The sequence below is a fragment of the Heloderma suspectum genome, chromosome 10 (assembly GCF_057233095.1).
Source record: "Heloderma suspectum isolate Gila_16-S chromosome 10, 16-S_ref, whole genome shotgun sequence".
Lineage (NCBI taxonomy): Eukaryota > Metazoa > Chordata > Lepidosauria > Squamata > Helodermatidae > Heloderma > Heloderma suspectum.
The window spans coordinates 5,626,041-5,690,112 of NC_139467.1; the positions used below are offsets into that span (position 1 = coordinate 5,626,041).

General features: G+C 51.3%; 2 protein-coding genes across 3 annotated transcripts; both read right to left on the reverse strand.

Moving 5' to 3' along the window:
• Positions 1–1,490: 1,490 nt before the first annotated feature.
• On the reverse strand, positions 1,491–13,133 carry CALM3 (calmodulin 3). Of its 2 annotated transcripts, XM_084814781.1 has the most exons (7): positions 13,011–13,133; positions 10,089–10,200; positions 6,509–6,539; positions 5,425–5,568; positions 4,283–4,389; positions 3,937–4,072; positions 1,491–2,928 (listed from the first exon to the last, which is right to left on the reverse strand). In XM_084814781.1, the coding sequence occupies exons 2-7, from the start codon at positions 10,098–10,100 to the stop codon at positions 2,900–2,902; spliced, it is 459 nt and encodes a 152-aa protein (XP_084670907.1). In that variant the 5' UTR covers positions 10,101–10,200; positions 13,011–13,133; the 3' UTR covers positions 1,491–2,899. The 2 variants fall into 2 exon arrangements, with proteins under 2 accessions (XP_084670907.1, XP_084670906.1); XM_084814780.1 differs by lacking the exon at positions 10,089–10,200.
• An 11,776-nt stretch (positions 13,134–24,909) lies between these two features.
• LOC146337526 (uncharacterized) lies at positions 24,910–58,795 on the reverse strand. The gene is made up of 15 exons (XM_084814782.1): positions 58,345–58,795; positions 53,972–54,274; positions 42,973–43,036; positions 41,308–41,562; positions 40,066–40,126; positions 37,014–37,144; positions 36,089–36,208; positions 33,950–34,084; positions 32,261–32,374; positions 31,714–31,827; positions 31,524–31,570; positions 30,864–31,040; positions 30,011–30,152; positions 26,091–27,724; positions 24,910–26,007 (listed from the first exon to the last, which is right to left on the reverse strand). Exons 1-14 carry the CDS (start codon positions 58,402–58,404, stop codon positions 27,369–27,371), a joined length of 2,079 nt encoding a protein of 692 aa, XP_084670908.1. The 5' UTR covers positions 58,405–58,795; the 3' UTR covers positions 24,910–26,007; positions 26,091–27,368.
• Between the last annotated feature and the right edge of the window lie 5,277 nt (positions 58,796–64,072).

A 64,072-nucleotide genomic window follows, 5' to 3' on the forward strand; every position in this document is an offset into this window, starting at 1 on the left:
TTTTTTTGGCTAAAGAGCAGGATAAAAATGCTTTAAATAAACACACACCTGGGATTTCAGCACACTAGTGGCATTTTTGTGACCTATGGTTGGGGTCTTTGGAGAAAAAAGACTTGACTGGGGACCCACCAAGCTTGAAAATGAGGCTCTACCTGGCTTGGTGGATTACAAACCCCTAAGACAAAGGTAGCATCTTCCTGTTGAAACCCCCACTGCTGCCCTCAGCAGGAAAAGGGTGTGTCTTGTCACTGGCCAGTGGTTAAACAGGGAACCAATCCCAAGTGGCCACAGCCAATGCCCCCTCCCAGTGGGACAATGAAGGCACTGAGAACAGGCACTTCCTCAGGTCAGGTGGTCAAGCGAGACCAGCACTTCCTCTCCTTGGGAGTCTCCCGGAGAGGAAACCTGCCCTTCACCTACTCTAGGTCATTCTCCCTGCCGGCTCCAAGCATGGGAGCACTGTTGCCTTTGAATGACCACTTGCAGCCCCATGCAAAGCAAGCCACCTGCCCTGCCATAAGCAGCCCCACCCACAGCCACCTCCTCCCCAGGCCAACCACTTGTGTTACTCACAGGTTCAGCTCAGCCTCCGCTTCTCAGCAGATAAGGGTACAGACGCAAGGTGGCCTCCCTCTCCCTGCACTCCATCCCTCAAAAGACTATGCTGCCTCTATCAATATTGGGACAAATTAGCTCTTCCCAGCTGGTCCTAGCCAAGCACTGGCCATTTCACCATCACCACTGGGGCAGGGGATCATGGATTCTTGGGGAAGATCACAAGATGTCAAGCATAGATTGGGGTGAGCAGCAAAGAGAGCACCATTTTCTAAGATCAAGTATCTGTGCTCGGCGAAGCGGCTGGGCACCTCTTTTGGTCTGGGACACATGAACAAAAGGGAGTGCTATCTCACTCTAATGGATGTTCATTGCATTTTGCTTGCCTTCTGCCAAGGGCAGGGATGCAGACTCCTGAAGAAGGCCATCCACAGCAGAGGAAGACAGAAAAGAGGCCCCTTGCCAGACCAGCAAGCAGCCGCACTGCTCAATGAGATTCCATTTGTGTTTTGAATGGAACTGCTCCATTTGCAGTGTCTGAACACGGCTATCTCCCTTGTTTACCCCACTCAGGACCAGGGCTGAACTGCAGAGAGGCACAAAAAATAGATGTTTCTGCTAATGGTGATGCTTCTGCTCATGGTGACAGAGTCAAAGAATCCATTCCAGCATGAGCAGTCACACACTTCGACAAAAGGGAGCCCATGGAGGTGACCCAGTGATTGCAACTGGTAACAGCAAGGTAGAGAGAACCTTCAGAGGAAACCCGTTGCCAATTTAATTTGTTTTCAAAAAACAATTCACAGAGGGATATTTGCAGTGTCCCCAGGGGGAGAACATACTCCCATCTAAGCTTTTTGAGCAGCTGTGAAACAAACAAGTAAATTAGGAAGCCCACTTAAAGAGGCAGGGAACATCAAAGCAACAACAGCCACTTCAGGTAGTCACTGCATTTTATTGGAAAACATTGATATAATTTTATTTTCACAGCTTGAACTGAACACAACACCACCTGCTTTCAAAGACCTTCTTATTCCAACCTTCCCCACGCCCCCTCCCCAAGCTCTCAGGTGAGATCCCTCCACCGCCGCTCACACGGAGGTGCAGAAGACAGGAAATAAGAGGGGGCGTGGTCAAATCCGCCACGGACTACACAAAGCACTCTTCTTTCACCCGGTTTCAGGGAAATTCTGCTGTTTGTTTCGATTTCCCGTCCAAAACTTTTTTATTGATTAAAAAATAAAAGTGAAAAAGAGAAGCAAGTTTGCAGCTCATGCTGTTTGCCGCAAGGAAAGGAGGGGTGAAGTAAGGAAGCAACATTAAAGGGCACAGACATCGAAGCCAAAGTGCGGCACAAGCGTTAAATCGAGAGCCACTACAAAAAAAAGCATTGCACACGGAACAGGGGGACAGGGAGAAAAGGGCATTCTGGCGCAGTTGGCATTCACTCAGCAGTGGCTTCACTGTTTTATTGCGGTTCCGTTCCAACGCCTCCCCCCTATGTCCCCCCTCAAGCTGCTAATCAAAAGCATCCGCCATTGCCACGCACAGGGCACACCCCAAAGGGGCTGGTAGCATCAGATATTTACATAGCAGCTCTGATGTCCGGACACAATGCTTAGGAAACTGTAAGGACATTTACAATTTATACAGGGTTAAGAACAGAGACAGAAGTTGAAATTGTGGGTGGTTGAGTTTTTTGTTTGTAAAAGAGCCAATCGATCGGTGTCGGACACTCCCCCTCCCCTCGATCAGCCTCTTCCCCAGATCACGCTGATGGAGCTCTCTGGAACCCACTTTAGCCACATACACCCAGGCGGCGGGACAGCTCCCCCTCCCACCCTCCAAAGAAAACTAAGAAAAAAAACCATTTCTTCCTTGTACCCCTGGTGTTCCTTGGGGCAAGACCTTCGGTGGCGACCGCCATGTCAACGCGCACGACCACAGTGCCAGACACATGCAACACGATTAAGAAGGTTTTGCGCTCTCTCCACCCCATCATGTGGATTCTTGAAAGAAAGAGAAAGAATCTGCGCCCTGGGAGATGGGCCAGCCCTGACGTCAGAACAGAAGACCCGATGGAAACAAAGACACCCACAAGGCGGGGGCTCTCGGGGATTTTAAGGGATGCACCAGGGAGGAAGGAAAGGGGAAAAGAGCAAGAAGAGGAGGGAGAGATGAGTGCAATCATGCAGCTTGGGAAGGATTTTTAAAAAATTGCTTGGTCAGATTTATTCCACAGCCGATTGTTTGCTTAGAGAACCAGGTTACTTAAGTAGAGAGAGTGTGTTGGAGAAAAGTATCGAAGGAAAATGGGCATTGCCAGCCACCCACTCTGCAGGCTTCACTTTGCGGTCATCATCTGCACAAACTCTGCAAGAGACAGAGGCCAAGGAAGGACTGTGAATACAAGGGATCCAATCAAGCTCTCACCTTTTCATACCAGTCACCTAACCTAGCATCCCGAACCAGGAATTCAGCCAGGTGATGGTCACACAAAGGGCCAGTTCACACAATCAAACAACAAACTGTGGCTTATTTAAGCTACGGCGGGTTATGACACATGCGGGCAGCCATTTTGAATATTCAAGTCACAGCTTGCCAGGGACCGTGGGCTATGTAAGGGTTAAATAATCCTCGCATAACCCACAGTCCCTGGGTTCAGACAACACAAGCCATGGCTTGAATATTCAGGATGGTGCCACAACGAGCCGCAGCAATGTTGCAAACCCGGTCAAAATCACTTCATTTTAACATGTTTAAACTCTGAGACTTCTGATAGCTTTAGGATCAAAGAGTAATGTCAAAGCAATCACAGTAGTGTCTATTCCACCCCTTCTCAGGTATGCCTCTATCCAGTGAGAACAAACAGAGGAATTCTGGAGTACTTCTTCCTCATGTTTTCACTGAACATGACACTCATATGCATTACGAAAGATGCTAAATGTTAAAAGCCACTCAATGTCTTTCCAGCACTCGGGGGGGGGGGGGGGGGCTTGGATCTACGGATCAAACCTATCCAAGGCCTACAGTAATACTAAACATCATAGCCTTTAAATAAGTTATGCATATGCCTCATGCACTGACTCCTGAGGGTATAAATTTCTAGGTTATTTCCACATAGCTCAAAGCTAAAATTTGGTGGATGTGCAGTCCCTCAAAATGGGGAGACTCAAATGTACATCTGAAAGTGGTTGAGGGACTTCCACACCATTCAGAAAGCTGAAGTTTAGTGCATACATTGTCCTAGTAAAACAGCAGAGTGGTCCATGTAGTACTTTATAGAGCCCTCTGTCTAAGCAGAACCTCCAGACTTGAAACAACTGATGGTTGCACAAAGCTGGCAATGGGCAAGGTTCTCGAGAGCCCACCCTTACTCACCTTCATAGTTGACCTGCCCGTCCCCATCGATATCTGCCTCCCTTATCATTTCGTCCACTTCCTCATCAGTGAGCTTCTCCCCTAGGTTTGTCATCACATGGCGCAACTCGGCTGCACTAATGTAGCCATTCCCATCCTGGAAACAAAGGAACTCACTCAGTGGGAGGGACAGTCAGCGCCTTCAGCTTTTCTCTTGGCGGAACATGTTCCCCTCTGCGCTCTGCATGCTCCAGGTTTAGGAGATATAGTAATTCCCTTCCCACTGGTGTTAAAAATATGGGATGCGTTTCAGTACTGCCACCTCTCCCCAGTCAAGGTGGCTGGTAGTCCTTCTCCGCTGTCTCACCTTATCAAACACCCTGAAAGCCTCCCGGATCTCCTCCTCGCTGTCTGTGTCCTTCATCTTCCTCGCCATCATGGTCAAGAACTCTGGGAAGTCAATAGTGCCATTTCCTGGAAACAGTAATTGACGCTGATGAGTCAAAGTAATTGACAGAAGGCTGCATATTGGTACATCCAGCATGGCAATCTAGAATAGCCACCCTTGGGGCAAAGCAGGCTTGAAGACTGAAGCCCTGTTTGAAGGGAATTCAGCCCTCAATGGCTTATGAAACCAGCAAGACTGCATTATTTTAACAGGAAGCAACCTATTTCCACTGAAGCAGATGCATGAGGTTGGATTCATTATACCAAAGAGCCAGTTTCTAGTTCCCTGATTCCAGAAGGGAACAGTCAGACACTGAGGCTAGTGTCTCCTAAAAGGGCCACCTGAAAAGCAATTACCAAGAGTACTTCAATTTGTATTTTATTTTTATTAAGCATCTTGGACAGCCCAGTTTACAGGTGGTACATACATTTTAAGAAGGTCCCTTTCTCCCCCTGCCCCCATGGATGGCATATTTAAGACAACCCCTCCTCACCCCAATATATTGCTACTTTCAGGTTTGTGAACATGCTGCCTTGGTTGAATCAAGTCTTGAATAGTAAGAAAGCCAGCAGACATATTGAACTCCTAGTGTCCACACCTCTGGCATTCCTCAAAGAACCCAGATGGCCGTTTTCTACAGGAAGAGCCTTCTTGGACCCTCACAGGCCCCCAGTTACACCCTCCTCCATGCCAAACCTGTGAGCCCCAGTCTCCACTATGAACTGCATTCATTGGCTATTATTACTAGTATTGGCCACCCCGTAGCTAGTCTGGCTACATAAAAAAAAGATAGTATTCCTCCTCATTTCTGCCTCTTAATTTACCTATCAGGACTGGGGAACTGACAGCCACCAGGAGCAAGGGAGTCACAGAAGCTGGGTGAGCTAGTAACAAACTGTCCTCTCACCTGCTAGAACAGCGCTTGCTCCCCAATCTAAACAAAGTCAAACCTAGCTGAATTCTTCTTGCAGCAAGCATTTGTGGAATCCAGGCATTTTAGATTGTTTGTTCTGCCTATGGAAGCTTGGCATCCACGGTGCAGCCGTTGCGTGGCCACTTACCATCCGCATCCACCTCGTTGATCATGTCTTGCAGTTCTGCCTCGGTGGGGTTCTGCCCTAGAGACCTCATGACAGTGCCAAGCTCCTTGGTGGTGATGGTGCCATCCCCATCCTTGTCAAAGAGGGAAAAGGCCTCCTTGAATTCTGGGGAAAAGCAGGCTCATTAAAAGCTATACAGAGATCACATACATACCATCAGCAGTTGTCTCAGAACACTCTGTGACAGATGCCTAGCCAGTCCCGTTCCAAATATTTAGGAGAGGGGGAAAGTAGGCCAAGTCGTGTGAGGTCTTGAAATCCCAAGTGCCTCAAACGTTGATGCTCACACTCACGTCTGTTCACACTTTTCCAGCCCAGAGGTTTCACCTGGGGGTGTTTTTTTTTGCCTGCCTTGTGCCCACATCACTAGCAGCTGGGGAAATGACAGGTCTTACAAAAACTGTATAGAGCAGGGTGACTGGACTTTGAGCTAGAACCCTAGGTCCACTAATCAGACCCAGCTGCAAAATGCAGGGGGGCAGGGAGGGAGAGAAGTGGTGAATTACCTACTGTACCCCATGAGCCATGCACTTTATATTCAAACACAAACCTACATCTGAGTCGCTATAAATCAGGGATTCTAACACAAAACTCCCAAACTGGCCAGTAGCAAAAGGACACAGTCAAAGGCAACCAAATAATACTCATATTTTATAGGTGAGGAAAGCCATGGCAGAGGATTTTTTAAATATTCAATTTTAGTTGCTATTGTTAAGCTACTGGGAATCAGAAACCTATGACAATCACCAAGATCCTGACCCATCTTCTGCCCATCCCTAGTATACAGTACATGAAGGCCTGACAGAAAAATAGTACGTCCTTATTTTCTAAAGAGAACTCAATAGTTGCCCCCATTGTGTGAGTTCTTAATAAGTTTGAGCAGTACTTAGTCCATCTCAAGTGCCAAGAGCAACTTCCAGTAGAAGAGGGGATGCTACTGTTTGTTCCCCCTCAGGAACATGCAAATCAATCCAGCATAACCCCCCGTGGGGGGGAGGGGGTGCTAGCCAACAATATTTATTGCCAATGCAAGATGAGGACTCACCTGCAATCTGCTCTTCAGTAAGCTGGTCAGCCTGGAAGCAGAGAAAGACATTCAGTGCCAAGTCACTGTCATGCTCTGCATCAAACCTCCAAACCTCTCAGCATCTTTGACCAGCCGCCCAGTCCAGAGGCCATGTCATTTTGCATATCACCATAGCTAGGCCCACCAGATGTTTCAAGAAGCCACCCATTACTGCGGCTGGTAGCCTGGGACTGTAGAAACAACTGTCAGGCTGCCCTACATGACTGCATTTGGCCTGAAGGGTCACAGGCTGTGCAGCCCCCACCACCACCGTTGCACCTTAAGATGTACTACCTCACAAGGTCCACATTGCTACTGATCTGAAAATGGATTAGCATCTCAAGCCACAGGAGCTGGAATAGGTGCCCATACCAGGCCGGGGCCACATCTTACCCTTCCTTCAATGTTTCCTCCCTGCTGTTGCATGTACTGCCTTCCACCACTCTGACTCCCAGCAAGATGTCTTAGAACTCCAAACTATGCATGTTCTCCATCAAAAATAAGCTGGAGCAGAACTGCAGCTGAACTGTATCACTTGCATCATTTGGGCAAGTCACCTAGAGACCCCTGAATGTTTCAGAGGGTGCCGCTCAATTCCTTAACTCCACCAGGTAAGTCCTTCAATTGCACCTCTTCATATCCAATCTATGCCTACTTTGTTAAAAGCTGGCCCATCCCATTCATCCTCTCTTTCAAGGACCCTAGTGAACAGCAATTTCCCTTTTTTCCAGCCTTCAGATACTATCAGGGAGGAACATCAAAACCAGAAGAGTAAGTAGGGAAGATTTTTAACGAGGCTAGTCCTCATCAGGAAACTTTCTACCTTCACAAACAGCCACCGAGGCCAAGGCCCTGTTCTGAGGGCAGTGGCAGCACGCCCACCTGCATCCTCTTATAAGTCAGGGTAAGCCACCCAGGCCACAGTGTGCCATCAGCCAAGAGAAGAGGCACTGCAAGAGGCTCTTACAGAAACTGAGAGTACCAGCAGATTCATGCAGGAGGGACCAAAAAAAGCTATGGGGTCGCTAGCCAGTTTGACAACAAAATTTGTGAAATTCACTGCCACAAGGTGTGGTGATGGCCACTGAATGGCATCTAAAGTAGTGGCAGTAAACACATCTGTGGCAGTGAATTCTATACATTCTGCTGAGTAAACAAACCCATGAAGGGGGACTATCCATCCATGGCTACTGGTCATGATGGCTATATATTACCTCCAGGTTCAGAGACGAGATGCTACTGCATACCAGTTGCTACGTGGCAGCAGGAGAGCCCTAGTTGCGAGCTTTACTGAAGCAGCCAGTAAGCCACTGTGGGAAACAGCACGCTGGGCAAGATGGACCTCTATCTGATCCAGCAGGACCAAGGGGAAATTCCTTTCCAATCAGACCCAGGGCATATGCAAAATCCACCCACTGGGTTAAAATGACAAGAATCCAAAAGCCTGTATCTTATTTTAGCAGTTACTGAACGATTCCTCTGGGAAAGGAAAATCCAAGCTCAAACCCCCTCCACAGGCCACAACAGGGACTTCTGAGTCTTCCTCAGACATGTTTTTAAACAGAGTGACCCAAACTGAAAGTAGATCCCCAAGTTATACTCTTGGGTTTCCTACACTGTAGGCTTTTGGAATTGAACTCCAAAACTGGCAGGTCTCTTTAACAGCATCATATTGCCGATTCATTTCAATTGCAACTGCAGCTCCTCCTATTTTGTCAGTGGAAGCTGAACCCAACAACTATTCTTTACGCCCCAAACAAGGCAAGTTCATAAAGGCATAGTTCTGACTGCAAAGTTTTCTGGTTAGAACGTTGTATTTTACTGCAGAAATGTTAAGGCCTCTGGGATGAGAGCCTGTGTAATATAGTCACTGGTTCAAGGGTTAGACTTGGAACAGGGAGACATGGGTTCAAATTCTAGCTCAGCCATGAAATATACTGGGTGACCTCAGGCAAGTCACTAATTCTGAGCCTAGCCTACCTCAGAGCCTTGTTATGAGGCTAAAAGGAGATAAAAGGACATCAAGAACACCACCCTGAGATCCTGGGAAGGGGCGTGGGGTGAAAATGAAATATCCTGGCCTAAGGTGCTTATCAACAGCATCAAGGAGCTCAGAAGAGAGAAGCACATCCCTGGCCTTGCATCAGCACATCAGGGGACCTCTGGGCATCCTGTCTGAATGACACATCCTGGACAGCAGCATCTCTGCCACGCTCCCCTGGTCTAGCCTTGCTAAAGTCGGCTGCGCCATTCCATCATGCTACTGCAACGGCCAAGAAGCAGCCGCAGTTCACACCCACCACAGTGCACTTGTTAAGAGTTCTCACGTTCTACTTCAGTGCTTTTGGAAATAAGAGCTGCCGCACAAGGATCACTTGGATTCCAGCCTCTACTGCAGTCCCAGCCGCTCCAACACTGCAGCACAGCAACAGCCAGAACAGAAGCCACAAGGCAAACCTGATACTGTTGGAGGTCCGCTCTTTCCAAATTGCAGAAAGCACCAAGGACTGCCAAGGGTGCAACATCCAGAATGGTGCAGCCTGGGGAGGGAGGAGGAATCCCCAGATAAAAGCTCAGATGCAGCCATATCAACTCCTCCCTGCCTCTACGTTGTGGAAAAATCCATTCTGGCTTAAGAGGTCTTTCTGCAGACAAACTACCACTATACAGGGGTAAGACTAGAGGTGCTCAGCTAAACAGACTGCAGTGGACTCAGCAGCCCCCTGCTGTCAGCAGAGGAAACAACGATGATAAAGCAATTCCAATCTAGCAACAGAGGGTGAGACTGAGGGGAAGGTTTTATTACAGTGCGCCACAAAGGGCCACAGTGATACAGGAAGGAGAGCCAGCAGGCCACAATGGTGCCTCTCACCAAACTCGTCCAATCCTTCCTTTGAGCTAAGTCATGGAGCTGTCAGGGGCAACAGGACAAGGGCCAGAACAACCACCTGACTTTGACTGTGGCCAAAGCTATCTTCAGAGCTCTTCCAGCCACCCCTGACTGATCTTGTCACATCTCGTAAGCTAGGCAAAGTCTGCTGGATGAGAGACGAAAACAGCAAAGACAGTTTCTCTTGAGATTCAGTCTTCAGAAGGGACTTGGCACTTATAATCATCCCCCTTCCCACCAAATAAGGCACAAGGCCCAGGCCCACGTTAAGATCAAGAAGCAGCAGGAAGTATTCCCTTAATCATGTTGCTCCCCTTTCAGCATTGCTTAACATGCCCTATTTCATGGATTTATTACAGTGATTGCCGGAGAGATGGAACCCTTCAGGACAGCCTTTGTAGATGGCTTGAGGGAAATATGCTCTCAAAAGTAGGTTAGCATGACAAGAGCAGCCAGCAAGAAAGTATTAATCTAATGGATTATCTACCAAAAGCTGTCAGAGCAAAATACAGACCAAAACAGGCAGACATTCTTCTCTTTTGCAATGAGCTGAGGGAGGCTCCAGCAGTGCACTGAAGGAATTACTGCATCATCCACATGCCGGAAGCTGCAGTGGTGAGAGGAAGAGAAGCTGGAAGGAGCCACGGCTTCTTAATACGAGACAAGTACCTTTAATGGCATTCTTCTCCCATTCTGAACTCTCTTCCTGTACCAGCCTTCCTCAGAAGTGTTGGACTACAACTCCCATCATTCCTGGCTAGTCCTACACAGCCCAGTAACCCTGCAAGGCAGACACACCAAACCTAGTACTGAAAGCAAGATTACATGTGTCACCAACCTGGGATAAAATGGTAGCACCCAGCTCTGCTACGATGTTCAGTAGAGGAAGATAAGAAGTCTAATATACCAGGTCTTCCATCTACACTGCCCTAACCAAATTCTTCACCAGAAGTCAACCCCACACCACACACTTCCTGGCTGCTCCCAAGAATTCTGACACCCAGCCCAACCACCTGTGAGATCACAAGGACCACCTCATCACATCTCACAGCACAACAAAGTCATCTTCATATTGACATCTTTTGCTGAATTGCTTGCTCTGCTGCAATTACCTCGTAAAATCCCACTGTATTAACTTGTATATTTCATTTCAAGTGTTCACTGCTGAATGGCTTCCGACAACCACCATTACAATCCCCTCCCCACCCAGTCAGTATGGGCAGTATAAGAGGTGATACACTGAACTAGATGACCTGCATTGTACTGATTATTCCCATGTTTCTGTTGACGTCATATCCTACAGACTCTTAATTTCCTTGTCCAGGCAAATCAAGGTGGCTTCTGTGGCCCAGTGAATGGTTTTAGAATACCAGATGCTGCGGTACTGCTAAAGCTAAGCAGGTATGACACTGATCAATAATCTGGAGAGACCATCAGGACCCCTATGTAAGAGCAGGACATACATGTAATAAAGACATTATTAAAATGGCTTCCTAATTCTAGGCCAGTCTCCCCCAGTCTGGTGCTCGCCAGATGTTTTTGACCACAACTCCCATCAGCCCCATCCAGCATGACCAATTGTCAGGGATTCTGGGATGTGTAGTCTAAAACACCTAGTAGGCACCAGGTTGGGGAAAGGCTACTCTGAACTCACTAAATAACTTGCCAAGACCCACACCCATATGCCCTGGTATCCCGAAGACAAGTCTGTCACATCTAAATACACATGATTTACCAAACCCAACTCCTCCTAACCGCTAGAGTGTAAAACTCAGTTCCAACTAGCAATGGAGCCACACCACTTTCAGCCCCTACACTATATTTTGCCTCTGGGGGAGAAGAGACAATTCGTAAATCCATCTACCCCCACGCACCATCCTATCACGAAGTCATGACCCCAAGCCCTCTCACTGTGCCCTGCGACATACACACTTTTCCATTAGGCCTTGCAGTCCTCAAAATACCCACAAGGTCTTTCAGGATCCTGTTAGCTTGCCTCTTCCAATACTAAACCCTTAACTCATCTTATACAGATACCCTTTACTGTAGTCACCCTCTCCAAAGGCCCACTGTCTTGTCATCTTGTGAACAACAAGCCACAGGGGATCTCTCACACATCCACCTCAACACCAGTCACACTCAAACCACCACCTTAAAGTATTCAAGTCCCCCTTTCATAAAATGTGACCCTTCCTTTGACAGTTAATACCACTTTGATAACCACAATGTAGGACAAAATCCCCCGCCCCAAGAATCTCCTACAGACAGGCTCCATCCCAAAGGCCTCCTGATAATCAGCCCACATATACTTTGCTTCCACCCTCCTCCAGCCCACCACCCGGTGCGCCTTCCACATGACACCCAGTCAGTTGGGCCTTCTGTCCACAGTGCCACCCCCTCCTCTACTCCACAACTTCGGCACTCGCCACCCCCTCAACACCCTCCACCCTATCAGAAAAGTGCTCCCAAGCCACATCCACCCCTTGGCAGCTCTACATGCCAAGCCCTGCAGCTCTGCCCCAGTCGCTTTAACCCCTTCACCTGCTTCCTGACCCCAGTGGTCATACCGCCAATAATTCTCACACCACCAGCATCTAGCCCCCTCCCTCACCATTTTCCTTAGAATTACTAAGGAATTATTAAGTGAACACTTTCAGCCCCCTTTCCTCACCAACCAGCTACCTGTAGCCCCACTCTCTTGGCCCAGGGCGCCCCCCCACTCACCTCTCCTGCTCCCCAGAGCCTCCAACCCCTCATATGACATTTATACTCTTAACACCCTACCCGCAAAGATATTTTGTAATTTTATCTGTTATTCACACCCCTTCCTTCTGATAAAGGAGAGCTCAGGAGAAAAAAAATGGAATCAAAAGCACTCCCCTCCTTGCCTTGCACTGCCCCCAAACACGTATTGTTCCCCTTCACTCCGTGGGTGGCTTCCTAGACTATGAAGCACCTTCCCCCATACCCCCTGACAATCACCCTTCGAACTCCGCCCCTACAGTCAAGTTGGTACCTGGCCCCCACTGGCTCAAACCGCACCCCCCCAGAAGTCTTCTCAACCCCCCGTTTACCCCACAACAGGCACTCTCCTAACTCTCCCCCCGCCACACTTAGCCCACAACACTTCCAATTCGCACCCACACCGACACACGGCCCCCCACCACGCATATACCTGCAATTCACTCCCCAACCCCAAATTTCATTTATCCCAAATATTCCCCCAGACCCCCATCTGCCTTCTTCGGCTCTGCGATTCCCCCCCTCCCGCAACGTGTCACTTGCTCCCTTCCTTTCCTGCCCCCCTCCCTTCCAGCTTCCTACCCCAACCGCCCACCCCCAGGCTGGCCTGGCTAAGCACCAAGGGAGGGGCCCTTCATCCCCCACCCGAGCAGCCTCCTCTGCCCCCTTCCTCGACCCACGGCCTGCCTGGCCTGACCCCGCAGGGGCGACTCTTCGCTCCTCCCCCTCCCCACAGCTTCCCCACTCCATCCGCACAGCCTCCCCTGACACGCCGCCCTCACAACCCGCGCCAGGCCCCCCGGTTTCCCCTTCGCTCAGGCCCGCTGCCCCCCGGTCGAGCCCCCTCACCATGGATGGGCCGGGCCGGGCCGGGCGGGAGCGGCGGGAGCGTCGAGAGGCTTCGAGGAGCAGCGACAGCGTCGGGAGGGGAGGTGGGAGCAGCACTGGCCGGAACCCGCTGCGGGCCGCCTCGCATACACACACCGCGCGCGCGGGATCCCTCCGCCAACTGCCGCCTGTGGCCTCGCCCCGATTTGGCCTCTCACGGAGCTCGGCGAAGGGGAGCCCCGCCCCCTTTTCGCCCGCGCCGAAGCAGCGCTCGGCCGGCGCCCGGGCTCCGCCCACCTTCCCCCGCCTTCTCTCGGGGACTACTTTTTTCTCGCCTCGCGCTTCTTCCCCCGCTTTTCGCCCCTCCTTTGAACCGCCTTTCAGCGGAAGGACACAGTATTGTGACGACACATTTGTGCCGCGCGTTTCCATTGGCTCAAGCGGGAGGCGCAGGATGAGACTCCTGCGGGCATTGGTCGCCTCTCACCTGCAATGCGTCAAAATTGGGGCGGGCCATGTCGAGGAGGGAAAAAAGGGGAGCGAGGGAAGAACCACATCGGGAGGAGTAGGTGGAGCAGGAGCGTAGCCGGGGAAGCAGTGGGCTTGTGGGTTGGTGGGTTTCACGAAGGAGGGGAACCCTCCACTTTCTCTTAAATGGTGCAATCCAACTTCCCCCCCCTCCCAACACAAATAGATCAATCTGGAAATGGGGGAGGAGTTACAATGACCACCAGGCGGGCGAGAGCCCCGCCTCTTTCATACAGCCACGCGGTCATCACGGAGAGCCACACCCCTATCTTTGGCCACGCCCTGTCAGTTCTGGCCACGCCCTCCACAGTATTTCTCCCAAGTCTACCTGCAGTTGTTTTTTCCAGCTGATAGATTTCCTTTTGCCACATGGAAGGGATTAATTGTTCACTGCTGCAGCTTTCCTCTGCAAAGGGATGCAGTGTTGGTTGGGAGCTTTGCCAGTTGAACGGCTGCCTGTCATGCAGATGTTATTGCAAGCTGCCTTATACTCTCTCAGTATTGTCTAGGAGCAGGCAACCTGCTGTCCACCAGATGTCTTTCACTACAACTCTCATAAACCCCAGCCAGCAAGGCCAATGATCAGTGATCATGAGAACTGTAGTCCAAATCATCTCGAAAGCTGGGCTACGCTGACTGGTGGCGATTTCAGGCAGGGGACTTTCCCAGGCCTACCTGAAGATGCAGGGGGCTGAACCTGGGACTTCCTACATGAAAACAGGTGCTGCGCTGCTAAGCTACAGCCCCTGTCCAAATTAAAACTGTGGCTCGTGGGGGAGGGGGATAGAGGAGCGGCATCTGTTTTCAAGCTGAAATTACATTTTGCCACTCTGGAGCCCACCAGCCCATTTCTAAGCCTTCTACCGTCCGCACTGTTATTGTATCTTCAACATGCTTCTGATTTATCATCAGTGTTAAAGGGCGCAATCAGGATGGACCCATTACGACCCAGTGACAACCCATCTTACAACCCAGTGACAATTTGAGACACTCCACACTGCCTTGTGCAGAGCAGCCTTCTCCAACCTGGTGCCCTCTAGACATGTTGGACTACAACTCCCACCATCCCCCAGACAGCTATGCTGGCTGGGGGATGCTGGGAGTTGCAGTCCAACAATCTGAAGGGCACCAGCTTGGAGATGGCAGTTATAAGGAATGCTGGAGTACAAATCACTTGCAATCAAAGAAGTGTACCTCAGCGTCAATGCCCTATTTTCCTAGTAATCAGGGTGTCATGGACTACGTGTGCATCACATTTCAGCTTTCAGTGCCCTGTGGAACTACCTAAACAATGCTGAGAATTCCCGTGAGTGCAGCAGACTCAAGCATACTTTACCTATCCTGAAGGTTTGGGGATGGGGCGGGTTGAAGTTCCAAATAACTAAATACATGCATAGCTGCAGGATATTGAGAACTCCTACCTGTCGTTTTGGAAGGATTAGAATGCATACAGAATTTATGCCCTTCCCCCCACCCCTCAAAAGAGGCCAGGCCACCATTCAGCATACTTGGAATATCATAGAATCATAGAGTAGTACGGTTGGAAGGTGCCTACAAGACCATCGAGTCCAACCCCCTGCTCAATGCAGGAATCCAAGTCAGAGCATCCCCAACAGGTGGCTGTCCAGCCTCGTCTTGAATGCCTCCAGTGTGGGAGAGCCCACCACTTCCCTAGGGAATTGGTCCCATTGTCGTATTGCTCTAACAGACAGGAGGTTTTCCTGATGTTCAGCTGGAATCTGGCTTCCTGTCACTTGAGCCCATGATTCCGTGTCCTGCACTCTGGGATTACTGAGAAGAGATCCTGGCCTTCCTCTCTGTGACAGCCTTTCAAGTCCTTGAAGAGCACCATCATATCTCCCCTCAGTCTTCTATTCTCGAGGCTAAACACGCCCTGTTCTTTCAGTCTCTCTTCACAGGGCTTTGTTTCCAGTCCCCTGATCATCTTTGTTGCCCTCCTCTGAACCCTCTCCAGCTTGTCTGCGTCCTTCTTAAAGTGCAGTGCCCAGAACTGGACACAGTACTCCAGATGAGGCCTAACCAGTGCTGAGTAGAGGGGAAATAGTTGTTGTTGTTGTTCAGTCATGTCCGACTCTTCATGACCCCATGGACCATAGCACGCCAGGCCTTCCTGTCCTGCGCTCTCTCCTGGAGCGTGCTCAAGTCCATATTCATTGCATCCGTGATGCTATCTAGCCATCTCATCCTCTGCCATCCCCTTCTCCTTTTGCCTTCAGTCTTTCCCAGCATCAGGGTCTTTTCCAGGGAGTTTTCTCTTCGCATTAGAGAAGTGGCCAAAATATTTGAGCTTCAGCTTCAGTATCTGTCCTTCCAATGAGCACTCAGGGTTGATTTCCTTTAGGATTGACTGATTTGACCTCCTTGCAGTCCAGGGGACTCGTAAGAGTCTTCTCCAGCACCACAGTTCGAAAGCATCGATTCTTCAGCACTCAGCCTTCCTTATAGTCCAGCTCTCACAACCATATGTTGCTACTGGGAAAACCATAGCTTTGATTATACGAACCTTTGTCGGCAACTAGTGCTTCCCGTGATTTGGAAGCTATGCTTCTATTAATGCAGTCCAAAAGAGCATTTGCCTTTTTTGCAGCCACATCACATGGTTGGCTCATATTCAGCTTGTGATCTACAACAGTTCCAAGATCCTTCTCACTTGTAGTGTTGTTGAGCCAAGTATCCCCCATCTTGTAACTGTTCATTTGGTTTCTTTTTCCTTGGTGCCGAACTTGGCATTTATCCCTATTAAATGTCATTCTGTCGTTTTCTGTCCAGCGCTCCAGTCTATCAAGATTCCTTTGAATTTTGTTTCTGTCTTCCAAAGTATTAGCTATCCCACCCAATTTGGTGTCATCTGCAAATTTGATCAGCATTCCGTGCACCTCCTCCTCCAAGTCATTAATAAAAATGTTGAAGAGCACTGGGCCCAGGACTGAGCCCTGCAGTACCCCGCTCGTTACCTCTCCCCAGTTTGAGAAGATCCCACTGAGCAGCACTCTGTGAGTCCAGTTCTGTAGCCAACTGTGGATCCACCGGATCGTTGTTTCATCTAGCCCACTTTGAGCTAGTTTGCTCATCAGGATATCATGGAGCACTTTGTCGAAAGCTTTGCTGACGTCGAGGTATATGATGTCCACAGCACTCCCATAGTCCACAAGGGAGGTGACTTGATCAAAAAATGAGATCAGATTCGTCTGGCAGGATTTGTTCTTGACAAATCCATGTTGGCTTTGAGTAATCACTGCCTTGTTTTCAAGGTGTTTACAGATGGATTGCTTTATCATCCGCGCCAGAATTTTCCCAGGGATTGATGTCAGACTGACTGGTCTGTAGTTCCCAGGTTTCTGCTTTTTACCCTTTTTGAAGACAGGGACAACATGAGCCCTCCTCCAGTCATCTGGCAGTTCCCCCGTCCTCCATGATTTCTCAAAGAGAATAGACAGTGGTTCTGAGAGTTCTTCTGCCAGTTCCTTTATTACTCTAGGATGCAGTTCATCTGGCCCTGGAGATTTGAACTTATTCAAAGTAAGTAGGTGTTCCTTGACCATATGCCTGTCGATCTCAAGCTGCAATCCTGCCCCTTCAGCCTGTACTTCGTCTTTGCCAGGGCGGTCATAGGCTGACCATACGTACCGTTTTAAACGGGACAGTACCGTTTTTTTTCATATTTCCCGACCGTCCCATCGTTTTAATATAAATGTCAATTTTGTCCCGTTTTTAATTTTTTGTAAAAAACTGAACGCGTTTATCATAAGGCTCTATGCTAATCAATGCGTGCAGTAAAACTACTAGTGTGACAAAAGAGGAAGTTCCATTTACTTTATCCAGTCAGGGCCAGGCTTCTTGAGCTAGCGACGATCAGATGCCGCCCCTTTACCTGTCTGCAGTGGTGGGGAATTCGAGAGGCGTCGCTAAGCCCCATTCAGCATGTGGGAGCCAGGAAGGTGAGTCTTACTGTTATTTCTACCATCATTCCGCCCATAGAGATTCTTTCTGCCCTACATTCAATTTGATTCGGACTTTTCAGACTCATATTTCGGTTCAACAAGCTGTTAGCTATTTTTTTTATTACAGCAGAACTCTCTGATGGGACATTAGCATATACCAGCTTGTGATAGCATTCGGGGTGTTCATTCCTTTTTTTTTTCTTTTTGGTATATGTTTATGATTTTTTGCAGTCTGGCCACTGCAGTCCTGCATTAGAGTGTTCAGTGTGGTATGCCATACAGATTTGTTTACTGCTCATGTGATATTTTATAAGTATTTTATATATGTATATTTATGAGTGTTTTTTTATGTATATGCAATAAATTAGTGTTATTCATTTGTGCCCCTTTCCATGTTCTTTTGCAGTGAGTTTAGGTTGTTTCTCATGAATACGGAATATTACATAACCCCGTCCTGTTTTTGTCATCCCAATATCCCGTTTTTGTCTCAAGGAAATATGATCAGCCTATAGACCCTCTTTTGGGAGAAGACTGAGCCAAAGTAGGAATTGAGCACTTCTGCCTTTTCTTTGTCATCTGTTATCATTTTGCCATCGTTATTTAATAGCTGAACCACCATTTATTTCCTCTGTCTTTTACTATGCACGTCCTGTAGCTGAAGAAAGCCTTTCTGTTGCTTTTAGCATCCCTCGCTAACCTCAGCTCGTTCTCAGCTTTAGCCTTCCTGACGCCATCCCTGCAATTCTGTGCTACTCTTCCTTTGTTGCTTGGCCTTCTCTCCACTTCCTGTATGTGTCCTTTTTTGTTTTCAGGTCATCTCTAAGCTTTTTGTGAAGCCACATTGGCTTCTTCTGTTGATTTCCACCTTTTCTTCTTGTTGGAATTGTTTGTAATTGTGCCTTGAAAATTTCCCTTTTTAAAAACTCCCACCCATCTTGGACTCCTTTTCTCGTTAGAGTCGCTTGCCATGGGACCTTACTGATCATTGTTCTGAGTTTATTAAAATCAGCTTTCCTAAAATCCAGGGTACGCATTTGGCTACACTTGGCTTTTGCTTTCTTTAGAGCCAAGAACTCAAGTATAACATGGTCGCTTTCCCCCAGAGTTCCTATAACTGCTACTTTACCCACTAAGTCATCTCTGTTGGTTAGGATCAAGTCAAGGATAGCCGATCCTCTAGTTCCTTCCTCTATTTTCTGTAGGAGGAAGTTATCCACCACACAAGTCAGGAATTTCCTGGAGAGGCCATGTTTTGCAGAATTTGTCTCCCAACAAATATTGGGGAAATTGAAGTCCCCCGTTACTACTACATCATGCTTCTTTGAAACATTGGCCAGCATATGTGGTCAGCAAATGCTCACAAGGAATTAGGGGGCAAATACAGCCGAAACGAACTCTGGAATATCTCCTCAAGAAATCACTGAACAAAAAAAAAGAATTACATGATTAATGTTTTTTTTAAGTGGATTTGTGCTTGAAGGGAGGAGAAACATTGACTGTGTGCTCTTATACTTACAAGATACGAAAGCAATACAGACATCAAATGCTTACTGCTGAACAAGGCCATTCATAAAGCATCTAACCTTGTTCACCTTTTTTTCCCAGTCTCTGAAGACAGTGTTAAGAGTTCCAGAGCAGAAATTTGCCAACAACGGTTTTTCACTGTTCATAGAGAGTGCCTTTGAGGATGTACAGAGGGCCCTTCACATGTCACTAAGGCTTTGCCCCTGTGGTAAAAGTCCAAACTGGACTTGGAGGTCCGTGCCCAGCTGCCCTCCAATTAAGCTCTGGACATGCGGGTAAGCCTTTGTTGTACACAAATACACTCGAGTTGAATCTTACCCATGTGTCCAGAGCTTAATTGGAGGGCAGCTGGGCACGGACCTCCAAGTCCAGTTTGGACTTTTACCACACCCCTAGGTGGTGTTTAGCCTCCCAGTCAGCAAATTGTGAACAATTTGCCAGACACTTTGCAGATAAAATCGCTCACATTCACTCTGACTTGGATGACATTGTTTTGACAGAGTCTGATATAGACGGGGCTGGTGCACCCCTAGTCATGTTATGGATACCTTTCAGCTTGTGCAACCTGGGGATGTGGACAAACTGCTTGGAGGACTACTACTTGCCCTTTAGATGCTTGCCCATCCTGGCTTGTGAAATCTGCCAGAGCTGGGCTGGATATCTGGACCTAGGAGGTGGTAAATGCCTCCTTGAGGGACGGCAAGGTCCCCACGGCTTTGAAAGAAGCTGTGGTGAAGCCCTTGCTGAAGAAACCAAAGGTAGATCTCATGGTTCTAGATAATTACCGCCCTGTGTCAAATTTGCCGTTTTGAGGCAAGGTGCTAGGGCGTGTGGTGGCCTCACAACTCCAAGCCGCTTTGGATGAAACTGATTATTTCGATCAATTCCAATCAGGTTTCAGGCCTGGTTATGGGATGGAAACAATCTTGGTCACCTTGGTTGATGACTTACACTGGGGAACGGATGGGGGGAGTGCTACCCTGTTGGTTCTTCTGGACCTCTCAGCAGCTTTCGATACCATCGACCATGGTATCCTTCTGGATTGTTTATCTGGATTGGGTTTGGGAGGCACAGTTTTAAAGTGGTTCTGATCCTTTCTGGAGGAGCAGTCTCAGAAGGTGGTGCTGGGGGACTTTGGTTCTACCCCGTGGCCATTAGCCTGTGGGGTGCTGCAAGGCTCTATCTTGTCCCCCATGCTTTTTAACATCTACATGAAACCGCTGGGGGAAGTCATCAGGAGGTTTGGGCTGAAATATCATCAGTATGTGGATGTTACTCAACTCTACCTGTCGTTTCGATCTGCACATCCCAGGGAGGCTGTGGAACTCTTGAACCAGTGTCTGGCGGCTGTTTTGGGATGGATGAGGGTGAACAAGCTGAAACTTAATCCAGACAAGACGGAGGTACTGTGGGCTGGGAAACCAACTACTTTGGATGGAGGTTTACAACTGGTCTTAGATGGGGTTGCACTCCCCCTGAAAGACCAAGTGCGCGGTCTGGGGGTCCTCCTGGACTCTGAGCTAACTGGGGAAACCCAGGTGGCAGCAGTGTCCAGGAGTGCTTTTTACCAGCTTAGGCTGGAACGCCAACTGCAGCCCTACCTGGAGAGGACAAACCTTGCCTCATTAATCCATGCAGTAGTCATGTCCAGGCTGGACTACTGTAATGCGCTATACGTGGGGCTGCGTTTGAAGACAGTTCAGAAACTCCAGCTTGTGTAGAATGCAGCCGCCCGAGTCTTGGTGGAGGTGAGGCAATTCGATCATATAATGCCTACACTGCGCGAGCCCAGTTCAAAGTGCTGGTTTTGACCTTTAAAGCCTTAAACGGTTTGGGACCAAGTTACTTGAAGACCGCCTTCACCCACATCAGCCTGCCTGCACTTTGAGATGAGAAAGAGAGGCCCTTCTCATTTGCTCACCCGTGAGAGCAATCAGGTGGGTAAACACATGTGAGAAAGCCTTCTCTGCAGTGGCCCCACAGCTTTAGAACAAGCTGCCATTGGGGGTCCACCATGCTCCACCATTGCAGACTTTTAAGAAGGCCTTGAAAACATATTATTTTACCTTGGCCTTCAACTGATATGACTGCTACTGTTGCTGCTGTTAACATCATTGTTGGTTTTATTGTCGGTTTTATTGTCGGTTTTATTGTCGGTTTTAATTGTTGGTTTTAATTGTTGGTTTTGTTGTTTTAATTGTTTTTATGTTTTTATCACTTTTAATATTTTAACTGTTTCATGTATTTTATTGTTGTAAGCCGCCTTGGGAGGGCCTCTGCCCTGAAAGGCAGCCAAGAAATATTTTTAATAATAAAAATAATAGTTGGTTTCAGGGAATGAGACTTTTGGAAGCTATTTGATAGCCTGTTGTGGTTGCCTTAGTAACAGGTCACCTTTATCCCTGTTTTACAGACAGAACATATGAGATGGGTTTTCCACACATTAAACCCATGGTAGAGGCGGGACATTATTTATTATTTTAGTATTAATCATTATTATTACTATTCCCCACTTGTCAGACAAAAACGACTCCCAAAGCAGCTTGCAAATCAATTAAAAAAATACAAGACCGTCCCTGTCCTCAGGCATACGATCTAAAAGGTATGACATAAAAGGAAAAGGGACTGGTAGGGAGGAGGAAAAAAAGCAAACTTAGGCAGCAGTTCTTACTTAGAAAGTTCCTACAAGTGTTCTTCTGAACTGGGAGGAGGGAAGCAAGCTCCCTTACAGCTGTTCCTTCTTGGCCAGTGGATGGGGCCAGGTTAGTCTCCCTCCTCCTCGCCATTATGTTCTTCTGGGGAGTAGGGGGAGCAGCCTCCTGTGGCCCCCTGGTCCCATAGCTGGCAGAGACCAGGGGGCACGGCTCTGCATGCCCAGGGCAACTGCCAGGAACCCAGGAAACAAGCCAAACTCTCCAGATATTAATCAGAGGATTTTTAACTCCGGTTCAGATGGGAGTTTGCAGAGGGACGTGTCCTGGTCCGTCTCTCCTCTCATTCCCCCCAAGACCAAATGGAATGCTTATCCAGCCACTTGTCTTCCTGGTGCCTCCTTTCCCCATCACTTCTCGACACACACGCCGTTGCCCCCCCATGCACACCTGGCCTGGCGCCTGTCCGTCCCCTGATCCCACAGCTCGGAGATTATGAACGCTAATGGCTCTAGGCCACGGGTCTTGTAACGGAGACCTCTGCTCCTGCTGACTTGTCTGCCTTTCATGGACTGTAATGGACTTTTGGTGGGCTGGAAGAGGAGGATAATGTTACCCTGGAGCCTGCAAGCAGGATGGAAGAGGCAGCAGCCTGTGAGATGAGTCATGGAAATTTGCTTTTCAACACTGCTGTTTCTACAGCTCCCCCCCCCCCCGCAAATAATAATTGACCTCGATAGTATTGACTTCCCTTCTGCGGCAGCTTTATCTCCAGTGCGCGGAGTGTGATCTGGTCAGGGCACACCTGGAGTCCTGAATAAGCAGAATAAGGCCACCTTCCCCAACCTGGTGCCTTCCAGATGTGTTGGGCTACAATTCCCATTAGCCCCACCCAGCATGGCCAATGGTGAGTGATCATGGGAGTTGTAGTCCAACACATTTGGAGCACACCAAGTTGGGGAAGGCTGGCCCAAGACATTTTGGGGAAATAGGTTACCTTCCGTTGCTAAAGGAAGCTGAGTGGTGGAGAACTGGATCCTAGAACGGGATCCATTCATGCCCATTCATTCCTCAGTGGATTTGGCTGGAGCTGCTTTACACCACTGATTGTTGAAGGCAAGAATTCTGTCATAGCCTGGCCTGCAGTGAAGAAAGGTGTGTAGACAGCTGACCTTTCGTTTTAATGTTCATTCATACCCAGTGGAGGACGGTGGCTCCGATTTTGGTGGGGCGGTTCATATATTCTGGGTTTCAGTCAGAACCAGACAGAACTCTGAAGGAGCTATCCGAGGTGCTTTGAGGGTGCCTTATGCCTCACACCTCGGATAGCTCCTGTAGAGTTCTGGCTGAAACCCAGAGAGGATTTTCAGCCCCACTGACATTGGAGCCACCCGCCTCCACTGCATAATTAATTAACTAATTAATTTCTATACCACCCAATAGCTGAAGCTTTCTGTGCATATCCCATAGATCTTCCTCAAATGCACAGTAAAAACATTTGCCGGAGACAGGTAGTTGGGCTTGTTGATGGTGGGGGTGGGGTCCTTGGCTCACCACCCCGCTTCTCTCTGCAAAGTGGCCCTCCTACCAAACTAGTTGCTCAGGAGAACTGTGCATGCTCAGGAGCTACTTTCCTCCATTGTAGAACGCTGCTGAATGCTGCTTGGAGCTTTGACCAGGCCCTTCTCCACAGGATTTTGAGTCAGGATCCTTCGGTTCAAGCGCCTACTAGAAACCAGTTCCACAATCCCAACCGGCACAGCAGTCATGCGATGGGCCATGAGGACTAGAAACTGGCTCTTTTGAACGTAACAAAAACGAAAGCGAGTATCGTTGGCACTGTGAGAAAGCACCTGCTTCTGGGCTCCAGGTGGCCAGATATTCTGAAACGTTCCCAGCCCCCTCAGGATGGCTTCATCCCCATCCCACACCTTCCGTTAGCCACTGGGGCCGGCAGCTGGTGTGCGGTGCACCCTGCGTTCCTGTTTGCAAGCAGCGTGCCCTGCCCATTTGGGCTGCGAGTCGAGGGGCCGCCCCCACCCAAGCACAGCCTCGCCAGGTTCTCAGAAGCCGAGCGCCCGGGACGAGGCAGGGAGGCAGGCTGCGGCCTGCTCCCCATCAGGGCTGCCATCTGTGTGCCACCTTGGCCGGCCACCAGCTCCTCCTCCAGCTACTGTGAGGAAGTGGGGGAGAGGGAAGCAGAGCAGGCTGGGTGCCAAGGGAGCCGATCCCCACATCCAGTGAGCAGCAGGCAGCCTGCGGGGGTTTCGCTCGCTGGGAAAAGGAAAGGAGGCTCCGTGCCGGCCTGGATTCATCAGCGGCTGGGACTCTGGGGTTGCCAGTCAAACCCGAACACGATTGCAATCCACAGGGAGGCCCGGCCCGCTCCCAGCACCATCTTGAGAGTTCGGCTTTGTGCATACCCCCGTCTAGGCGCATGCCGCTGAGGCCGGTGGTGTCACGGGAGACAAGGCTGCCGTTGGATCTGTGCCGCCCCCCCCCCGCCGATGCCCTTCCTGTGGGCGCTTGACCCCAGAGGGCTCACGTGCCTGGAGGGCACTGCTGCCCCACTTGCCCAGACGCCGGGCAACCGGGGGACTCACTCAGACCAGAGAGCATTAACAATGGGGCTGGTTCAGGGGTCACCTGCAGCGCCCAATTGGTGGGTCTTCCCCTTGGGATGGGGTGGGCACGTGGGGGCGGCAGGGAGATTACATAAACTCCAAAGAAAGGGACTTCTCCAGGAAGGGCTCCCCACTCACCCCCATCAGCATGACACTGTGTGTGTGTGTGTGTGTGTGCACATGCAAGAGAAAGAGTGTGTCTGTGAGATAGTGTGTGAGACTGTGTGTGTGAGAGAGACAGAGTGAGAGTGTGTGCACGTGCGTGACTGTGCACGCGCATGCGTGCGAGAGAGAGAGTAGTGCAGCCCTCGCCAAACTGCTGCCCTCTAGAGGTGTTGTCCATGTTGCCTGGGAATTGTGAGCATGGTAGCCCAACACATCCGGAGGGCACCCAGTTGAGGAAGGCTGGCATAGTACGGGGAGGGAGAGCTGGGGGCCACAGGGCGGTGCTGCAGCCACCAGGCCTGCAGGGGCCAAGGGGGGCAGGGGCAGGGCCAGCAGGGTTTCACTGGGCCCTATATGCGGCAGGACTCCGTGGCAGGAGCAGCCCATCCCCTGGGCGCTGTCCGCACTGCTCACGGACAGCCCACCCAGCCCCTGAATGAAACTTCTCGCCAACCAGAAATGAGGCAAATAAAATATTTACTCGTGGTTCATCAACCTGGCTCCTGGTACAAAAGGATCATCGATCATCATCTGGTATTCAGAAGATCAACAACAAAAAGGCAATAAAAGAAATCTTTACAGTATATTACAATTTAAATACATTCAGCTTGCTCCCAGCTGGGATTGGGGGCATCGTTACCTACCCATCCTCCTCCTCACTATTCCAGTTAGGATCTACGGGTTCTGTTTGATTCAGAGTAATTTATTAGGATTACTAATTATTATAATCCAAACTGTGCCCCATAGAATAAGAGTGGGTCACCCTTGTATTGTGCTCTGAGGGCAGAATCCTATGCACGTTTAGCCAGGAAAAAGTCCTACAACTCCCAGCACTCTCCAGCCAGCCTTTTTCCTGGCTAAACATGCATAGGATTGCACCTTAAATCTGCCTGCCTCTTCCCCACCCCAGTACAGGGCACTGCAGGGTCCCTTGGCTGCAAAGCCAGAAGCGAAAGATGGTTGTGAAGGGAGCAGCAGCAGTCCCAGCAAGACTTGCCCCAGGCCTCCTGAGAGGGTGGCAAGCAGAGCCTTGGCCCGTCACGTCCTCTTCTAGGCCGCCTTCTCTAACAAACCCCAGTCCTTGACCCACACTTTCAGAAACAGTGTTTGAATGTTCCCTTGACAGGGGCTGGGGCGGGGGGGGGGGTTGCCAGGGCTCACTGCGCATGATGGGATCACGGATGCCTTTGCGCGACTGGCGCAAGAAGTGGAGCCCCAGCCCTGATCAGACAAGGGGCCCAATCGAGGGCAGGCCGGGGGAGGCAAATTGCCAAGTTGCATCAGACCTGAACTGCCCCTTTGCCAGAGAGCCCCAACCAGGACCACTGGGGTCGACCAGAGAAAAAATAGGGCCGCCGGGCCATCACACACAACCGCTGCTGATTGTTCGCCATGGATGTGTCCTGCCTGTGTGCTTTGCAGCAGCCACCACGTCTGCCCAAGACAGGGCAGCCGGTCTAAACTACAAAACCATAAAAACCGGGTACCAATCACACTTTAAAAGGAAAATAACACAGCACCCAGAAACTCAAACTCCCACTGTGCCCCTTGGTCTAAGCCAGCCCTTCCCCAAACCTGGTGCCCTCCAGATGTGCAGTCCGACACATCTAGAGGACACCAGGTTTGGGGAAGGGCTGGTCTAAATACCCCATTCTGCATTTGGAACAGCACCCCATTACATTGCCTGGCAGTTAATCGGGCTTGAAATCTTCAGCCCTGGCTTGCTCCTCCCCAGATTTCGGTCTGCATGTTTTATGTCATTATAGATGGCTTTTTAAAAGGGGGGGTTGCTGAATGGGCCATTTTGATAAGGGGGTGAGGGTGGAGGGTCATGGACCCCCCTTCCCCTGCTGGTGAAGCTGGCAATGGGCCAGGGCCAAATGACATCAGTCCAGGAGCTGAATGTGCCCCGGAGCATGTCAGCTGCTGCTTCCTAGACAAGAGAGTTTTGTGGAGCTGAAAAAACCAGTAGCTACCAACAGCTATGGAGCACCGTCGTTCAAAAAGTTTAGAGGCCTCCGAGAAAGACTAGACTTTGGGGTCAAACAGCAGGAGAAAGCTTTGCCTTCATGCCTAGATGGACCTGGGTCTGATCCAGCAGGACAGATGTTTGTTTCTGCACCTGTGGAAAGAGGTGGTTGACACCGATGGCGCTGAGAGGCCTTTGGTGTGTCTCTTCTCAACACGCCCCTGCCCTTCCCGGCAGTGGTCGGTGACACCTGGCCAAGAGGCAATCCTCCACCCTAAGTGAGGGACGTACAGGCGGATCTTTGACATCTGTGTACCCAACTGTGCCACTTGAGACATTGCTTGTGACGTAGCCAGTCAGTGGCCAGATTGAAGCAGGTGTGGCTGAGTTCCTCCAAACACAGCTTTGCTTTAAATTCTTTCCCCCTTCCCTTGAGCCTTTTGGAAGCAGAAGCAAGGGCAAATGGCGACTTCCCAGCCCTCCAGCCAATCAGAACTCCAAGAAAGTCAGGCAAAGGAAGTTGGGGACGCCAACTCTTCCCGGCTTCCATATGGTCTTCACCAGACCAGGTTTAGTGGACAGGGGCAGGCATCGTTGCATCTGCAGAACTAGTTTCCCCAACTGATCTCCCTCAGAGATCATCCAGCAAGGCAGCCTGTTGAACATCAGCCTGGCAGTACATGGAGTTTCACAGATCCTGCCCTCCATTTTGGAGAGGGGCAAGGGAAAAGAAAAACTGACAGGGATCCAGTTCTCCCCTTCCAGGTCAGACCTGCAGCCAACGCTGTAGATGTTGCGAGCAACCTTGTGTAAAAGGCCGGAGAGTTCAATAAGGTGCTTGGGGTTCTTCGGCCCCTGATCCCCAGGCAGAGGGACTGCTGCACAGGGTCCGTGTCCCTCCCGGCCCCCTTTTCGCACACGCACACACGGCTGCTCTGCCACCTTCTCTCGCAAGGTCAGAGCAAAGGCCTTGACGGAGCAGTATTCAGTCGGTTCAGTTTAGCTCTCTCCTCGTTGGAGATGTCCGTCTTTGGGAGCCCGCCAGGGGGTCGCATGCCTGCCGGCAGCCCTGGCTTGGCCGCAAGCCCCTCCTCCCTCGGTCCTTGCTCGGCGTCGCCCTGGGTGAAGTTGCGGATGAGGCAAACGGCGGCGGGCTGCAGGCTGTTGTTGGTGGTGGACTCCAGAGGGCCTGGCGGGGTCCGCCGGGATCGGCGGTGAATCCAGAGCGACAGCAGTGCCAACACAGGAGTTGCCAGGACAAGGAGCAGAGCCAGCGGCAGCACCGTGGAGAGGAGGATCGCGCTAGCACCTACTAGAGGGGAGAGAGGGATGAGTGAGGCCTAGCCCCAAACCACCCCCAGCCCAGTTTGAACATCACAACAACCCAGTTAAAAAAACAACAACACCAAAACCCTGGGCTGTTGTGAACGAAGTGGGAGCGAGAGAGTGAGCGAGCGTCCTCGGTTTCCACTGCCCAGTTGCTCCCCCCAGGGCTAAGCAACTGAGGGGCATCCCATTTCTGGGTTGTTTATCATGATGTGCAAAGTGGGATTTCTGGGTTGTTGGGGAAGAGACAATCCAGTACTGCAACCACAGGTTACACCGCTGGGTTGTCTTTCCCCCACCAGAATGGTGCTTAGCAACCCAGCGATGGGGCATCCCTCAGTTGTTCTGCATCTCCCACGGGCAGCGGGAGCGCTCGGGTGACGAGGAACCAGCACGCTGCTCACTCCCGCTTTGTTCCCAACAACCCAGGATTGAGGAAAAACCTGGGCTCTTGTGACGTGCAAACCAGGCAACAAAGTCCTCAAGACCAGATCACCACCACCACCAACGGCTCTCTGTAGCCTTTCTCTCCTCATGCTACCATCCCAGACACTGCGCCTCTCAGTCCGCGCAGTGTAAGAACAGAAACCTGCCATGGCAGTTGCTCCATCCCCCACATGGCAACACGTATTGATTTCTGAGACGGACGGCTGTGCCCTGAGTTCCACTCCATAGCGCAGGGGCAGAGCGCCCGCTTTGCATGCCAAAGGACCTCGGATCCACCCTGTGCACTTCCAGGTGGGGCTGGAAAAGGCTTAAGACCCCCATGAGCCGCTGCCAGTCAGTGCAGCCCAGGCTACCCCAACTGGTGCCCCCCAGATGCTTTTCACAGCCACCCCCATCATCCCCAGTCAGCAGAGCCAATGATCCAGGATGATGGGAGTGGCAGTCCAAAAACATCTGGAAGGCACCAGGTTGGGGAAGGCTGGTGCGGATAAGCAGTGGGGAGCCTGGAGCCATCATTAATTAGTTTGGGTTCATTACGGTAGATTAGCATCTCAACTACATCCAGAAACACAGCAGTGCCATGAGGGCAGGACTTGAGGGCAGGGGTCCAGGGCTCCGCTTGGCAAAATGTGCAGGAGGACCCTTTCACTTTAGATGCGAGTACACACTCCCACCTAGAGAGGGCTGGGCACCGAGGGCATAGGGGAGCAATCCTATGCATGTTTAGGCAGGAAAAAGGCCTAAAACTCCCAGCAGGCCCCAGCCAGCCATGCTGCCTGGAGCATGCTGGGAGTTGCAGGGTGTTTTTTTCCGTCTAAGCATGCATAGGATTGTGCCTTAAGACCATTAAATCCAGAGTCTAACATTACCCAACCACACCATGGTAGGCAATGCTGAGCTAGATTGACCAATGCTCAGCCACGGTATAAAAATTTTCTTTAGGAAGGATGGTGGCTCAGTGGCAGAGCCTCTGCTTTGCATGCAGAAGGTGCCAGGTTTGATCCCTGGCATCTCAGCTGTTGTCGGGAGCTGCCCCTTTCCAGCACGCAACTCCTTTCCTGAGGGAGCTGCACGGCCGGCCTATTCGCCACTGGGCCAGGTTTAATGTTTTGGTACTAGTGTACAAAGCCCTAAACAATGTGGGACCAGAACACCTGAGAGAGCGCCTTCTCCCTTACCGACATGCCCGGTCACTGAGTCGCCAGAGGGCCTGCTCCTGGTGGATCCACATGGACCTGTGACTTGAATGGAGTCTACCAGAGAACAGCCTTCAGTGTGGTGGCTCCTGTCCTATGGAACTCCCTGCCTCTGGAGGTCAGGCAGGTGCCAACACTGCATTGTTTTCGGTGCCTCCTGAAAACAGCTCTTTTCCAGGAACCCTTCCTTGGCTGACCAACCTTGGTTTTATTGGCACTCCGTGTTTTTTTTAAAGAATAATTCTAATATGTTTCATTCTTCATCTTTTTACCTTTGTTCATTTTATCTCTTGATGTTCACCACTCCGGAATCTGTTTAGACGTGGAGTGGTATACTGATGTTGTAAATAAATAAATAATCTCCAATTAAGGGCCCTTTTAAAATGGCAAGCAGAGTCCAACAGACAGTGCCCTCTGAAGCAACCTTCCCTAAATATGTGTTGGACTACAACACGTGTGTCGGGGAAGGCTGGAATAGACAGGAGCTATGTTCAACGGACCCACGCTCTGACTCCGTATATCAAGGTAGCTCCATAAGTTATCCTTTCCTACAGCACTCTCAGCTGCCACCCCGGTAGCATCTCAGCTTTGGCGCAAATGCGGGCTCCATGCCAGCTCCTGGCACCCACCTTGACACATGCCGTCCAGGCAGGGCTCTTGCAGTTTCTGGCAAACGGCACCTTCCGGGCACGAGCAGACATAGCTGCCTTCTCCGCCCAGGCAGGAGGCACTGTCCGGACAAGGGTTCGGGGAGCAGAGATCCACGAAGACCTGCCGGATCAAGAGACAGGGACAACTGGAGGCCAGCATCAGGGCAGAAATACTCTGAACCGCCAGAGACATTTCTACAGACATCATCATAAGGAAGAGCAGCAAACTGCAGAAACCTGGAAGTTCTTTTTGTTCCCCCTTAAAGGCAGGGCCGTGTAAAGCTTGCATTGGAAACCTTCTGCGGCATAAATATTATGCAAAGGGAGCACATCTGCATGCATTTGCATAATTTATTCAGTTTACTGTGGTTGTGGGGAGGGGCAAAGGCCTCTGTATGGTACTGAAGACTCCCCCACCCCCCCAGTCCACTGGGAATTATGCTCAGCTTCTGAGACTTCACCAAACATTGTTCAAAGAGAGAGGGTGGGGGAGAGAGACAAAGAAAAAAAGAAAGGGGAGAGAGAAAGAAAAAAGAAAGGGGGAGAGAGAGGTTGGGGGGGGAGAGAGAGAGAGAAGAAAAAGGGGAGGGAGAGAGAGAGAAAGAAAGAAAGAAAAAAGAAAGAAAGAAAGAAGAGGGAGAGAGAGGGTGTGGGCAAGAGAGGGGGAAAAAAGAAATGGGGAGAGAGAGGGTAAGGGAGAAAGAGAAAGAAAAAAAGAAAGGGAGAGGGGGAGAGAGAGAGAGTTCATACAGCACTGCCTTAACTCCCTTGTTCTTCTAGGGAATCCAGGAGTCTCTTCCCCATAGAAGACCCATGCCTGGGGGACAGCTACCTCACAGCGGTTGCCGCTGAGCCCTGGAGGGCAGCTGCAGAGAAAGGTCCTGTTCTCGGTCTCCTGGCACAGTCCGCCGTGCAGGCAGGGGGCACCACTGCAGGCACTCAGCTCTGTCTCGCACTCCGCGCCTGCGTATCCCGCCGGGCAGGAGCAGCTGGGCCTGCCATCTTCCACCTGTTGGGAACAGTTAGGAGGAAGGAGGTGCGGGAAATGGCGCTGGGACACCTTCGAGGACAGTTGTGCAGGTGAGGGGATTTTGGGAAGTGCGGGCCAGTAGAAGAATGGGTGGGAAGGCCCAGCTCAAGACAGTTCACATAGGCCTCCCTCTGCCCGCCAGATGTTTTGGGCTTCAGCTCCAGCTAGCATGGCCAATGGCCAGGAATGCTGGGAGTTGTCATCCCAAACATTTGGAGGGCACCAGGCTGGGAGGGCTGGTTTATGGGCTGAATCCCCAGACTGCCATTTGGAAATAACAGCAGTGAGAAACCCAAGGAAGTCAATAAGGCCGTGGTGATGAAAACATCCCAGAGGTTTTGTTTGGTGCAGACTGGGGCACTTTTCTGAGCTAAGACAACTGTGTCCAATTCTTGATTTTTAAAAGAATTTATCTCATTCTCTCTCTCTCTCTCACACACACACATACACCCGCCCCCCTACCTGGCAGGTCCCTCCGTTGTGACATTGTCTCTGGCACGAGTTCTCTCCTATCCAGGAGGGAGAGGAAAAAAGAGGGGTGTAAAAGACAGAGAATTATCTGTAGTCCCAATTCGGGGCCAGGGCCGCATGGGTCCAGGCTTAGCAACACCCTGATTGTCGTCATGCCCCATTGGTGCCCCCCCGCTCTTACTGAGATTGCAGTTTCGTCCTGTCCAACCTTCCAGGCAGTCACAGAAATAGCCCCCAATGAGGTTTTTACACCCCCGGGCATGGAGGCATGGGTTCTTCTGGCACTCATTAACATCTGGAATAAAGAAACACGAGACAAGTTCTGCTGGATCCTTCTAGCACCTAGAAGGAGGGTGAGCAGAACACTAAGCAAGGGGTAATCCCTCCTGTTAGCTCCGATTTATTCAGAACAATAATCCTAGTAGCAGTCATGGCCAAGAAGGACTCTGAACATAGAATGCACATCCTCCCCTAGCTAAATCTGGCAATTCTACTATGAGGTGACAGAATGAGCACAAACATTCTAACTTCCAAGGAGGAAGAGTCAGCCTCAGAATGCTGACAAACAGGGCAGCTGCAGGAAGAGAAAGTGGGAGGTCAGTTTGGTAGCAGGGGGGAAAAAACTCACACAGGGCCAAGGAAGAGGAGGGGTGTGGGGTGCTGGAGAGCTGGGAGACAGAACGGCTCAGCACCACAGCATGTCATGCAACAAAGGACGAATGCCTCACCAATCTGGCAGGTCTTCCCCATCCACTGAGGTGGGCAGATGCACTTGAAGCTGTCTGGGAGGTCTCTGCAACTCCCTCCATGACTGCAGGGCTTTGAGAGACAGGCAGTCACCTCTAGGGGAAGCAAAACATGTTTTGCAGTTAGAAGGATCAGCTGCAACAGCGGTTCAGGGATGGCTTCTAAAGGCGCAGTCCTATGCATGTTGAGACAGAAAAAAGCCCTACAACTGGGAGTTGTAGGGTTTTTTTCTGTCTCAACATGCATAGGACTGCACTTTAAGTTCTTGACTAACACCAACAAGAGCAACTACGAAGCCATCTAAGGACAAGTGGTCGTTACCACTTCTGGTGGCAAGGATGAACTCTCTAACTCAGAGGTGGGGAACAGGTGGCCCTCCAGATATTGCTGGACTATTGTCCTTGACCATTGAGCATACTGGCTAGGGCTGAAGGAGTTGTAGTCCAAGAACATGGGGAGGGCCGCAGGTTTCCCAGTCCTGTTGTAAGTGAATTAATACAGCACCCAGCAGAGTACAGAACTGCAGTTCTGCCAGAAATCACATCAAAGGACTCCAAATGCAATATCTAGCAGGCTTAGGAAAAACACATACACACACACAGAGGTATCATCACTTTTCAAGATTCTAACCCTCATGGTTACAGAGAAAAACCTCAAACCACACAGTAAGCTTCTAGACTCTTGCCACAATAAATGTCTTAGTCTTTAAGATGCCCCAGGACTCTCTTTCTTGTTGGCTGAAATGCTTGTTGGGTAGTTGGGCTTTTTTGCTACAAGAGAAACAAACGTGGCTTCAACATTTTGAACATTTTCCATTCAGTTTTAAAATTTGCAGAATTTGAGCATTCACAAGTACAGAAGCAGCTTGCCCTACATTTCTCCTCACCCCACCCATTATACACACATTTCTATTAAATGCTACATTTGCTCATTTCTGTATTTGAAAAATGACAGCGCTAACACACACATTTCTTCCCCAGAACATGAAGCACGTTCTCTTAAAAAAAGGATGACGCTGTCCTCATGATCTGAAATGAAAAAAGTCGTGTGGCACCTTAAAACATCCTTATCTGGCCTCGTAGACCCCAGCTGTGTTGGAATGCAACTCCCATCATTCCCAGCCAGTTGTGGTCCAACACATCTGGAGGGCACCACCTTGGGAAGGCTGCCTTAGGAGCACAATCTCGTGCATGTTTAGACAGAAAAAAGTCCTACAACTCCCAGCATGCCCCTACTACCCATGCTGGCTGGGGCATGCTGGGAGTTGTAGGACTTTTTTCTGTCTAAACGTGCATAGGATTGCACCCTTAAAGACTAACAAATTTACTATGGCATAATCTTTTGTGGGCCAGAACGTACTTCAGCTAATGTGGTAGTCTTGATGTAAGACTCTTGGCTGTTTTTTGCTGCAACAGACTAACATGGGCTTCCCCTCTGGAAAACATTTGAAATGTTAGACTGATAAAATATGCATGCAAACTTAAAATTTCAGACCTTCTCCTCTCTGGAAATTGCATGGGGTTCCCCAGACTAGCAAAAGCACAAATCTGTGTGTGGCGGGGCGGGGGGGAGACTGGCTCCAAAGCACCAATGGGACCAGACATTCACATCCCTCTCTCTTTCCCTTCCCTGCCCTCACTCCCAATTCCCCCAAGCTGGAAACCACTTACCATTCTGACATGACTCCCCACTCCATCCTGGGGTGCAAACACACCGGGATCCGGATGGGCTTTCAAAGCACTTTCCACCATTGGCACAAAGCTCAGAAGCACAAGTCAATTCAGTGACAGGTAATGGAAGAAGAGCTGAAGGTGGAAGATATCAACAGGAGACGGCACCGGGCTTTCAAAAAAGCTTTGCAAATGAGTCCACACAAATTACTAGCCCACAAAAAGGTCAGCTAGCTGCACACCTTTTTTAACCATTGGCTGGCATCAAAGACAAAGGAACCCACTTTCCACAAAGCTTTTCTGTCCGCCTGGCAATAGGGAGGAGTGAGAAGGCTGTGGCTCAGTGGTAGAGCCCTTGCTTTGCATGCATTTGGCATCTCCAGAAGGGCTGGAAATATTTTTGCCTGGAGAACTGCTGCCAGTCAATGTTGGCAGTACTAGACTAGATGGACCCATGGTCTGACTCAGTAGAAGGCAGCTTCCTACTTTCCTAGAAAAGTGTTTGGGCTGACTTTCCGCAGAAAAATGCAAATATTCAAGAAAAGGGCAAACAAAAATGCATCTATCAGGCAGCAAAAGTATGCACAAAATACATTCTATTAGGGTAGAATCGCTTGCAAAAATTGTGCACACCAGGAAAAGTACGTGTGCGTGTGCGTGTGTATATATGTATATGTATATGTATATATATATATATGTGTGTGTGTGTGTGTGTATATATATATATATATATATATTAATTATATATTAGATGTATACATGCATATATAAGGTGTATATATTAGAAGAGGTGCACACAAAAATGCATACGAATTTTCATGAAGGCTTTTTTTCAGCTGAATCCGCAAACTGATGTGGAACTGGGCTGAAATGAAATGATGTTGGGAAAATGAGAAACTGAACAAAACTGGAACCAACAGACTCACCCATCCCTTCTGGGATGCCACCATCTTCCAAAGAGACACCATACTTGCCTCCTCACATCCACAAGCCCACCCACCCCCGCCTCCCTTTAACTATGAAGTCCCACTCTTCTTCCAGATCTGGAAGAAGAACCATGGTGGTCCTAACGCATTGCTCCCCCTCTAAGCGCTCTACTCTGCTTCCCACCCAGGGATGGAAAAAGAACCCCGGTGTCCTGCCTTCCTCCCCTCCCCTACCCTCCCCACTCCATCTGTGCCCCCTGCTTCCCCTCCTGAAATGGAGGCTGGAGTCATTTTCCTTCCCGCACACTACTGTTCTGACCCCGTCACCCTCCAACTCTCTGTACCAGACCAACTCCTAATTTCCAGTGACCCGCATCATACAGCTGAAAAAACAGTTCCAAAGAAAGGAGTAAAAGGAGGGGGTTTGCCCTACCCTGAAAACCAAAGCTTTGCAGCTACAGATGGAAAGGATGGAAAACCTGGGCGCTTCCTGACTTCTATGCCACTGTTCAAAAAGTTATTTACCTTCAGGGGCCCAAACCAAATAGCCCATGATCTGCAATTCTTCCCCCAGAATCCTTTGCAAGTGGGCATTTTATTTACCACTTTTCGATCTCACATGCTCCCCCAAGAAGTGAGGGTCATTTACACAGGAGTGGGTAGCTCATTTTAGCTTTGCAACAGTCCTGCGTGGGAGGTTAGGCTGAAAGATGGTGGCCAGCTCAGGGGGCTCGCTGGCCAAGTGGGGATTTGAACCCCTGTCCAACTCTGACCCTCTAGCTCAGGGGTGTTTAACCTCTTTGAGTTTGAGGGCCGAATTCCATTTTAAAGAAGCCTAAGGCCTTCACTGCTAGTGACCCAGCCTCAGGAGAGGCATTTCAACCTTTTAGAATGGGGGAAAAACTGCAGAAAAGCCAGGAAACCACCAAACGATTGTGAGTCAGGGGAAAGAGGGCAGGACAAGTGGAACGGGGGCTGGCCACCTGGGGAGCACCAGAGGGCTGGACTGGCAATCCTGAAGGGCCACATCTGGCCCCCAGGCCTGAGTTTCTGCAGCAATGTTCTATCCACTACGCCGCAAAAGTCTCAGCAAGCTTCCACCACCCCAAAATCCTTTGCAGCACTGCAAAGGATTCTGGGAGCGTTATGCTCATCATATGCAACGCAATGGTTTAGGGCAGAATTTTCCTTGTGTCAGCGACCTGCTGCTCACCGTTCTCACAGTTCCGGCCGTGAAAACCCTCGCGACAGAGACACTCGTACTCGTTAGGCTCCTTGTTGGCACAGGTGCCGCCATTCTTGCACGGACGGTGCGATCCACAGTAGTTCAGATCTGGGCGAGGAGAAAAGCAAAGTTGTTTCCTTGGCTCCAGTAGGTCCCCATGGCCACAATGCAGCCCCCAAGGTCAAATTGCCCAGATTTGGGGGCCTCCCAGTTCTCTCAACGCAGTTGCCAGCTCCTCACGCAGAGACGGCAGCTGTTGATTATTTATTTATAACAATGTTTATCCTGCTCCACAGCCAAATGATTTCCAGCGTGACTTACATACAGTAAGTATAACTAGACCTTCCCTGCCCACAGGCTTACAATCTAAAAAGACACGACACACAAGGAAAAATGGATGGAGAGGGGAGCAGAAAACAAGGAAGCAGTCTTTCCAAAGGGCTGGAGGAATGGGCTCTCCCTCTGTTACACCCTGCTGGAATGGCTGCTGCTGGTGATATTTGGCAGGATAACGTGGGCAGCAAAGGGGACTGTTGTTTCCCACAGCTGTTCTGCAGCAGTCCACTCGCCTCCCTGCCCCTCTCACTTCCTGCGGGGCAAGACCGGAGTCCTTATTGCAAGAGTAGGCAGAGAGAAGAACAGGGCAGCCGTAGCACAGGAGTACGTAGGGGGACACCATTCCCAGACGTGGCCTCGCTGCCCCGGAGGTGCTTTAAGCAAAGGCTGCCATCTCCAGGACAGAAACTGGCAACAGTCCTACGTTTCGCCTTATGCCCTCGCCAAGGGAAAGTTTACAGTGCTGCCTCGAAAAGCTTTTACCACAGAGCAGCAGCCTGGGGGAAGTTATAGACTGGCCCATTTCTCGAGGCTGCAAAGCCGCCTCCCACCAAGCCCGCTCAAAGCAGGGACTCACCCTTGTCACACAGAAGGCCTCCCCAGTTGGTCTCACAGTCGCACTTCCACGGCTCGGTGCAGGTCCCATGAACGCAACCTGGAAAGAGGATGCATTGGTCGCAGAGGAGACCTGTCCAGCCATAATGGCACCTGGGGAAGAAGGAAGGAAGGAAGGAAGGAAGGAAGGGGAATGTTCACTGGTGGTGCAAGACAGCAGTTAGGAGCAGGAGCCGTGAGACACAAGCCGGCTATCTCCCTGTTCTGATCTGAGCCAAGGCCTGCACTCATCAGGTGGCTGTTAAATACTCAACAGGGAATCCAAAGCACTCATCCACAAAGGGGAGTGCCCACTGCAGCTCTGCACGAGTCACTGTTCTGATCTTCAGCCTCCACTAGGACTGGACAATTTGGGGTGTGGGGTGAGGAAGTTTGCAGATGGGCCCAAGTTATTCAGGGTAGTCAGAACAAAAAGGGCTTGCAAAAAGCTCCAGGAAGCTCTCTCCAAAACTGGGGGAACAGGCAATAAAATGGCAAATGCACTTCAATATAAGTCAGCGTAAAGTGATGCACAACGGGGCACAAAAATCCTAACTTCACCTATACGCTGATGGGGTCTGAGCTGGCAGTGACTGACCAGGAAAGAGATCCTGGGATTGTGGAGGATAGTGTGATGACAACATGGATCCAGCATGTGATGGCTGCGAAAAAGGAAAGTCCATGTTGGGGATCATTAGGAAAGGAATACAAAATAAGGCTGCCAATATCTTAACTGCTTTGTATAAATCTATGGTGTGACCACACTTGGAATACTATCTAGACTTCTGGTTGCTGAGCTGTAAAAGGTGCAGAAAAGGGCAATTCAGATGATCAAGCGGCTGGAACAACTCCCCTATAAAGGAAAGTTACAAGGAAAAGGTTGAGTAAGGGGGAGTGGGGGAGAGACATGATAAGAGTGTGTAAAATTATGCAGTGTATTATGTCTCTCATCATACTAAAACCCAAATGGGTCATCTCCTGAAGCTGATTGGTGGGGGATTCAGGACAGATCAAAGGACGTCCTTCTTCAGATAGCACATCCTGATGGTCACCAACTTGGACGGCTTTAAAAGGGGATTAGGCAAATTCACGGAAGAGGAAGAGGAGGTCTATCAAGAAGGCACTTCTATATGTCCAGAGGTCCTAGTAATCCCAGCTGTTACAGAGCATCAACGAGGGAAGGCTCGTCTGGCTTTGAAGTCCCACTTTTGAGCTCTCTAGAAGATCTGGCTGGCTGATGTCGGAAACAGGATGCTGGATAAAATGACCCTTTGGTCTGACCCAGCTAAGCTCTTCTTACATTCTTAGACTCGCAGACTTCCCTAACCAGCCACCCTCCACATGTTCTGGACTACAGCTCCCACCATCCCCAGCTGGACATGATGGGAGTTGCAGTCCAAAACGCTGCAGGCACAGATCCCATTTAGCACTCCTGGCTAACAGCCGTTGCTCAACTTTTCCATTAAGGGTCACAGCCTCTTTGGCATGGAGAAGGCCCCTGGGCCCCACCTAGGCGTGGGGGTGTTATGGGGCAGCCAGTCAGCTTTCAGCTTTTGTCCACCAGGGCCTGGGTGGCCCTGTAACCCCGTTTCCTCACTCATCACCACACCCCATCCTTATCAGCCGTGGCATCCAGCAGTGATATAATTTTCCTGGCTGGGAGCCCATGCTTCCCTATACTCCCAGCTGGGTTGGGCTGGCTGTTTGGCTGCCCAAGGGCATTGCCCCCACCACTGAGATGAGCTGCCCGGCTTCCACTTGTTGAGATTTGCCCTCAAACGGGCTCCTCTGTGTGTGCGGGCGGGAGGGGAGAAGTGGGGAGAAGTGGAAAGCAGGGGGAAAGAGAGACAAGCAATTAAATGCTTGAAATCTGTTATGTATACACAGTACTGAATGGTACTTCTTTTGCACTTCGCACTAGAAATGCTGACAGCACTAGTGCCATATATATATATATCATTTTTAAAAAATACACTGAAAATGTTAGGGGAAGGAATAATGGTACTGCTATCAAGCAAGGTAATTACCCTTTCCCTAATATTTTGTTTAGGTGAAGAGCTAAAGATGTTTCTTCAGCAGGCTAGAAGATTCATTTTTATATTTTTTAGTGAGCATTGATGGCTGGTGGCTCCTGGCTACCACACGTGTGCCCACACACCAGCTGCATGGTTGGGGCTAGAGAGGAACTTTGACATTTTTTAATACAGCCAGCAAAGAGGTCTCGAGTTTCTGCAGCTTGGTGGTGTTCTTCAAAGGCACGCTGTCTGCTTGCAGAGGAATTGAGGCGGCTTTCAAAACAAACACTTCTTTTCTGAGGTGCCCTCCTGCATTTTTCCCCATGAATATTTGTAAATGAACAGATATTACACAAAAAGTCACCAATCGTATCCTCTCAAAAGAAAAGTGACCCTGTGTGTGCGTGTGCATGCGCACACGTGCGTTGGGGTGGGTTCCCCTAAAACATCCGATCATTGAGGTACATGGACAGCCATGAAGCAATACAATTCAGCTCCTAGCAATTTCACATTTGTTTCTATGGCAGAGAACCAGTGTGGGGCAGTGGATCAAGTGCTGGACTAGGCCCAGCTTGCTGGGGGACCTCAGGCTGGCTGCCATCTCTCAGCCTAACCTCCCTCACAGGGTTGTTGTGAGGATAAAATGGTGTGTGTCGGGGCGGGGGGGGGGAGAACTGGATATGCTGCCTTGGAAGAAAAGAGGGATAGAAACACAACTGGGAAGCAAGCATGCAAGGAAGGAAATTGCTCCTACCAATTTATGATTGCTAGACTCAAGGTCCAGAGGTGCCCACTGCTGTCTGCCCAGAGATCATACTGGGATACTGTCTGCCCAGAGATCATACTGTCTGCCCAGAGATCATACTGTCTGCCCAGAGATCATACTGGGATACTGTCTGCCCAGAGATCATACTGTCTGCCCAGAGATCATACTGTCTGCCCAGAGATCATACTGTCTGCCCAGAGATCATACACCCCACCCCATCAATGTCTTCAGGGTCCCCCAACGCTCATGCTTACCTGCACTCGCCGGGTTCCTCGCAAAACCCATGTGCCTCGTGACATCCCTGGCGGCAAATTGCTGCAAGAAACCAAGAAGGGGAGCATTGTAACCTCAGGCTGAGGATCCAGTTCAGGGGGCCGGCTGCTAGCAAATCATACTGCCCTACGGGGACCCCCTTTCCCCGCCCCCGCCCCAGGTATGAGGTTAGGGAGATGCAGAAAGGGGAGGGCTCTCTAGGGGAGAGGAGGCTTGACTGCACGGGCAATGGAGGCTGGTGGCTCCAATGTCAGTGCGGAGGTGAATCCTCTCTGGGTTTGTCAGAACCAGCCAGAACCCTAAAGGAGCCATCCAAGGCGCATCCAAGGCGCAGATTCACCGCCCCACTGACATCAGAGCCACCAGCCTCCACTAGGTTTAGCTGCTGGCAGTAAAAGCTTTAAGCTAAATTATGGAGGCATTTCTGCTCCTCCCCTTTTGTCTTTGGCCCCGCCCACCATAGAGACTCAACGCCCTGGTCTAGCAGCTAGATCAAAGGAAACGTTATCCGGACTCCTGGGTTCTGTTTCCAAACTTGAGGTGGGGGGGGGGGAGTGCATCCATTATCTCAACCTCTCTTACATCTCATCTTCCACATAACTTGAGGGGCTTAGAAGCTAGAATTCCACGCAGGGGAGATACAAGGGGAGGAGGAGGAGGGCATGGAAGGGCTGGAGAGGGGAAGAATCTATGTCTCTTCCTTGGGGCGGATCCAGGAGGATCCAGGGACAACAAGGTTCGGCCAAAGGCTTCGCCAGGGAGTGGCTGGGGGGCTTTGAGGGGGGGCGTGAAGGGAGAGGCGAACCAGGGAGTCAGTTCCAGGCCTGAGCGCCAGCATGGGAGGCTTCGGGGCGGGGGGATCGGGGCCCAGCCGCTAGGGTTTCATACCCAGCTTTGGCATTGCGCTGGGCGAGATATTCAGAGGCGGCTGGGTGCCTCGAGGGCTGTTCCCAGTTGCAGGCAAGGAGCTGGCTGCAGGGCTTAAGAAAGGAGGGGCGGGGAGGGTGAGGCAGGTCTTAGGAGCCTTTCCCGGTTTTTTTTGATGCGGCACGAGGACGGGTTAACGGAAGAACCGGAAGCCGTCCCCATTTCGGGATAGGAAGTGTCGCCTAGCGGATGGAGCCGCAAACGGCGTGGCGGGGCTCCCGAGGCGCCGCCCCTCCCCGGGCCCCACTCTGCCCTCTCGTCCTCTCCCCGCCTCCGCCGGACGCCCCGGGACATACCCCGCGTGCACTCGTCTCCCGTCCAGCCGTCCAGGCAGACCTTGCTGCCCACCGCGTCGCAGCCGTGGTGCCCAAAGAAGTCGTGGCGGGGCCGGCACAGGCGGGTGCAGGCCGGGCCGTAGTAGTGCTCCTGGCAGCGCACGCGCACCCGGTAGTCCAGCGAGGCGGCGCGGCCGTGGTGCCACAGGCCCTGCCAGCCCTCGCCCGGGTTCAGCATGCCCGAGCGCGTCGCCCTCTCCATCAGCTGTCCCGCTCCTGCGAAGAGAGGGCGCGGGGCGGCGCCGGCTGGGTACCGCGCGCTGCTGGCTCAGGCCGCAGCGCGCCCGTGGCGGGGCGGCCCTCCAGCCCAGCCCAGCCCACCCCAGCCCAGCCCAGCCGGGGCGGATTTCGCTGCCGCTCCCGGCCAGCCGGCGTTCGCGGACAACGCGCCTCTTGGCTAGGGATGCGGGCAGACGGGATGCAGCCCGTTCCGCCCGTGTTTTGCGGATGGTCGGGCGCCTTTCATTCCGGCGGCCGCTCATCGACGGAACCAATTTCTTTCAGGTTCCGAATTTGCGCAGATCCACATGTGCACAAGTCTACGCGTGCAAAAATGCCCAAATCTCCTCCCCCCCCCGAGCATTTTCATGCTTTAGCCCATGGGGGAAATGTGCATTTTGGGCAGTTGCCGGGGGGGGGGGGGATTTTTCTATTACTAAATTTGGTAGAATTCTGAAAACTTAAAAAAACAGTCCGCAAGTCTGCAGAATCCATCCGACTGGGGAAAAGCCGGTCCACTGTGGAATTTGCAGGTTGGATTCATAAAAATCTGAAGTCGTTTGATTCTGTTGTGGATTTCGCTGACACCCCTACTCTTAATCCTCCTTGTGTCCCAGTACTGGGGAAAAGGTGGGGTATAAATAAATATAACAACAACAACATGAAAGTTCCAGTTCTTACATGCCACAGGCAAGCAAGTGAATAACTGTTTATGAGCTTGGCCCAAAACCCAGCGCTCTGAGATCCTAAATGCAACTCAGTGGTAAAGAAAAGGCTCTCGGCACATGCTCAGAGCACACGCTTCTTCCTAATCATGCATCGAGAGCCAGCGGGACGTAGTGGTTAGAGTGTGTCAGACCTGGACTCGGGAGATCTGGGTTCTCATCCCCACTTGCCCATGAAGCTCCCTGCGTGACTTTGGGACTGCCCCTCAGCCTAACCTACCTCCCAAGGTTGTTGTGAGGATAAAATGGGAGAGGAGGAGGACCACGTAAGCTGCTGTGGGCTCCTTGCAAGAGGAAGAAAGGCGGGAAAGAAGTGTAATAATAAATCCGGTCAGCAACTAGTTTTGCCCCTTGCAGAAGGGGAAATGGCAGGTCGTGCTGTCCACCTGCCACAAAACGTTACTCCAGTGGCTTGTGACCTGTTTGCCACAGGTGCCCTCTGTCCACACCTCTCTTTTGCTGGGGATGAGAGACAGGTTCGGCAGAAGTTGCTGATCCCTGAATGTGTACACCAGCTTTCTCCAACTGGGGGATGATGGCAGCTGTAGTCCAACACATCTGGACAGCCCTCAGTTGGAGAAGACTGGTGTACACATTCAGGGACTGGAGCAGAACTTGGTAGTTTCGCCCCTGCCTCTTCCACCACCACGGCTGCGGCAGGGGAAACAGCGGAGAGTCTTACCTTGGCTGGTAATGTCAGTGGTGTTGGCCGCATGCCAGGCTTCTAGAACCAGCGAGTAGGAGCGCTAGGAGGAACGGGGTGAAAGGTTACCAGAGAAGAGCATTCTCATGCTGGTCTTGGCACACAACGTTTCCCGGAGGCTGGGTACGGGGAAGGGAAACGGGCACTGCCTTTTCAGCAGCTGTACCAGGAAATCTGGGCTACGGGGCTAGAGAACAGGGATCTGGGGGTCAAATGCCTGTACCCGTTTCAAAGAGGTTGCAACTGAGGCATGTGAAGAAGAGGTCCCAGGAAACAGAAAATCCCGGAGTCCAGGCCCCCCGGTGTCCCAACACCACAAACACACACCCTTGGCACATTACAAAATCCCTTCTTCATGTAACCAGTGCAAATTAATCTGCGACTGGGAGCCAACTGCAAGATGAGAGAGCAGGCGGTAACCATCACACAGCTTCTCTGGCTCCCAGCTGTAACCCTTAGACCCTACCACCACCCCCGCCCTGAAGCTGGGAGGAAGATACAGAAATATACTGGCTGTGTTTCTCGCAAATTCCTTCTGCCCACACGAAGATCCAATTCTGGCAAAAGGGAGAGAAAGGGGTAGTCAAAGGCAATATCGCCTCCACACACAGCTACCCTGGTGGGAAATCCAGCCTGCTTACAGTAGCGCAGCTGGAGCATCGAGTCCCAGGCACACACACCCCATACAGAAGTCCGAATCTGAAATTGGATCAGATCCATTGAAACACAGCTCAAGCTGGGCCTGTATGGAAAACACACCCAAATTGCAACCCAAAAATCTGTTTTGTGAGATTCCCACACTTGAAAATCCTACGGATGCAAACAGACTGAGAAAGTTCTGAGCCTGCTCCCGCAAACGGTCACGGTATGGACTGGGAAATAATATAAAACGTTCTTTACATCACTGATAACACACAGTAACGGACAGCAGAGTCTGAAGGAAGCCAGGGCTTGAAGACCTCTCTCAGGTTCTCTCTCTCTCTCTCTCTTTCTGCTCTGGCTGTACTGTATAACCTTTGAGCAGACCTTCATTCTGCCATCTGTAAAAAGGGAACAATGGCAGCAGGCCACCCAAGGGTGCTGAGAGGGCAAATGAAGCAAGGAGAGTAAACTTGTACAAAACAGCAAACTGTGAGGTCCATTACACTTTCAAAATACTTGGCAGGGTAGGAGGAACTCTTCTGCCTGGTGTAGTGTCCTGTGAAGCTCTAAAGCTTGTGCATTCTCCACCCCATGCTAAGTGCATTCAACAAAGGGTCTGTTTCACTGGCTTTGTGTCTCTCATATTATTTTATTTCATTTCAAGTCTTTTTATCCTGCTCCTCAGACAAAAAGGCTCCTGGACCGGCAGACATATCATCAGTAAAACAAGACAGTTCCTGCCTGCAGGCTTACAATCTAAAAAGGCATGACAAAAAAGAAAAAGGGATGGGGAGGGAAGAGGAAAAAAACATTTTAGTCTTTCAGCGGGGCTAGTGGAATGGCCCTGCTTCCCCCTCTCAGCTCCCTCAGTACAGCCCACTGGAACGGCTGCTGGGGGTGACAGCTGAGGGAGGAGGACGCTTCACGGGGGACTCAACATAGCAGTCACTATCTACAGAAGCCAGGGAGAGCTAATTTAGGCATTCCCTGGAGTATGGAGCCATGTGAAGCACAAACCAAGATCTTTCCCCCGTCTCTGCCAGGCCCTATTGTAGAAAGAGACAAACACACTGTGGTGTACAGCTGGAATGTCTGGCAAGAACTGACTGTCACCGTTGGCAATTATTATTTATTCTTTGTTTGTTATATTCCTATTCCGCCTTTCCTCTGAGGAGCCCAAATCAGCGTACCTGAGCTGCCGCCTCTCCATTTTATCCTCACAACAACCTTGTGAGGTAGGTTAGGCCAAGAGTCAGTGGCTGGCCAGATGTCGCCCAGTGAGCTTCATGGCCAAGTGGGGACTAGAACCCAGATCTCCCCAGTGCCAGCCCAACACTCTCACCACTGCACCATGCTGGCTCATGACCCTCTATGGGTGCAGAGTTTGCTTCTCTATCCCTTGGCGTCTCTATGGTGAAAACAGCATTGGCTGTTTGGGGTGGGGTGGAGACTGCTCCGTTTTAGACTGGAAGTGCCCCCCAATCATCACTAATTCTGTGTGACTCTAACCTTATCTATCTCTATGGGTGCCCTCCCCTGCCGCCTCCCCCAGACTCCACCGACTTGTCCATCCCACCCAATTGTCTCCCAGCAGTGGGGCTCCAGCAGAGAGAGGAGGGGGATTCTCATCAGGGGCTGCTACCTGATCTTTTTAACGGGAGATGCCTGGCGAATGAACCTGGGACTTGCTGCATGCAAAACGGGCTCTGCCGCTGGGCTATGGTTGTTCCCCTAAAAGTAAAGTAAGATTCCAGTCCTCATGATTCTGAATAAAAGGCTGATTTAAATAGGAACAGAAGAAGCCAGGCCCTTACTCCATCTAGTCCTGCCAATCCCACTTTATATTTTTCTGTGAAGCAGATATTTATGCATTTATTTATTCTGTTAAAAGCGTCATAAAAAAAATGTCTCTAGGCGCTTTACACAACTCCTTAGTCCCCATCCTCTGTTGCAGATATTGGCAATCTGGTGTCCTCCAGTTGTTTTGGACTACAACTTCCATAATCCCAGACCATTGCCAATGCAGGCTGGGGCTCATGAGTCTTGTATTCCAACACATCAGGAGAGTACGAAGCTGCCTAGCCCCTGTTCTGCTGCAACTACTAAGCCTGACTACATTGCCCAAGAGAGCTGGGAATGATGGGCATTGCAGCCCGATGCTGTTTGCGAAAGGCTGCATTAAATATTTCAGAGGAATGCATTCATACACTAAATCTAAAGAGGCATACATATTTCTATTTACACACGTAAATAAATGCAATCAAAGCTCTTCACGGTTGCCACAGATGGCGTCAGCTCCCGCCTAGCATGGCTTACCGAAATTCTCTGGCGCGCAAACGCAGCGCACGAGTCTGTTGCGGCAAAGACAGCACAAGAGTCCTGTGGCTCCGGAAGACGAACGCACAGTGAGGGCAGGGGCTTTTGCGGGCCCCAGCCCACTCTACCAGCGGGAACTCTGCGGAGCACGGCCTGCCCCTGACGAAATGGGCAGCAGCCATGGAGGCTTCTGCTCCAATAAATGCGTACATCTTTCAAGCAGTTTCCCCAACCTGGCACCCCCCAAATACGTTGGACTGCAGCTCCCATCATCCCCAGCCCACCAGCTTTGACTGTTCATGGAGGTCGAGTGACAGCGGTGAGCCGGGACCCTGAAATGGGTTCAATTAGGCAAGTATTGATTGCCCTAAAAGGCAGCCTTCTCCAACTGGGAGCTTTCCAGATGTGCTGGACTGCAACTCCTATCATCCCCAGCCAGCAGCTGCAAATGATGGGAGTTGCAGTCCAAGGCATCCGGAGGGTGCCAGGTTGGGGAAGGCTGGTTTAAGGTGCCACAAGACTCTTTGCTCTTTTTGGTACCTGGCAGGGCAGGGCAGCATCAAAAGCTTCTCCCTCGGAGGCAGAAGAGTGGGTGCTCCCACACCAAACCATCAGTTTGGCCGCCACTGCTATGGTCTTCCTGCTTCCTTTTGCTGGGGCTTCTGGGAAACTGAGCCTGGGATCAGCCCTGACATGAGACAGGTGTGGGGAGCCCCCTAAACCGCGAGTAGGGAACCTGTGGCTCTCCAGATGTTGCTGGACTACATCTCCCATCATCCCTGGCCATACCAGCTGGGGCTGACGTTCCAGAGGGCCAGACTTGTACCAACGGTGGAAGTTTCAAGGAAGCAGAGAGCCAGTGTGGTGTAGTGGTTAGAGTGTTGGCCTGGGGCTCAGGAGATGCGGGTTCAAGTCCCCGCTCTGCCAGGAGCTCACTGGGCGCCTCGGGGCCAGTCACTGACTCTCAGCCTAACCCACCTCGTAGGCTTGTTGTGAGGATAACATGGAGAGGAGGAGGACGACCATGTGAGCTGCCTTCGGTTCTTTGCAAGAGGAAAAACGGGCAGGATATAAATGTAATAAATGAATAAACATTAGGAGAAACTTCTGCACAGTGAGGGCTACTTAGCAGTGGAACAGGCTTCCTCGGGAGGTGGTGAGTTCTCCTTCGCTGGAGGTCTATAAGCAGAGACTGGGCAGCCATCTCTCAGCGATGCTTTAGCTCAGGGATGGCCAACTTGTGGCCCTCCAGATGCTTTGGTTTGGAAACATCTGGAGGGCCACAAGTCAGCCACCCCTGCTGTAGCTGCATCCTGCACTGAGCAGGGGTATGACTAGATGATCTCTGCAGTCCTGTAGCCTCCATGGTTTGTCAAACACTCTGAGTGCATGTGTGGGAGGGAGGGAGGGAGGGAGGGAGGGAGGGAGGGAGGGAGGGAGGAAGATTTTAAACTGATGTTCAATCTGTCCCCAAGGTTTAACCTCCTTGAACTTAATCTGAAAATTCTGAAGGCTCAGACCTAACATACAGAAGCATGCACAGAGTGCCTTTTCTTCACCTCCACTGAACCTCCACTGGAACTTCTAGGTTAGAGGAGGTGACTTCTGTGGAGACGATAAACCCGATCACCTTTACCTTCAAAAATTAAGGAATGATGGGAGTTGCAGTGCTTAATTAAAAATGATGGGTGTTTCCCGTGGTTAATTAGAAACGACAGGACTCTCCAGTGGTTTAAAAAATTAACCTCTGGAAAACTGGAGGATTTGGGCACTGCAGATCTGCCCTACAGACACCAGTGCCCGGCCCATGGCAGACCCTGGCCCGAAACCTGGGCTGGGGACCTATCACCCATACATGGGCAGGGCTGAGCAGACCCAAAGTGCGACAAAGAATTAAGTCATCATCTGGGGAGGGGAGCACCACAACCCAAAGGGAGGGAAGTGACTTTGCAGCAATTAAGAAGAGAGACTTTAATTAAGTTATTTATCTCCTGATCTCACTTCTCTTCCCTGCTCTCCCCCCGCCTCCCCCCCCCTTGGGAGGGAAGGGCTGAATAACACAAAGAGCTGACAGAGGGGGAAGGGAGGAACTGCAGCCCTGGGAATTCCCAGAGAGAGAGACAGGGGAGGCCATAATGGAGTCACCTTTCCGCCCCACACAGCAGCTTTTCCAGGGACTTTGCATCCTGAGTCACCTTTTTAGCAAGCTCATTTCCAGGTCCCTACAGAGCAGCCTTCCCCAACCTGGTGGCCTGCAGATGTGTTGGACTACAACTTCCATCATCCCCAGCCAGGGGTGGTGGAAGTTGTAGTCCAACACATCTGCAGGCCGCCAGGTTGGGGAAGGGTACTTTAGAGCAGGGATGGGCAACCTGTATCCCTCCAGATGTTTTGGCCTACAATTCCCATGATCCCTCACTACTGGCTATGCTGGCTAGGGCTGATGGGAATCATAGGCCACAACATCTGGAGGGCCACAAATTCCCCCCCCTCCCAACTTTAGAGCACGTAGACCCGAGGGCACAATGCTTGGCACATGCCTATATGCTCTCCTTTGTTTTTATTTTTTTCTCCAAATTATTAATTTTCCCAGTACACAGACAAACAAAAAAGAAAGAGAAAAGGGGGTGGGGAGAAAATTATACTCAATTTAAGTCTAGTTTTTGACAGCAGGTAGTACATTTAACATATTTTCCCACCCTTTACAGGCAAAAAAAATAGGTGGTTATATTTCCTTCATAACAGGAAATTATATTTAGTCTTTTTCTTAATCTGAGGAAAGGCTTGGACAGATATTGCTGTGTATGTCCCTGATCTGTGTATGAAATAAAATCATGCCATATTGTATAAAACTCAGATATTTTGACTCTGCCTTTAGCTAGTTTCAGTCAGTTTGCCCATTTTTCTGCCATGGATATTTGTCACGGCTGCACATACCAAGACAAGAAAAGGGCAACTAAAATGATCAAGGGGCTGGAGCATCTCCCCTATAAGGGAAGGTTACAACAGCTGGGATTGTTTAGCTTGGAAATAGGAGGGTCGGGGGAGACATGGTAGAGGTGTGCAAAATTATGCATGGTGTGGAGAATGTGGACAGGGAGACATTTTTCTCCCTCTCTCAAAATACTAGAACCCAATGGGGTTGTCCCATGAAGCTGATTGGTGGGAGATTCAGGACAGATAAAAGGAAAAACTTCTTCACACAGCACACAGTTAAACTATGGAACTCACTAACACAAGATGTCATGATAGCCACCAATTTGGAGGGCTTTAAAAGGGGATTGGACAAATTCATGGAGAAGGCTATCCCTGGCTAGTAGTCCTGATGGCTATGTGCCACCTCCAGTATCAGAGGCAGTAGGCCTATGTACACCAGCTGCTGGGGAACATGGGCAGGAGGGTTCTGTTGCTGGGGAAGATGGGTGGAAGGGTGCTGTTTTACTCGTGTCCTGCTTGTGTGTTTCCGGTGGGCAGCTGGTTGGCCACTGTGTGAACAGAATGCTGGACTAGATGAACCCTTGGTCTGATCCAGCAGGGCTCTTCCTATGTTCCACGTTATAAGTTCTGCAGCATTCCACATGCTTCGTGGCGCTCACCTTTAGGAGGACCTTGCTGAGCACCAGCCCAGAGCCTTCACCAGAGTTGTCAGACAAAGCTAGCTGCACTACAAATGTGCATCACTTTGATACCAGTTCAACTATCATGGCATCATGACGGATGTGGGGAGGATTACGTGGTTTGAGGTTGCTTGTCCTCCTCACAGTGCAACCTTTCCCAGGTTTCCGGGGGGCGGGGGGAGCGTTAATGATTAAACCAGTTTGTCTCCCTGGGGTAGATGCATCCCTGGTTCCAATGCTGAAACTGAACGCATTTACCAGGGACAGCCCCCAATATTTACTGGGGACAGTCTCCAATTCCTGGGCCTTCTCTGCATTTGCTTTTTGAGAACACCTCTAATCCGGAGCTTAAGTGGTGCAGTGGGGAAAGGGTGTGTTTTGCCCCACGCACCTCCACGCGCAGACGCAAAGGCAGTCCGCGGTCCACAACCTGCTAGTTCGCACATCTGCCGAGGTATATTTTGAACTGTTCATCATCTATTGGACCATGATGGGTTTTCCCCTCACCCACCTTCCTGAGCCAAAAGAACCGTCACCAGCCTATTGGTTTTTAAATTGCCGGAAGACGGGCAATTGCAGAATAAATTAATATGGCGTACAGAAGGTGAAGGAGAGCTCTCGGCATTAGCAGGGGGCAGGCAGGGGTTTTTGATATGAAAACTGGAGTCTGCAGACATGTTCTTGTTTTCACAATCCTGTGCAATCCTGGAACTGTAGCATGTTCGTGCTCAGGGCCAGCTCCAGGTTTTTGAGGGAGCCCTGCGCAAAGTCCACTTGGAAGGGGGATCCTTTCTCAGTGGGCTCTAGGGGACCAGCCTGACAGCTGTGGCAGGGCTGCCAAGAGCAGCAGGAGGCTGGGCCACCAGTAAAATTTCCCATGATTCCCCAGAGCAATGCCATGTCAGAGGGATTGTTGGACATTAAAATGGCAACCAGACGCCACCTCTCTGTGCTACTCGGAGTACCTGGCCAGAAAAAAATAATTAAACAGGATCCCAGAGCAGACATCATAGCGGGCCATGCCAGAGCACTGGGGCCCTGGCCAAGGCCCAGTTTGTGCTGACAAACACTGAGCGTGGCCCAGGACCCAGCCGGATATTTCCAAAACTGTTGTCAAGGGCTCCTTGGAGGGCTCTCTCAGTCTAATCTAGTAGCCAAGTCCAGACGCAGACAAAGGGATTCTTTTTAAAGCTTTATTCTTCTTTTATAACTTACAACTCTACAGGTAGCAACTAGATCTGAGCAGCAGCATCCCTATGCCCTAAGTTGGAACAGTTGGTCCCCGTTTGAAAGGCAATTACTGGCAGACCCCTGAATATAAGGACTAGGGAGAATCCCTCCCCTTTTCCCTTGGATCCTCTGGGCGCAACTGTTCTTTGCGCGCCAACCGGGTGCTACGCCTCCTTTCCGCGCTCTCCATTTGGCGCCGCTCTCTGCGTTTGCGCCACACATCCAACCAGTCTGCTATCGGTGCTGGGTCACTCCCTGGACTGCTTTCTAATCTAGGAATGTTGGTGGGAGGAATCTCTGTCAGCTGCGGGCCCTGGGAAAAAGGGGCGCGCTCCTCTCCCAGGAGCGACTGCTCTTCCTCCGAATCAGAACTACTCTGGGATTCTATGGGCTCAGTGTCCACCCTGACAACTGTCTCCCAAACAAGTCGGAGAAGGACGGAATAGGCGGGCATATACAAACTAGCTTGAGCTGTTACACAGAGCTGAAATAGCCCACGTGCTTGGTCAACATGTCCCGGGTAGGGAGAGTAGGCATTTGGGTCCCATAGAGTCAAAGGTCATCCATGCTCAGTGACCTTTCCCAAGGCCAGAGGAGAAAAATGAGGGACTAGCCAAAATCCAGGTGGACATAACAGAAATGGCACATGCCTGTCTAAAGAGAACACATCTCAAAACACTGATTGGGTATGCTTATTCAAGGCTGGGCTGCCATGGTCCCAGGTATGGCATGCAGGCACATGAGGCTGCCACCTTGCTGAAGCTAAGCAGGTCTAGGTCTGGTCAGTGCTAGGAGGGGAGACCACCTGGGAACCCCATGGAGCCACCCTGAGTTCCATGATGGAAGAAAGGTAGGATATAAATGACATGAATTAAATAAATAAAACGATTATCAGACCATTTTTAAAAAAATCAACTGAGAGGTTCCTGAGCGTCAAAAAATAACCAGGCAGCAAATTTTTTATATACCATTTTTTAATACAAAAACTTACAACAAATGCATGGGGCAAGAACCATCATGAAGGAGGCTTCCCCCCCCGGAGTCCCCCTGCAACACCTATGCAGGGAAAGCTGCTTGCAAGGTGGTGCCTGATCTGACAAGCATGGGCCTCCTGGAAGAAACATGGAAAGCCTGCTTCTTGCTCTGGTTGTTACTCATATGCAGATTGTAATCAGTTGACTACAACTGCTTTAGCTGACAGCTCTGACTCGGATCAGAGTACTCCAGGAGACACCCAGAGCTTAAAGGGGCCATGCCCCCAGAACGAGAAAACGAGATTGGATCCTGCAGACACAGTAAAGTGAAACTATAGAGTGTATGCATACTGTAGAGTGCTTTCTCCAAACCTGGTGCCCTCCAGATGTGTTGGACTACAACTCCCAGAATTCCTAGCCAGCATGGCCACTGTAGTCTCCAACACATCTGGAAAATGTTGGGGAAAGCTGCTATAGACTCTTAAGCAGAGGGGGATCTATGGTCTCCATTTGAGGCCCAACTTCAAAAGAAGCCAACACACGCATGCCTACAAAAACTGGGGAATTGGCATATGGTTTCCCTGCTGGCAGTTCACTTGAGGAAGGATGCACCAGGGACTCTGCCCCAGGACACGTTTCTCATAGTAGAGCTCCACTGTGGGTTCCAATCAAGGAATAAGAATGAAGTGCCTTTGAGCATGTGCAAAGTGTCTTTCCCTTATCACACGTGCTAGCGGCGAGCATCAGCCCCGCTCTCTTTAGAAACTAAGCACTGCGCCCCCATCCCAAATGTAAACACAGAGCACATAGCAGGAGAGAGAGTTCAATGAGAGGGACTCAGCCTTTTCTGACTGTTATTAGCCCAGGTGCAGATTTTGCATTCTGGCCCTTTCAAAATCAGAACACAGAAGGGAGAGGCAAAAGTGAATGGGTGGTGATTTGAGAAGATATCTCCCCCTCCGCTAGCAACAGGATGCACCCCCACAAGGAAGGCCACTTCACACTGTGAGAAATGCAGGTCACCAAATCCAGACCCTATACCTTGAAGAGCTCTTAAAGGCTCCTGTGCCTTTAAGAACAGCTTCGAAGGGAGAGTTTGGCCACAGTGCAACTTTTCCTCTCACCATGTTGCACTGGTATTCTCCTTTTTAAAGAATTCTCCTTTTTAAGCCACTCTTAAAGGGACAGGAGCACCCCACTGCCCAGCATGTCCTGGGAATTCTGAATCTAGTACCAGCTTTATCTTTTTCATTTCTGGCAGGCATTTGAGATTGTGGGGCAGTGGGGCCAAGATGGGTCTCTCACTGTTCAGCAGCCACCCCCAATTCCCATCAAGACAATATCATCACAGACCTAATTAATTAGAATAAGAAAATCAGAAACACACACACACACACTTTATGTTTCTGGCATCAGAGGCGGCAAGACAGATGCCCCAGAAATCAATAAATCACTACGCAGCCAGTTTATACAGGAGCTGTCTTGCCCAATTTATAAGCTGAGCGAGATTCAGTATCTGCCTCAAGTCCCCCCAGGGGAAAAGAGTGTAAGCGAAGTCCATCTGGCTTCTGCTTTCCTCTTGCTTTCTCCTACTCCCTTCCCCCTGCCTCTCTCCCAGAACACCTGGGTCCCTCTCTGGAGAATGAAGCTGGCTCCAATTTCAGAATCTAAACCCTGCCCTCACCCACACCCATCTCAGAAAAAAAAAACCCTCCAAGAGAAGAACAATTTGGGGGGAGAGGAAAAAAACCCTCCCTAGTTTGTTATAAGGGAGCAGAGAAGACTATGCACACTTGCAGGTTTCACTGAATGCTACATCAGGTCTGACATGGCAGGACCAAATGTTCTGTGAAATCTTAAAGCTTGCATAACTGGCTTCAGTTAAATGATGGAAAGACATTTCACCTTCTTTGAATCTCTGCCTACCCCTTAGGAGCATCGTCAGGGTTGGGCCAGTAGTCCTGGATTCTATTCCCAGCTCTGGGAGGAGAATGCTACCTAGCAGTCAGAGCAACAGGGAGATAGGGCTCAGCTCTGGCGCAGGGAAATTTGGCCTCTGGGCATATGCAGAGTTCCTTTCCTCGTCACCACTGAACAACATCAGCCAGAAGCTGCCTTGAGCGCCAGGACTTACCTGTGGAGAAATTCACAACTGTATGCCCCCCGCCCCGCCAGGTAAGCAACCAGCAACCACCTTACCGGCCAGGCAAAGTCGAAATGGACCACCATCCTGTCGGCATGGTCTGTGTGCTTCTGGTGACTGGCAGAGAAAACATTGCCCCCAAGGACGGGGGTGGTGGCAGCGCCCAGGATGCAGGGTCCCCCCGGGAGGGCCCGCAGCTGGTATTCCTTGAGGCAGGCCCGGAAGAAGGTCCGACACTGCTCTGCCACGGGGCACGGCGGGTCCAGCCCTCCACGGCAGCAGCGCCCGTCGGCCAGGACCCCTTTCTCGTTGCGCACGGAGAGGATCTGTAGCTCAAAGGTGCCAACCGCTTCAGCAACCTGGAGAGGCAGAGTGGGACACAGAGGCAAGTGGGATGCAGGTCACAAAGAGGGACATAAAACTGCCTTCCCCAACCTGGGTCTCTCCTGAGGGGTGGGACTACATCTCCCAGCATCCTCCAGCCAGCTGGGGGATGCTGGGAGCTGTAGTCCCACCCTTTAGGAGAGACCCAGGTTGCGGAGGGCTGCTTAAAGCCATCATCAGAAATCGCCCCCGCACACAAACACACACTTGGAAAGACAGTCTGCTGACCGCATCGCGGCCCCCACTACATTACAAACATCAGACCGGTCCCATCAGATAAGAACATCGAGGGCTGTGGAACCCAACATTCTCTTGCCAGTACCAGTCCGCCAGGCGCCTCAGGGTGTTCATAAGCAGGAAGGGGGAAAAAACACATTTTTTCTCCTCTCTTTCTAAAAAGGTGCCGCTTCCTTTTCTCCAGTTGTATGGGCTTGCCTGGTATGTCAACATGGGACCGCTCACACCCACAGTGGAAATTATGCCCTTAGATCTGGGTTAATTTTGAACAGAAGCCCAGCTTCAAAACCTGTTTGGCGCAGCAGGGCTCGAGAGTTACCTGAAGTGCATCATAATGGAAAGGGTGCCTCTGAGCATAGGAAGAGTGCATTTCCCTACCTACAGCCACAGGCACGTATCTGCCATGACTGGGTGGGATTTTGAGGCCTCTGATGTTGTGCAGAGAGATGCCTCCTTCATGGGTATCCCAGTCTCTTTCACACACACACACAGACACACACACACACTTTCTGGCACTTCCATGAGCAATTTCCAGATTCCCCTATTCTCTTTGGACTACTCACCAGTAGACCATCTCTCTGCACATGCTCAGAGCACTAAAATATATGAAACAAGGGTTGGGGAAGGAAGGGTGAGGCTCAAGCTTGCACAGAAATGGTACTTCCTTGACCTTAACGCCCTATTCACTAATATCAAATGTGTGTCTGTGGCTCTGGGTAGGGAAATGAACTCTGATTATGTTCAGAGGCACCCCTTCCTTTGTTACATACTTCATGTAACTGGCACTCAAAACAGGTGGCGGGACAGGGACTTTGTTGAAAATTAGCCCTGATTCCAGGGCCAGATCTGGTGGCTGAATTTCTGCCTTGGGTGCGAGAAGATTTGACCTTAGAATTCAGTGCCTATCTGATATCCGCACTTTAGAACCATCAGCTAAGAATGTATGTCTTGCTTGCAAGGGAAAGGAATATACCCAGACTAGTAAGGGAGGGGTGAAACTTCTCCCACCTCCTTCCGTGCCCACAGCTGGGGAGGCAGGATCAGCTCCCCCACCCCACCCCGATGAGGAAATCCATCTTCCCCAGGGGATCCAGGGCGTTGCTGGAATTCAGGCAGGCAGGATTTCACCTCTGCACTCCTGTTTTGCTGAGGGGCCTGTTGGGAGGAACAGTTTCTCTCCCTGCCCTTTGCGCTCGCCAGATGTGGAGCGGTTAGACGGCAGGGTTGCCAAGTCCCAACACCCACGGGGGCTCCCAGCCCACCCACCCAACGGGCTCCCCTCCTCCTGCCCACGCCACAAAACTCCACTGCACACTCTGCAGCCTCAGAAAGATCATACCTTGTGGTGATAGGAGATGATGCATTTCTCAAAAGACACACAACAGGACTCATAGCCTTTGTTTGCAGAAAATTCAGCCCCCAAAACAACCATGGGCAGGAACCAGAGCCTTGAGTGGAAAATCCAGACAGGCCCACCCCCTCTCCCTCCTGCTAATTAACAGGGGGACCAATCCACCAGGGGGTTTATTTATAAGAAAATTTGTAAGCAGCCTTTTGGCCCCAACAAGGCCTCCCAAGGCGGTATACAAAAGCAAAACATTAAAACCAAACTTTCAACGATGTGAAAAACAGAGCAAATAAATGAATGAATACATCATGAGAGGGGGATCAAACCTTCATGTGTGAAAAACTGGGCCAAAGAGAACCATTTTTACTGCCTGCCTGAAACTAAGCAGAGATGCGGCCAGTCTAATACCCCTTAGAAGGGAGTTCCACAGTCAGGGTGCTGCCTCAGAAAAGGCCCTGTTCCATATTTTCAGCAACCCTAATCTCTTTTGGTGGCTGGAGGTGGGGACATACAACAGGGCCTCAGAAAGAGATCACAGTCTATAGGCTGGTTCTCCTCCAGACGCCTTTTAGAAATGAACGGGCAGTGCACAAGCACTTTTGCACCTCTGGCATGGGAGATGCACAAGTCCTCTTGCGCACTGCTTATTCATTCCACTGAGGCTTGCACAGAAGAACCAGCCAGGGGATCAAGTCCCCTTCATCAGATCCGTCTCCTACTTCTAATGGCAGTCAGGACTCACCACCTGAGAAGCACAGCTCAGCGCAGGGCTGGCTGGCTCTCAACGAGGGCATCTGTTCACCCAAAGCTTCCCTAACCTGCTCCAACATTTTTGAGATGCTGGCAGTCCTGGGGTGAAAGCGCTGTGCAAAATAGCCATGGTGCAAAATTGCCCCTGGAATCGGTCCCGAGTCTAGAGAGGTAGCCGCCTCTGGGGTGGAGCACAGGAGCTGCCTAAGCACCCCACGGCAGCAGCTTTCGCTGAGAAGCCAAGTGAGATCCCACACCCTCTAGTCACGGGAGGGGGGGGCACTAGGAGATCACGGGAGTTTCAGCATGGAGGTTCCAGGGCCTCCACTTTTTGCAGGGAGCTTGGTTCTAGGGGCTCCAGGTTCCCTTAAAGAGAAGAACCACCACCAGGCCCAGCTAGACAGAGAGAGAGAGAGAGAGAGAGAGCGCGCGAGCGCACAGTGGCTGCCACACTGCCACACATATACCAAGCCCTGTGGCTGGATCATCACAAAAGACACCTCTTCTGCCCTACAGACTTAGCCAGTGTCTCCCCTGCCCTGGGCAACCATGCCAGCTGTCCTTCTGAGGGACTGGGGGAAACACAAACAGAGAATTCTTGCCCCCTCACCCCCCAAGCTTCTTGGGGAGGGTGGGAGGAGGAAGCTGGTAGTTACACTGGAACATAATAAAAGCGAGACAAGTTTTTCCTGCCGAAATCCCACTTTGGCAGCGCAAGGCTGGGCATGCTTACTCAGAAGCGAGTCCCGCCGGGTTGGAGGGGGCTGAGGCCCTTGTAAGTGACTGTCAGATTGCAGTCTCGTCCCCAAAGCCCCGAGGAGGAGGCACTGCTGAAACAGACAGGAGAGCGCTGTGATCCAAACCTCCCCCTGCCCAAGTCCATGCCCAAGGATCCATCCTCCAGCCCTCCCATGAAGGAGCCCAGAGGAGGAGGAGAGAGTGGCCCTCACAGGCCTCTTGCCTGCACAGGGTGCCTGCAACACAGACGCCAGGCCAGCCTGGTAGATGCCCCACTTCCGCGGCTGACCAGATTTTCTTCCACCAAAAAGGAGACCGGTGTGGATGGGCCAGCAAATGCTTTTCGAGAATGGCCGGGGTGTCTGTGTGATGATGGGGCGGGTGCCTGCTCCGGTCGGGAGGCTGAGAGAGCCCGAGATGGGTGCGGAGCCCTGCGGACAGAGACGCTTTTTCCAATGGGCCCGATCCAGAGGAGGGAACCTGGCTGGACCCGCCTGAGCGCAAAGGGGGCTCGATCCGTGCTTCGACTCCAGGGGAAAGAGAACAGCCGCTGCAGCCTTCCCCCAACTGGACCCCCGCCAGATGTGTCGCACTACAACCCCCAGCATCCCCAAGGGATGCTAGTCTGACACATCTGGCAGGCGCCCGGTTGAGGAAAGGCTGAACTACAGTGCACTCGTATAAACAAGCCTGCTCTCCCCCCCCCCCCGCCCCCGGAACGCCAGAGAGATGCCGCGCCCGGGAAGGGGAAGCGAGCCTGGCTCCCAAACCACGGAGAACTTGGCATCTCCCGCACACGCGCCCAGCTCCTGTTGCTCCAGCCGCCTTCCCGTTGCGGCGGGTGCGGGGGGACGAGCATTCCGCGCGCCCCGATCCAGAACGTGTGGCGGCTGGGGGCCGCCCCAGGGCCCCCCTGCCGCAGCGGGGCTCCCTCGGGCCCGGCGGGGCGCCCCTCCTCGCGCGCGCGCTCACCTGGGGCCTCATGTGCAGCAGCAGCAGGGCGCAGACGATGCCGGGGCTCCTCAGCCTCATCGCGGCGGCGGGGGCCAGGCCGGCCCTTGGCCCCCGCCCGGCGCAGGCGAGGGGAGCCCTGGGCTCGCCGAGCGCGGCGGCGCATAAAGGGGCCGGGCGGGCTGGCGGCGGCGGCGGCTGCGGCTGGCTCTCGCCGGGAACGGGCGGCCCTCCTCCTCCTCGCCGCCGCCGCCTCCGGGAGCCCGGCGTGGTCCGGCGGGGAGCCGCGAGCGCGCGGCGCGGCTCGCCCGGGCTGACATCACGCGCGCCGGGGGTGTGGCCGCCCAGCCGGCCAGGCCCCTTTCCTCGGCAGCCGGCGGAGGAGCGGCGCGCCCTGCGCTGCCGACCGGCGGCGGCTCCCTCCCGCGGCTCTCGCCCGGGGGCGGCCACGGGGGCCGGGCGGCCGGGCGGGGCGGCGCGGGCCGGCGCCGGGGGTCGGGCGCTCGCCAGGGCCCGCGCTCCCGGAGGGGCCCCGGCAGGGGCCCCGCGCCGCGCCGCCTCCTGGCCACGGCCACCGGCTCGCCCCCCGCCGACGGGGGAGGGAGCGCGGGGGGGCGCCGTGGCGTTCGCGCCCCGCGCGGGGCTGCCCCTGCCAGGAGCCCTAAGAAGAGACTCCGCCTCCAAGTTGGGCGCGTCCCCCCTTCGTTAAGGTTCCAGAAGCCTATTCTCCCGTTCCAACCTGTGCCCACCTTCCCCAGCCCGGGGCCCTCGCGATTGGACTGCCATTCCCATCATCCCCAGCCAACATGGCCAACGGCAGGCCCGGTGTCAAGGGTAGGCATGATGGGACACCTGCCAAGGGCCCACACCCCGGCAGGGGCCCGCTGACAAGACCCCCCTGGCGCTGCTTCTCCTGTTCACTGTTCACCGCCTCCTTGCTCCCGGCCTGGCTCCGGTCTAATCTTGGCGGCCCGGATGGCCTGGGCCCACGATTCTTCCAAGCTCGATGGGGGGGGCGGGGGGCGGGGCAGAACCTCTTTCCGCCCGGGGCCCCGATCCAATGTTGGGGAAGCTCCCGGGGCCCTCGCTCCAGCGGTGGGCTGACGAGCGCCCCTGGCCTCGCTTCTCTTCGCCACTGCAGCCTGCTCGCGCGCCTGCCTCGCGCTCCGGCCCAGGCAGTGGCGGTGGTGGTGGTGAGGTGGAGGCAGCGACGCGACAGCACAGTGGCGAAGCCAGGTAATTTTAGACCCTGGAGTTAATGGTCCTCCAGTGTCCCCCCCCACACACACACACTCCACCTTTAGACAGCCATGGGTGGCCATGTGTAGTCCTCCACTTGCAAAGCACGCGTGGAAGCTGAAAAGAAGTTCTGCGCGAGGGATTAACGGATTCAGACCAACAAAGCGATATTTACAAAAGTTTCTCTCGCTTCCAAATAAAAAGCAATGCGTCACGATACCTTTCCCCTCCTCCCCTCCCTTCTCCCTGCCCAGTTCTCCGCTGCCCCCCAAACTGCTTCTGCATGCCTGACAGGTTAGCATAACAATGAAACTGTTTGCCAGCCCCGATTTTAAAAAAGGAAAAACACCAGCTCTGAGCATGTGCAAGTTTGGCATTTTAAACTCACTCCAAGCATAGCCCCACAGCGTGTGCAGCAATGGAACGGGGCCTGCTGCTGCGCCCGCTGCTGCCGGCGTGCGCATCTGGGGCCCCAGGCTTTGGCCTGGGGTCTAATCTTGGCTGCACCACTGGGATGGAGGAGCAGGGGACGCCGGGGCCCCCTTGCCCGCGCCTCGCTGCCTGTCGCGGCGATGGGGACGAGGCGCAGCAGCAGGCGCAGCTGAGCACCGCGGCCGCGGGGAGGCGGGCTCGCGGAGGGAGGGCTCCACTGAGGGGGTCTGGCCCAAGGGCCCCCAGACCTGGAGCCGGCACTGGGCAGAGGGCGCAGACGGGGAGGCGGAAGTGGAACATCGCCTGGTGAGGAACGGGAGCCTGGGAGGCCGCTTCGGAGCAGCAAGGGCGAGCGGGGAGGCCCTCCTGCCCTGCGTGATGCTAGACGGCCGGCCGCGAGCGACTTTCATCAGCCCGTCGCCCCGGAAAGGCGAAGGCCTCCCGCCCGCGGGCAAGCTGCACTTCGCCCATTGGCTCATGCGCACGAGCCCCAGGTGACAGGGCTGGGCAGGCTGCCGGAGCCCTCCTCCTCCTGACAGGCCCCAGAGCCGCGCCGTCCCCTGCCCGGAGAACCCCAAACCGCAGCCAGCTGGGTGGCGTTCATCCGGCTGGGGATGATGGGAGTTGCAGTCCAACCTTTCTGGCGGGCACCTGCTTGCGGAAGGCCAATGCAATCTACATCTCCACAGCGCTGCTGCAGCATCTCGCATAATTCCCGATTTATTAGGGTCCGCTGAAAAATGTGATGGAATGCCGATTGTGCTCCACTATACCACAAGGTGAAAGATACACAAGCTTTTGTGTTTTTTAGGGACAATAGATGGACAAGACTCTCCAATGTTAAAAATAGTTTTTATTTTTGAATTTTGTTTTTTTAAAGGAAGGAAAGGGCCAGTTTTGATACTTTGCTTTTCACCTAGAGGGGTGAAGGAGTCTCCCTCACCGCAAGTCTTCCAGCAGGGGGTGGACAGCCATTCATTGAGGATCCTGTAGTTCTGGATCTCCTGCTTCAAGCAGGGGGTCAGACTACATGGCCTTCAAGGACCCTCCAAATCTTTGATTCGATTATTCGTTCCTTAGGACAGCAACATGTCCAGAACCAAAAGAAGGCACATGTATGCCTTAAACTGACAGCCCCACGATTACCCCCGCCCCAAAAAACACTGGTGTTGCCAACTTTGTAAGTTGCCCCTGCTTTTGTGTCACAAGCGTTAACAAGGAAGTGAATTTATTTATGTCCGCATCGAGACAAACTTCCTTCACTGATTTCTGAAGATACAGGTGCAACAACTGCAGCTGGTTGCAGAGTTCATGGCCCTTCTTAAAATGGAAACCCACACCCCAGGTTAATCACCCAAAACTTCAGTTGATTAAATAAACTTATAGTGAACTCTAGAGAAAGTTATTAAAACCACCGTTGGATGGCTTGCCCAGTTGTGAGGACTTCGCTAAAATAATTTACCTTCTGTCCAACCAAGAGAAATATTGCAGATGCAGAAGAGCAGCAAGATTTGCTGAAGCCACATAAACACTGGGGGAAAAGAATTATTGCAGCAAATGAGACATACAGGTGCCCATTTTGACAGTTTATTAAGATGTAGCTTTAAACATATAGACTGCCTACATGCACCCTTGTTTACTTGCTTTACGTTGGGTGCTATTTAATTCTTGATTTTATCTGCTTACCATGATGACTTCTATATTACCAGTCTTTTAATAACCCAATTCATTAAACAATAAATGTTTGCCTGACTTGACTATCTCATATCTATCTCTGCATCTATCAATACACACATAGAGAATTCCTTCTTCTTTATATATTGTCATCAGTGCACTTGGCACTTAGCAAAGCAATGCAAACAGAAAGAGTTTGCAGTCTAATTTTTGAATGCGCGGGAAACGCCAACGGAAGGGAGAGGTGAGCTTTTAGTTCTGACTGATGAACAGTTATGTGAAATGCTAAAGCCTGCACATCACATCACATCTCATTTGGTCCAATCAGAGGTATTTTTTTTCACCCACTTTGTGCCTCCTATCCCTTGGGCTCCAAAACAATAACTGCCAGCTCCTGGTTTTTCATTGCAACTCAGAAGTTACACACATTTTCCACTGGTAGCAATAGCTGCTCCCAAGAAAGTGTATCTCTAACTCTTTGTGCAATCCTGATATCTGCTTGAATATTCACAACGACCAGCATGTGCTGCAACCCAACGTGCCTTCAATAAGCCATGATGGGCTCCGGTGAACATGCGATCCTGTTCAGACTGTTGGCATCAACCCACCGTGCTCTTAACCTACAAGTAGACTCCCCACACGCGTGCAACGCGACCTTTAAGCCAGTAAGAGGATAGTCTCCCCCTGCTGGTCAACACCGGTAAAAGCATCCCCCCGTTGCATGAAACTACAACTTATTTTTTAACATGGACGCTTAAATCAGTTCCTACACGGTACCTGGATTTGGAATGTTTGTCCAGTTTTTTCCCCATTCTAAAAGGCTGAAATGCCTGTTCCTAAGACTTAGTTACTGGCAGTGAGAGCTTTAAGCTACAATAAGCTGGCATTTGTGGCCCCATTCCTTTTGCCTTTGTGCCTGCCCACCACCGTAATGCAGCCCCCGAGACCTTTCCCAAAATAATATTTGCCCTCAGGCTGAAAGATGTTTGGCACCCTTGCTTTAAGGTGTCACAACACTGTTATTTTTGCTGCAACAGACTAACAGAACTACCCCTCTAGAATATCAAATATAAAGTGAAGCTTAACTGGATTGCTTATTTGCAACCCAAATACAACTGGTTGTAATTTAAATTGTAGAATTTAAATGTTTATTTCCTGCATTTACACATGACATAAATGGAGCAAATGAGCGAGGGCCAAAGGGGATTTAAGGCACAATCCTATGCATGTTGGCTGGGGAATGCTGGGAAGTTTAGGACGTTTTTCATCTAAACATGCATATGATTGTGCCCTTATTGTGTCTTGTGTGAACAATCTTTAAAAATCATACCCTTCTACTTTCTAGTCTGCACAAGAGAGGCCAAAAAAGTGTTTCTAGTGTCACACGTAATCATGGTGTCGTCACTCATCAAGGAAATGAGCTCGCTCAAAGCCCCAAGCCTCAGCACAGATTATAAAAGCAGCCAGCACTGACTCTCTAAACTGGCCCTTCAAATTTGCATTATTTCATGCACTCCAAAGATGAGTAATTAAAAGAAGAAGCCCCAAACGGGTCATGGTGTTTGATCCATGCCCCGTTAGCACTAGGGAGCCCTTGAGGACTAAAAGCCAGAAGCAGGTGTGTTTAATGCACACTGGTTTACCAACTTCTATGGTCCAAACTTTCTAACACTGCACCAAATGCCTCTGAGCATATGCAGAGTGCCTTCTTCCTAAGGGAAAAACAACATCTTCTGAGATAGGCAAGAGAAAAGAAAAGCTACAGGCACAAGCTGCCCAAGCAAATGCAGAGTCCTTTCTTCCCAAGGAAAAACAAATTCTAAATATCCCAGGGATCCAAGGGCAAATTGTGTCTGGACATGTAGAGTGCTTTTTCCTTGTGGCAGGAAGCAGCTGTAAAATTAGAATGACTCCCTGTAGGAAATAAGTGTGTGTGTGTGTGTCTGTCTGTCTCATGGCTTTGCATCCTCCTGCTCTTTCAACTGGGCCAAGAGAATGAAATTCTGTCTATTGTTACCCCAAAGGGAGGGAGTGACTGAGCCCTGTGTCCCTAGCCTACTCAGCTCTCCCACCCCACCCACCACACCACAGCCCTTTGGGGTTTGTTTAAGGCATAAACAGAAATCGCCCCCTTGACATCTCTGCTCCAGCCTCCGCAGGCTCTCATAATGCCTCCTTTGTCCTCTTGGAGAAGGGGGGCGGGGGCCGTCAGGCAGGACTGAATAAGCTTTAACCAAAGAGGAGGCCACAGCCAAAGGGTCGGCCCTTTCTCAAGTCTCCCCACCCCAAGGAGGAATTAACTCTCAGCACACCAGTGGGCTGGCCTTCCATGCTCTTCAAAGCACTGATGGCTTAAGAGCTGTCTGGAAGCCAACCCTTCCTCCTCTGTAAAATCTGTGCTCCA

Coding starts and splice junctions, on each gene's coding strand:
- CALM3 (XM_084814781.1), bottom strand. Junction 4,073..4,282: donor CTTTCAGGGTGTTTGATAAG/GTGAGACAGCGG, acceptor CTTTGTTTCCAG/GATGGGAATGGCTACATTAG. Junction 2,929..3,936: donor CGGGCAGGTCAACTATGAAG/GTGAGTAAGGGT, acceptor TGTCTCTTGCAG/AGTTTGTGCAGATGATGACC.
- LOC146337526 (XM_084814782.1), bottom strand. CDS start 58,404: ATGAGGCTGAGGAGCCCCGGCATCGTCTGCGCCCTGCTGCTGCTGCAC. Junction 43,037..53,971: donor ATTTCGACTTTGCCTGGCCG/GTAAGGTGGTTG, acceptor CGTTCCTCCTAG/CGCTCCTACTCGCTGGTTCT. Junction 36,209..37,013: donor AGGCCTTCTGTGTGACAAGG/GTGAGTCCCTGC, acceptor CTCCTCGCCCAG/ATCTGAACTACTGTGGATCG.